The following is a 71,422-nucleotide window of genomic DNA, read 5'->3' as shown; positions in this document are numbered from 1 at the left end:
ATCTCTGTGTTTTCGCTGCTGTTTTGATCACAGACCTGAAATACAGCATCTCATGAGCCTTTGTGAAGAGAATTAACCCCTCCCAGCCAAATCCACGATAGTTTTGCAAGAAATACACAGGTACTGGCACTAATTTCCTATGCTGTGATTTCCTGTGATTTGCCTGTGATAAACAGATCATCACGTATAAACAGATCTTTTGTGATGAAAACAGATTAGAAAATACATTACAATTCTGCTTTTCAGAAACCAGCATTGCTAGAATAAAACTTCAGTGTTCCTCACCTGTTTTATTCTTCAGGCAGCTTTTGCATTGAGCCAGGCTTCATATATTCCAGAACAGTTAGTTTAAATGTGGTCCCTCTGCAGCACGGGCTTTGTAGTGCTGTCTGGCATCTAAAATGACATGGCAGATTTTCTTCAGAGTGCACCTCATCTTTAGAGACATCTAAATCCCATGGGCTGACAAAGCCCTGCGCTTTCATAGGTAAACTTTTGAGGATTTTCTAGGTAGGTGTGTACAGAATTGCACAAGAAAGCTTCTTTCATGGAAGACATCTAGCTAGTTATAAACTACTGCAGTGCTACTCACTTCCATCACGCATTAGCATCTGGATTTGACTGTGCTCAACTACTTAATTGTGTCTTGAATTAAACTGACTGTTATCAGCTGATACTTCACTATTCTAAGTTCAACAATATGTTTTCAGCCCACCATGACAACTTGCGTTGAACTGTATGGAGGAAAATGGAGGTCTTGCCTACAGTTGTCTGTGGGAATGTCTGTGCAGTCTGTGGGAATAGAAGGGACATGAAGCTGGAGGAAGGGAGGTGAAACTGGACTGGGGAGTAGGGACAGAAGCAATGTGTTCTATCCTTTAGGGAGGCTGTGAAAATCAGAGAGTAATGACAGTATTTTACATCATGTGCTGTATGCATGGTAAAGGCTCTAAAAATGTCTCTCCTGGTAGGGAGAAAAACTGAAAAACTGAAGATTAACCAGCACAAGACAAGCTGGGCACTTACCATGCCTGTGTCTGTAGGGTTTGCACCAGCCTTAATAGGGTGTTGGTTCCACAGACCCCCATGTCAGCCCCAGAGGCGTCACCTCTTACCCCAATGAGGCCACAGCAGGGTCAAAAGCCTATTCACCTGTGGCATCCAATGCAGCCATTCGGCTTACCTGGAGCCCTGCCAGTGGGGATGTATGAGGGGCTCATGCTGCCCTGCACTGCAATTAGTGCTTTTTCAGTAGAAAGAGGACTGGAACTGCCAAAATAGAAATTTAAAGCAAGGGAGCTAAACAAAGTTGTGGCCACAACTTAGTCTTACCAACCTTATAAGCATCCATTTGGCTGAAACTGTTGTAGAAGGGCCTGATTCTGTTCTTGTCTTGGTGCTTGGATGATGTTGGCACGCTGGACAAAGGGCCTGAATAGTAAGTGTTGGCCAGAGATCCGGTGAGCAGACAGTTTAAAGAAAGTTTACAAAATGCAAATCTATTGAGGGCTTTTCAACGTGAAGATGCACCATCAGGTTCAGACAGGCTGTGTGCCCCGCACTGCTAGGTGCTGTAAAATGTACTGGGGGAAGTGCTGCATGCATGGCACCAGCCCTGGCCCTCGGTTCTTCTTCCACTGCTGACAAATGCCAGAGGACACTGAGCAGATGCTGCTTTAGAGGGATCTTGATATGCCTCCATATAGCTACTCTGATGTTATGTTCCTGAGTGCAGAGCAGAAATGCTCAGATTGCAGACACAGGACAGAGAATTGGGCAGCAGTTCTGTGGGACAGAGCTGGGGACAGGTGAATCCTAAGCTGAAGAAGCAGAATCGTTCATCTTACCTGTTTAAAGAGCAGCCAAAACCATGCTGGAATGCTTGAGTGGTGATGTTATCTGTTCAGTGCTGCTCATACCTCTCTGGAGTACTGACTCCAGCTTTGGCAATACACTTTAAAAAAAGGCGTGGACTAGTTGGCAAGAGTTCCAAAGAGCACTGGAATGATGAGAGGTCTGAAAAGCACAGCCTCCAGGTTGTTATTTTGTTCCACTTAAAAAAGAAGATGGTAGAGCTGTCAGTGTCTTTAAGAGAAGAGCAGTCGATCATAGAATCACAGAATGACCTGGGTTGAAAAGGACCTCAATGCTCATCCAGTTCCAATCCCCTGCTATGTGCAGGGTCTCCAACCACCAGACCAGGCTGCCCAGAGCCACATCCAGCCTGGCCTTGAATGCCTCCAGGGATGGGGCATCCACAACCTCCTTGGGCAACCTGTTCCACTGCATCACCACCCTCTGGCTAGGAGAATAGGTGATGGTTTATTTTGATAAAAGGCCATTTTAAAACAGGTATTGGAAACAGTTCTCAGTCCTGACAATAGAGAAGCAAGGAGCAGATTCTCTATGTGATTCTCTATCCTTGCAGGCTTTTGAGAATACGGTAGAAGCCTGCTCAGGTGAGAGCAGAAAGCACATTAGATCCATCATCAATGACAGATAACACCTGATCCTGCCCTGCAACGGAGAGACAGACTGCATCCTTCCCAGCTTTGTTCTGCATGGCCCAGCCATTCTTAGATTAATGGTGTGCTGTCATTTATACCTGCTCATAGTGGTTACACAATTGGGATACAAATAACACCCTCATATCCCTATTTAGAATGGACAAGAGGGCTTGGAAAAGGGACATTGCCAGAGAGGAGTGTGCTTGTTGTCCTGCATGGAAATCATGTGCGGAGAGGGGGGAACATTTAGCTGCTGTAGTGCCCAAAGCTTTAATCCTGGTACGATTCTGTACTTCAGTCCTATTTAAATATGCTGTCTGTACAGTCTTTTGGCTCAGATTAGAGCTGTGTGGCAGGTAGGGCTCCTTCCACACCAAATTGAAGAGGGGAGGAGTGCTTTACCTTGTGCTTGCACGCAGCAAGCAAAATCTCTTTGGTTGCTCTTAGAGCAGAGCAGTGGAGTTACAAATTCATCCACAAAACCAGAATCAGTGCATGCCTGTCTGGTTCAATTGCATGAGAAAAAAATGAGAGTGTGATTAATCCTATTTAAGCTCACCGCTCCATCTTACACACCTTAGCTTTTCTTCCTGCACCCCAAGTCATGACTTCCACCTTTTTGTCTAAGGCCAAATACCTTTCTCCCCAAAGACATCGAGCTGAACTATGTCCTTGATTAGTGAGCCCCGTTGGGAAGACTCAAACAGACTGCCCGCACGTAAGACCTCCTATTTCTTCAGCTCCTTCAGCGATATGCGGAAAAATCCCACTAGATGGCAGGGCAGGAGCTGGTGGATGGCAGGCAGGCAGGCAGGCAGGCAGGCAGCACTCCTCGCACTGATAGGAGGCCACAGCTTTTGCCAATGGCATCAGCTTTTGCCAGTGTCATCATTTCTGAATTACCTGGAATGCCTCAGGACCTGTGTAAGAAAAATTTGATCTTGGGTCTGTAACTGATACAGCCTGTCTGAGTTCCTGGCCCGATGGATGCTGCACACAAATAGCATTCACTCCAGATAACCAGCATCCCCATGGGATGAGCTTCAGTCTATTAAGTTGTTAACCATTAGAGGGGCTAATTCTGTCCTGTTAAATCCTTCAGTAGTGATTTAATGAAATCAAATCAAATCATATCAAAGCATCATAGAATAGCTTGGTTTGGAAGAGACCTCGAAGATCATCTAGTTCCAACCCCCCTGCAAAGGGCAGGATTGCCAACCACTAAGTCAGGCACTGAATCAGATCCATCCAACCCAGCTTTGAACACCTCCTTTGAAGTTTGGAATTATTACATTATTTTACTTCGTTGTTGCATGCTTTTCAGTTCGTTGCGATGAGATGTGAGCTCTAGGAGGATTTGTCAATTGAAAAACAATTGTCAGAGCACACAACTTGTTAAGGTGTTATTCCTAAAACTCTGGCACTGAATTTGCTATCAGGTGATAAACGAGGAACACCCTCAGCTAGGCTGATAAAGGAAACCTTGCTGCAGGTGCTTTGGGTGAGTGACAGGAATAAAGATGTCATTATAAGCAAGAGGTTAGATCAAATTTTTGGTCTCCCAGTTGTGCAAAGTATCACTTTAAGATACTGTAGAGGAAAGCAGGCAAGAGAACTAAAAGACTGCATTTTGGAATGCAGTTTCTGAAGCAGAAATCCAGTATTTAAAATGCTTGTCAGCTGCAAAAAGAAAGCTGCTATTCTTTTCCATGCCAGATCCCAAGACAGGTTTGTTATTTATAATGTCATGATAAGGATTTTGTGTCTTCTTTATTCCCCTCTTCTGTGAAAATCAAAGAGCTCTGAATGACAAAGGATACGTGATTCAAGGCCAGGCTGGATGTGGCTCTGGGCAGCCTGGTCAGGTGGTTGGCGACCCTGCACACAGCAGGGGGGTTGAAACTGGATGATCATTGTGGTCCTTTTCAACCCAGGCCATTCTATGATATGTCCAAGGGTAATGGAGGTATCAACCAGCTTCTGAGATCTGGGATTGTTCTGGGTTATATGGTTTCAGAAAGGTACAGAGACATTATGACATGGGCAGTGTTAATGGAGGCTCTTTGCAAATTGTCCTCCACAAATGTGCTGCAATAAAGGTTGGTCTGTTTGCCTCTGGAATGGCTGATGATCTTAGGCACCTCAAGATTAGGGTAGGAAAGGGCCTTGAAAGAGGACCAATCCTGAGTCTTCTTGCTTTAGGGGGATTAGTTAGACATGCATCACTCTGGGAAGATGTTTGTCTGCCTTGTTTTCGAAATCTCTGGAGAGATGTTTATCTACCTTGTTTTTGAGATGTCCTGATGATGGTGATTTCCAGTCTCCTCTAGAGCACAAACATTGACAGGGAAGGGGGTGGGGATGCGGGTCCTCCTACTCCCTTGTGAGTGCTGTAGGTACAGGCTGGATCACAACCCGTACAGAAGTGAGTTTGGGTTTCCGTCTGATGCTCAGATCCTGATGGAGCTCAGCCAGCTCCATTCTACCCAGACACCTGGCCTCATAGTGTCAATATCTATCAAAAAAACTGCTGTATTCGTTGCCAGCACTTGCACACAGGATGAACCAGCACGTCCTCTGCTGTTTGGTTCTACCACCAGGCCACTGGGCACATGGAAGTCTATCAAAAAAGTTGTGATAAAAGTAGCAACATACCAAGAAGAGAGGCAAGGAGTCAAGTAATAAACTAGAACAGGATATGCTAGCTTTAAGAAGGAGTATCTGGGGTGGTGTGTCTAATGGGATCTTTGAAATTATGGGAACTGATTGCTCCGGGGTGCTGTGGATGCCAAAAGTTGAGACTATTGCAAAAGCAATTTGAGCCATGGAAAAAATGCAGAAAGGGCTATTAAGCATTCCTGGCTTGGGAAGAAGCCCTTCAGCTTAGGGCTGCTGAAGGCTGGGAAATATAATGCTCAAAGGTTCCTGTACAGTTGCTGTATCCTTTTTCTTTGCCTCCATGTGTCTGCAGCAGGATGCTGTCTGAAGCAAGGGGCTGCACCAGGCTAATGCTTGTTCTGAGCCAGGATGGCTGTTCTGTGCAGAGCAGGGCAGGGAGCCCACAGAAAGCACCCAGTTACGCCCTGCAATGTCCCTGCGAAACGCCACCACAACAAATGAGCAGCAAAGAGCAGTTGCCGTAGGCACAGTGGTCACACATGTGGCTAACAACCTCCCTCTACACAGATCTGTAGGTTTTTCAGGATGAAGAGTTTGGAAAGTTCTCTTGTGGCCTTGAATTACCTTTCTTAACTTAGGAATAGCACGCAGGCTGCTTAGAGGAGAAAGATGAGGAGCAGAAGGATGTGAGCGTGCTGGGGAGCTTTCTGTTGCCATCTCTGAGGTCAGAGATAATCCCTGGTGAGCCGTGGGGCCGTGCAGAGGAGAGGAAGGCCTTGTGCCCACTCTGCTTCACCAACTCCCAGCTATTAGCAGCAGTCCCCAGGGCTTCTTGTTGGCTAATTTGCTGTCTCATCGTTCTGACCTCGTTCTGACATTTGAAGAAGCAAGTAAAGCCCTCATATCAGCTGCCATCAGTTTCCTGGCTGCTTCATTACTGTGGCCAAGCACCCAGCCAAGGCCGTGTCAGATATCCCTGGGTAAGCGAAGGACTGCAAAGCTACTGCAAGGTCAGGTAGCTTTGTTTCACCAGGCTGGGAAATCATGCCCAGCTCTTACAGTTCTTTGGGCAGCCACAAGCCACCTCTGCCTTTGCTATTTTCTGAGTTGCTCTGTAATGCCTCGTCCTGTACTTCTTTACCTGTGGCTAACAGGCATTAAATGACAGCATATTTCCCAACTGGGAAGCATGCCACGCATGCGTGCTTCAATCCATACATTTTCATGTGTGTAAGCAAGCAAAGTTGGGAGGTAGGTAAGATGTATACATGCACCCAAAACTGAGCACACATATTTTTCTGCTGTAAAAGAAGACCTCTGTGGCCATGACGCACGCAGTGGCTTGTATGTTCTGCTTTGTTTTGTTTTTGCTAAAAGGTTATGCTGTCCTTCAGCTCTGAAAAGCTCAATGGAGTGAGCAGCAGCACAGCACGCACCTGGGGGGCAACAAAGAAATTATGCCTCTGTGGGGATGGGAAGCAAGAAGAAATCCTATTGAAATAATTAGCGTATACAGAAGGAAGGGAAGGCAAAGACAAGAAAGGCTCAGGAGCGTATGATCTAACAGCACAAAGCAAATGATTTTCCACTAGGAACAGCATGAATACAGAAACCACACGACAGATGCAGCATGCTGAACATCAAATGTATGGAAGTGATTCGTGTTGTCTTGTCAGTGCACTTCCTTACGGTTCATGAATGGTTTTGTGCTTAACATCTGAGAGAGAATATGAGCAGTAGATTTTGGTTACAAGCGAGTGTTGCACACCCACAGTGAGACTGTGCAGGACACAGCATGCAGGCAGTGCCCAGAGCTACGGTCAGCCCCTGGAGAAAGCAGAACTGCTCTGCTTTCCAGCTGGGAAGAGCTCCTCTGTGGTAATGCAAGGAGTGAGTTGCAGCCAAGCACTTTAGAGCAGTGCCATGGAAATGAGGGCTGTTTTCCTTTCTGCTAATCTGTGTTATTATCTACTCCCTTGAATTCCCCTGCTGGTGGTCAGCGCTAGTTAAAGATTTGGCTTTTATCCCCAGCCTGCACTCACATGCTTCATCTACAAAATGCTGACTGAAAAAAAAAAAAGCAAATTTTCCATTTGTTCATTCGGGCAGTTCTGCTGCTGCTTCTGAACACAAAGGGCACGCTTTCATTTCCTTCATGCAGCCCTTATTTGTTCAGAAACAACTTTCCTTTTCCAGAGGAACAACCTGACCGCTTGTGGGCACCACAAGTTGCTGTGGGAGTTTCACAGGGGCTCAGGGCTGTGACCTTTACTTGCAATTGTTTTGGTTTTTTTTTTGAGGACTTCACATGAAAAGCCACCTCACAAAGTCTGGATCTTTTGATTGTTATGGCCCACTGAAAATGAATCATAGAATGGCCTGGGTTAAAAAGGGCCCTGCTGTGTGCAGGGTCTCCAACCAGCAGACCAGGCTGCCCAGAGCCACATCCAGCCTGGCCTTGAATGCCTTCAGGGATGGGGCATCCACAGCCTCCTTGGGCAACCTGTTCCAGTGCGTCACCACCCTCTGAGTGAAAAACTTCCTCCTAATATCTCATCTGAATCTCCCCTGTCTCAGTTTAAAACCATTCCCCCTTGTCCTATCACTATCCACCCTTGTAAACAGCTGTTGCCCCTCCTTTTTATATGCTCCCTTCCAGTACTGGAATGAAGTCTCCCGGAGCCTTCCCTCCTCTGAAGAGTTATGAAAATTCCTCTTCATAATTTCCTTGATTTCTTCTGCTATTCTGTTCCTGTAAGCAACCATGACAGCTGGTAGCTATGCAGACCACACGCGCTTATTCATTCATAGCCTTTCTTTCGGTTTAATACAGTTGTGATAGAGTATTACATTTTTCCACAGGCAGGGAAACAAAAATGAAGAAAGATCACAGTTATTCAAGGATAACAAGAACGCAAGCTGCTACTGTGATTAAAATACTTCAGTGGTGCTGATGCAGGAGTTCCGTCTTCAGAGCGCTGCCATGTTCTCACAGTGTGGCATTTGGCCTTGCATACCCGAGACTCAAAAGGTTAATCCCCAAAGAGAGGCACAAAAAAGGGCTGGGCTTTGGAGTGACAGATGAGAAGTTCCATGTCTCAGCTCCACTGGAGCTGCTTTTTGAGGTGCTCAGGGCTAAGCCTGTAAATCACAGAATAGAAGGTGGTAGAAACTTCTCGTGGCATTCAGATCTTGCTCTTGGCTCTGGATCTGGCCTTCCATCTTCTGATTTCAGACCCCATTAGCATGCATACAACGTTAACTAACGTTAGCCCTGGGCAACCTGATCTAGCTGTGATGTCCCTGTTCGTTGCAGGGGAGTTGGACTAGATGGCTGTCAGAGGTCCCTTCCAACTCTATATGATTCTATAAATAAATAACTTTGTTGTATGAAAAATACGAAAGCTACAGCCTGCACGTCACAAACGTGGACCTGCATACACAACTCATGGAGAACGAACTGAAAATCAGAAGCCTTCAGTTTTTTCATGCAAATACCCTACAGAAATCAGAGAGTAAGAATGTTGAATATATGTGTTCAGCTTTGTCTGGTGGCGGATACAGTAATAATATTAAGATGACCATAGTTGTTAAATCTTTTAATCTTGCAGTTAGCCAGACTGCTGTGATTTACAATGTTGTGATTTACTTTGCATGCTCTGGTAAGTGACACCATGGCTTTATTTCAATTTAGTTACAATTCTTATGTTAGTAGTGTATAACAATATGAAATGAAGCCAAACAATGAACACTCACAACATTCTTTTTGTCCAATTCTTTTATGATTTCCTGATTGCTTCTCAGTGCTTGCTCTGCAAGATAATATATTTGAGCACTCTTAAATTACAACAAAAGGATGGCCTGAATTATTACTGTTTGATCACAGCTATTGCAATATGTTAGCTGATGCCTCTTCACTACTGCCAGTATTACTTCTGACATGATGAATGTCTCAAATGCAGAAGAAGTTTGTATTCCATGGACAGATTTGGAGTTAATGTTCAGTTGATAGAGAAATAACATGACATTGCCAGAAGTCATGCTCCGTTTGCTACAGGATCTTGTGCATTCTCTACAAATATAAAAACAGTTCCAATTTGCACGACTTATCCTAATTTTCCTGTGATCACACTCATTTTGTAGGTGCTGTATTTATGCCTCTTTCCATTGCTTGCAATTACTTAGGCATTAATCTATTAATATAACTGCAGAAGCGTCAAGCAGACAGCAAAATGCTTAGTTTTTAATATGCCAGCGTGGAGCAACCCACAGTAAGGTCACACAGCTCACACTGGCTTCTGTCTCAGGTCAGGAGAGGTCCCTGGTAACCAGTTTTGGAAGCTGGCACAAACTTGCTCTGTCATGTGCTACCTGGGGAAAAGTTCAAACATTCAAATCTGGGCTCAAAACACAGGCAGCAGGAGCTGAGATGCAGCTCTTAAAGAGAACATTTAGTGTATATTTCTACCTGTCCCACAGAGCTCCTGACTGCCCTTTGAAGACCATTATCTTTTGAAGTTTATGTTTGGAAGTGCCTCTTCAAGTATGAAGTAAGCTGGGGAGCTGGGATGGACAGTAGCTATGTCTGGAAGCGTGGTGTTCAGAGGTGGTAATCATTCAGCACGTGTTTCAGATGATTTTGAAGCAGAAACATTCTGGAGGCCAGATGGGCCGATGCATTACTATGAATAAAACTGGGCAGTCTCTATCACCAAAAAATCCTATTACTACTATTACGTCTTGTCACCTTTGACTGCTCAACCCAATGGGCACAGTCAACTAGAATCAACAGAGCAAATCTATGGGCTATGTTTAAACCTACATCTCTATATTCACAAAGCAGTACTCAACAGTGGTGTAACAGCATGTCTTTGGGTGAAATGTACACTACTGAGGATCAGGTGCTCTAAAAATTCAGCTCAATTTCATGCAGCAGCAGCTTAAGAGTCAGCGCACATGAAATATCTTACCATCACTATTTCTAATCTAACATTTGAAGATGTGAGCTTAGACCCTTGGTTTGGGATGAGTAGTGACAAAAACCTTTTTCTGCTTTCACCTCCAAAACTTCTGCCCTGAGAACTTCACAAAATAATCATCAGCTTCGTGCTGGTGTTATGAGATGAAATCAAAGCTCTGACTTTCCTGGCACCCTCACAGTAAGCTCCTCATAAGGCTGAGAGAGGTCAGCCAAAACTTGGAGGCAAACCCAGGTTTACTTAACGAGCCTATTGTTCATTAATAGTGACACTGCCAGTTGTTGCAGTGCATTTGAAGTCAGTGAAATGGGAAAGGAGGAAGCAGCCAATGATAATGAGAAGGTTGAGGGCCTGATCCCACCACCGTTGGTCAGCAAACACCTCCAAATTGGGAGATGTGCTCTGGGGTTGCTAAAACCATTGGGAGAGAGCACTGGGTGGGAGGAGAAATGTGGACTACCTGAAAAATTGTTTCCCAGGGCACTGATGTGTTCTGCAGCGCATTTAGGAGGATCAGGAAGGAAAGAGGCTGTTCAGCCGAGCTTTCTGAGTAAGCTTATTTTGACCAAGAATGTTGTTCACAGGAATGTAAAAATGCTCTCATTGTTTCTAATGCAGAACAGCAAAATAAAAGCCCGTGGTGCAGACAGAACGATTCGGATTGTGAGAGTCCCAGCTCTGATCTCTCCACCGCAAGAAGTGCTACATTTGTCACAGCGTGCCAAGTATTCTTTTGCTAATGCTGTTCTCCTGCACTATGTAAAGGATGTTTATACGGTCCAGCTGCTATGTTTTATTGCTGCTAATAGGGATCACAGCTCTGCTGCAGAAGCTACAATGGTTTAAGTAAAATCTTTGAACCATTTCTGGGCAGGTATCCAGAAGCCAATGTCTGGCTAAGCTTGTAGGGCTTTTCAGACGCAACCAAATCTGATAGTTGACACTCTTTGATTTCAGAGGGGTTAACATTAAGATTAAATAGGCTGGTAGAAAAGTATGTGCTGGCACGATAGACACAGGCAGCAGGTAACCTGGTAACCAGGTAAAGCAGGTAAGATCTTTGCTGATTAAAGACTTGCTAGGCTAATTGAATGAGCTCTGCTCAGATAAACTTAATGGAGATGCAAGAGCCTGTGCCCCATGAAGTCTTTAACCAGACCATTTAAATGCCTGTACTCTGAGCCAGCCAGTACAGAGAGAATAAGGTCACCTATGTGGTATACCTCATTGCTCTCTCTTTGCTCGTGCTCCTCTCCCAGAGGCTGTGCACATACTGATCAAAAACCATCTTCTGGGATTTCCCTGCTTCTGGAACTGCTTCCATGCTCAGAGGTGTTGGAAATACAGAGCAATCTGTTTATAACCTCCACAATTCAGCATTACAATGTCTGCAGTGACAATCAGAGTAGAAAAAGTGCATATTACTGGAAAACATTTGGAAAAAGATATTCCGTAGGCTGTGCATTTACCAAAACTTCATTCACAGCAAAGCAAATGAATGATCTCACTGATGATGATGCAAGTTTACAAGGACAAAGGAAACTCTCCAGTGGTGACAAAACAACAAGCCAGGCTGTGTAATCCCAGGCTGGATGTGACTCTGGGCAGCCAGGTGTAGTGGTTGGCAGCTGTGTGCCCGTGGCAGGGGGGGTTGAAACTGGATGATCATTGTGGTCATTTTCAACCCTGGCCATTCTGTGATTCTGTGATTCTATGATAATGACCAGAACCATCTGGATCACTTCACTACCATTCATTCAAGCAGTAGAACACCAGGTAAAACTCTATCCTCACAGCCACAGAGAGCAGAAGGGGAATGATTTCCCCTTGTGAGGAGCAGGGGAAACACAGTGAAACAAGAATCAAAACACAAAAAGCAGAGCTCTTAGGCAGGATACTCTGAGGGTGTTTTGATTAAAAAACAAATATAAAGAACACGAGGAAAACAGAGCAGTAAAGTCAGGTGCCTGGGAACCAATCAACCAAAGCTCAACCCTGACACAGTCCAGCAGACAGGAACTGGCTGTGGGACAAAGCCATGGTGAGGGTGTGTGACCAGCAGCACACGGGGCACACAGAGGCACGTGAAGAGATGCTGAGCACCAAAGCCAGCTGCTGATACGGCACTGATGTCAGGCTTGAGGCAGCTAGCCAAAATCAGTCTATTGGCTGTTGATGAAAGCATTACGGTATCTTCTAACGTGAACTGGGTTGAAACTACACGGAAAGAGGTTATTGAGAGGACTCATCCGAATGTTCTGAGTAACTGAGAGAGTGGTGAGGCGCTGGAACAGGCTGCCCAGAGAGGCTGCGGATGACCCCGTCCCTGGAGGTGTTCAAGGCCAGTTTGGATGGGGCCCTGGGCAGCCTGGTCTACTATTAAATGGGGAGGTTGGTGGCCCTGTGTGTGGCAGGGGGTTGGAGATTCATGATCCTTGAGGTCCCTTCCAACCTGAAACTCAGGGACAAGTTAAGGTCAAGCTGGAGCTGAAGTGCTCCTTCAAAGGAGACTGCAGTCTGCGAATCCGGGCAGGATCACTTCCCTCGCCCTGCTGGCTATACCCTCCTCTTCCAGCCGCGGATCTCCCACAGCTCGCTGCCTTCAGTTCCTCGCACGACAGCGCGCTGCCCGCAGCCTCGGCCCGCGGCCCCTTTAACCCCGCTTCCCCCCCCTCAGGGCGGGGCTGTGCGTTGAAGCCGGAGCGCGGCGGTGCGGGGCGGGGCCGTGCGAGCAGCGGTACGGGCTGCGTGCTGAGCGGGGCGGAGGTCTCTGGCGCTCGGGCTGTCGGCAGCACGCTGTTTCTCTGTGCGTTCGCCGAACTGGGCGATGTGTTGCAGGCATCTTGTTGCAATCGAGTTTACTTGTGAGTTTTGGAGTATGGAGGAAGTTTCCTGCTAACCCAGCACGCGTTCCTTTGGGTGTCGTCTCCGCGTTTCTGTTGACGTTCGGGTAGCGGCGGTGCGCTCAGCACGGCCGCGTTTTTTTACCGAAAAGCTGAAGGCGTCCGTTCGTCTTACGTCTGGAGTCGGATTTCAGGTACTTTTCCATTCGTGCGTGTGATGTGAATTTCTTGAGGAAGCTTCCTGTTCTTCTGTCAGCGTGCAGAAGGAACTGAGTAAGAAGCAAAGCGAGAACTCAACGCATCAGCTGGGGTAGACGGGCCGAGTGGACCCGTGGGGTACCATCCTGCTCCAGTCTCTTCCTAGAAGTACAGAAAGCTGGAAGGAGGATGCAGGGCAGGAATGAGGGGAAAGGCACGTGGAGGAGCTTCTGTGTAGCGGCAGGAGACGTGCTGCGTGCCTTGCACAAGTGCAGACCTTGGCAGCAGCACGCAGCCTTAACCCCGAGGTTAATGTCGGGGTACGACTAGGGAGCAGGGCTGTGAAGTTTCTGCATTAGGGTAGCCTGTGCATACATCAAAACTAAAGCTGATTTAGTATCTCTGTGCGCATATAAGCCTCTATTTGGCAGTACTCGTGCACTTCTGTACGGTGTTAGTGCGCCAGTTGCTTAGACGGGGTGAAATGCAGCCCCTGCAGAAGCACGGGCAGATTTTGGATTGCTATCAGCATTGTGGTGTTTGTCAGAAGTGAAACATGTCTGGTTGTGTCCTGGGCTGGGGAGAAGATTAAGTGGTAAACTTCAATTTTGTCTATGAAGTCCCAAAAGCAAAGGTGGAGTTCTGTGGTGGTAATGGGGAAACTGAGCTTGGGTTTGTCTCTGTTAATTAAGTATTGATTAGTCGTTAATCGTGGTACTGCAGAGGCATGTGAGGAACCTGGAGCTGGCTATGTGCTCTCTGGCACCGTGTGGCTCTGCTGCTTTCCTGGTAGAGGCTGTGCTAGTGGTTCCTCATCTGACCTGCACTGGTTTTGGAAGGATAAAGGGTGACCTTATGTGCCTTTAGTTTTATTTTCACGCTTGGGGTGCTCTGTACAATCCTAAAGGGTAAGAGCTGGATTGCTCTGGGCTCAGTGGCAGAATTATTTGGTCTTCTCTGCTTTGAGTTTCTTTATATTGTGTCAGAAGACTGAAGAACTAGGTACCTTCCTCGTTAAATAAATAGGAAATAAGGGAAGTTAGGGCTGCAATAACTATCAAGCATGCCAAGCGTCTGCAACTTCTGCAAGCTTCACTCATACGCTGGGTTAACAGCACTTCCAGAGGCAGGAAGTTGCCAAAGCAGGTTAATCTTTACAACAGCCAGTGCTAAATACCTGGCTTCTTGGGGATGTTTTCCAACTGGGCCATGCAGGTGAGTAAACAAAGTAAGAGGGAAGAGCTTTCAAATGCAGTTATTCCACGAAATTAACTGGCAAAGGGTGCTGTACAGTCCAGGTTTAGGAGGCTCTCATAGGAAATGGGGGTAGAAAGTCTTCATGTTACAAAGAAGATAAAATAGGAGCTGTGGAGACACCTGCTGGTTTGGGGGAAGGCTGGGCCAGGCTGTTTTTACAGCCTTTAGCTCCTTGCTAAGAAGGCTGGATGACTTGAGCACCTTGCAAAGCGCATGCCATAGTTTATTAGGATTTGTGGTCACTTTGGCAAATTCTCTTCACTGATGTCTGAATTGGAGCAGGCTTCTGACTGTGGAAAGCCTTACACATGCCTGAGAGGCAAACTCTTCCTCTTTTATGATGACTATAATGATTGCCCAGATATCTACATATCAGAAGGACAGGCTTGAATCCAGGTGCCTTTATTCAGTATTCCTGCCTTGTCATTGTCAAAGGTACTAAATGGATTAACCCTTAGCTATTTGATAGGTCCATTTTAAATGGACAAGGCTCAACATTTTAATAAAAAGTTAGCATATATATTTATGTAATACCGGTTTTATTTGTTGAAGCTTTAAATCATCTCTTTCACAGAAAGAAGAGGTAGTTATGTCAGCACTGAGCTGGAAGCCCTTTCTCTATGGAGGCTTAGCATCAATCACTGCAGAATGTGGTAAGCATTTCCGTAACTCTTTGTGATTCCTTTAACTCAGATATAGTGCCTTTTAGTACCAGCTTAGTTCTGAGCTATCAGGGATGTGGTCTTACATGGTATTCTCTAGCATACAGCATGAGAGTGTCTCTTCAGGACTGACTGAACAGTTGCTCAGAACTTTGCTCTGGTTTAAAAACACTTCTGTCTGTCACTCATATCCATGTCTTGTTTTAATATGACATTTGTCTTTGGATTCTGTTCTTGGAGTGTATTGATCTGATGGTAGATATACATAGCTCTTATTTTGCAAGGGAAGGCGAGTAAAGCTGTTGTGTTGCCTGTAAACACAGTGAACATGAAATAGTTGGATGGGAAGCAGGGAGGCCTTCTGACAAGCTGTCTAGAAGGAAAGGGGTGATGAACTAAAATGAACTGCTTTAGCAGAGTCCTGATAAAACAGATCATATGCTTTTCTTTTCAGGAGCATTTTTATATATGGTAATATGAAATAAAGGCTGGTGTTTCTTATCTCGTCTTCTTTGTCTCCTTTGTTTAGGTGAGCACTTGCTTAGCTTTTCTGTTTGTCTTTTTTCTTCAAGGTACTTTCCCAATTGATCTGACTAAAACACGTCTGCAAGTTCAGGGTCAAGTTAATGATGCCAGATATAAAGAGATCCGCTACCGAGGAATGATGCATGCCCTGGTCAGAATATTCAGAGAAGAAGGATTGAAAGCCTTATACTCTGGGTAATACAAATTGAGTTGCAGTAGCATCTTCTGACCAGTCTATTGATGAGTATAAACCCATTGTGGTTATACTCTTGGGTTTCAGGTTGATAAGGTAATTGGAGGAGATGTACTGTTCTTCTCAGTCTGCAATTTGAAAGCCCAAGCTTAATTACTTCAGGCTCTGCTCTCAGCATTGTCACTTGGTAGCTTTTTTTTTTAATGTAATGACCTACTTGAGAAATTATATAGCAAAACATAACATTACTTTATAGAATGATGCTACAGTTCTTCTGTCTATGCGGTGCTTCTGTAGTGGTTTTGTTATTAATCTGGAGAAAATCGAGCTTAACTCTTGTTAGTTTACTTTTTCTTACTTTAGCATGTATGTAACTATGCATGTTTTTCTTTAAAAGGTGTAAGTAGCATGGATGTAATTTGCAGCTATTTGAGGCAAGCTTGCCAGCTATTTTATTGATCAAAGTTCAAGGCATGCTCTGGAAGTAATCCTCCCACAATTCATTTATGCTCTTGCAGTCTTTATTAAAACGATAAACATACACTCACTAAAACTCAAAACAAGCCTCCCCATCCAAAACCAAACAAAAAAACCCGCCTTGTTTTTGTCTGGATTAAAGTATAGATTTAAATGAACAAGCCTTTGGTCACTAGCTTGCCTTCAGTCTCCCACTTTACAGAAGAGTATTTGTTAATCAGACTATTGCAAATCTGAGCATAAATATTATCACTGCCCATTTTTACAGGATTGCGCCTGCGATGTTACGCCAGGCTTCATATGGAACTATAAAAATAGGCACTTACCAGAGCTTAAAAAGAATGTTTGTTGAACATCCAGAAGGTGAGCAATTTGTGTGTGGCTGTTTAGGTTCTTGGGAGGTTTCAGGCTTTGTAAATGTGCAGCTAAACTTCTTTATTTTTTTTCATGGAGTAGATGAAACTCTGATGATAAATGTTCTGTGTGGCATTCTTTCGGGAGTAATTTCATCATCTATTGCCAACCCGACAGATGTCTTAAAGGTAATTATGTATTTGTAATTGTAATGCATATGAAATTTGTCCTTAGCATCATCTTTCTTTCCGTTGAGGATTTGCAGAATCTCCTTTGACTTAATGGTCACCTCTAATGAAAAAGAAAATTCTTCTGCTTATAATTGAGAAGTGTGTTTCCTAAAAGCACTGTGAAATTCATCCTTCCTAGCCTAGTGTGGTTATTTAAAGGCATTTCTAATGGAAGCTTGTGCTTTAAACAAAGCATCAATTAATTGTTTCCCAATGTGGTGTCTGTATTTGGCTCTCTTTGGATTTCAGCAAAGCTCTCAGTACTGTCTTCCATGGTATCATGAGCCAAAATGTTTAGCCAGACAAGTGCATAATGGGATGGGTGAACAGTTGGCAGGTGGGTTGCACTCACAAGGTTCTAAATAGGGTTCCATGAGGCTGCTGACCAGTCATGGTGGGTTTCTCCAGAACTCAATTTTAGGACCAGTTCTCTTCAACATTTTTATAAATAATCTGGATACAGTAGAGTGCACAGTAAGCAACTCTGATCTGCAATTACGGGGAGTAGTGGAGTCCTTCAAGGGTAGAGAGGCCTGGAGGGAGATTTCAGCAGATGAGAGGGCAGAGTGATCACCAGCTGTATGATTAGGAGCCCAAATCTTCATCTTGTTACTTTCCATTTTCGAGGTGTTCTTATGAGAGCACTGTAAGGGACATCTTGCAGGAGCCACCTGCCTGTCTAATCTAAATGGTGTAATGTCCAAGTACAGAAATAGAGGTGATTTAATGCAGCTAAAAACTACACCTCATACTGATTCAAAATTAGCATCGTGGTAATGCCAGCTATCAATTTGTATTCAGAGAAATTGACCTTCTTGTTTCAGAGACTGCAACTTGCTCTGTTTTTTAAAACTACTTAAACTGTTATTGGTCTTCTGATTGAAAAATATTCTAATTTGGTCTTCAAATAATCTCAGATCAGAATGCAAGCCCAAGGCAGTGTGATTCAAGGAGGAATGATGTGCAACTTTATCCAGATCTATCAAAACGAAGGAACTAAAGGATTATGGAAGGCAAGTGTTTTGAACCATATCCTACGTTTTCAGTACGCTTTGCTCGACTGTATTTCATCTAGAGTATTCTCAAGCAGAACATGGATATGCAGGTAGCTAAGATGCATGTGGTTTGTCTTCACTATTTCACTCCTGGTGTCTCAGTGATTTTTAACAAAGAATTTCTACCAGTCTTATATTCAACCACTAGTTGAGTCTTATTTTAAAAACATTAAAAAAAAAAAAAACAAAACTTAGGGTGAATGCTTCTAGGGCTTGTTTTTGCTTTGTAAAATATCTTGACTGTATTCTATGATGTTAACAACAACAACAACAAAAAATCAGCCAAACAAAAAAAATCCCCCAGAAACTCACCAATGAAAATAAAACAAATCCCAAACATTCAAGTTCTCTAGCTCAGGATTTCTTGTACTCAGTCTTGTAGGTTGTCTGTTTTACTGCCTACTGTCAGTAACTAATGAAAGCTTGTTTTGAAACAGCTGGAAAATAGAAATGGTTTCCTAAAAGCTTCTCCATCTGTTTTGCTTTTCTGCCCATCTTCCCTTACTTAATTTTGCATTTAGTTTTAAGGGTAGCTGTTTCTGAGATCTTAGTTGACCATTGATGTAAATTTAGAGGTTAAGCAGAGAGGTGGAGTAGCAAGAAGAAGCAGAAATCAACATTTATTCTGGGAAGTATCTGACAGATTTGTGATTTCTTGCTTTGTACTAGGAAAGGTGATATTTTCTGATGGTGCATGAAGATGAATTATGTTTTTGTTTTAAACTGTTCAGGGGGTATCTCTGACAGCACAGAGAGCTGCTTTAGTTGTTGGAGTGGAATTGCCAGTATATGACTTCACCAAGAAGCAAATAATCATGTCTGGATATATGGGAGACACAGTGTATACTCACTTCCTGTAAGTTTGTCTAATTAAATTTGCTCCCGTAGCTCAGCATTGGATGTGTGGAATTAATCCTGATTTTATTTTATATTATTTCCCTTCTGAGAAGATACCAATCCTGTTCTGCTCAATCAGCCTAAATGTAACTATATTTCTGGTGTGTTTATGCTTTTCAGTGTGATAGCACTTGCAATGGCACATAACATGGAAGTTTATTTAGGATCTGAATTTAACTTTCTTTAGAATATGGAGTTCTATTTTGTGGATGGCCTGAACCATGAAGATTTGAAAATTGAACTTGGGGAAGTTCAAGTCAAATAATTCTTATTTGAAGAGGTACAAACATCTGTAAAAAGTGCCTTTGTGTAGGGTGTGTATATGAAATCTTTGAAGATTAGGCATTGTAAATAAGAAGTGATTTTCACATCAGTTAGCTTGTTTTTTGTTTTAAATAAGCATCAGAAGTGCTGATTTGACACTTCTTTCTGTGAGAGGCTGGGTTGATTTTTTTTCTTTGGTGTGTGCTTTCTTGTAAGCATGGTAGGTCAAACTCTGTTAAAACTGTCTTTTCTCAGCTCGAGTTTTACTTGTGGGCTAGCTGGAGCCCTAGCATCCAACCCAGTTGATGTGATGAGAACCCGCATGATGAATCAGGCGAGCCAGCCAAATGGGGGGCACTCAAACTACAAGGGTTCTTTGGATTGCTTGTTGCAAGTAAGTAGCTTGCATATCATCTTCAGTAGAAACTGGTGCCTGGACAATAACGTAGGTGTAGAACTTGAAATTCTGAGTTCATGTAGAAATTAATCCAAGTAACTTCTGTATGCTCAAGAGGGCTGCACTGCCTCTGTGCTTGGTGTGAAAAGCAGCTGCTGTTGTGGTGGGTCAGAAAAACAGGTAGCTTGGTGTACATACAGTGAACAGTTTTCAGTAATTAGATGAGAAGACTACTTAGCAGCATTGTTTTTTACTTTATACAGAGTTTGGAAGTTAGGGATGTGACTTCTGCAAGGTATTTGAAAACTATTTCATAACAAAAATACCATTGTCCTTTCTTGCTTGGCAGTATGTTTGTACTGCTATGGCTGTGCCATAGGGATGGCTGCCATCCTAGGTACCTTCCAGTCAAGTAGGAGTGAGCAACAGGGAAGAGGCGAACTTATCTTTTGGCTCAGATTTTCTTATTACAGGCTTACTGCAGCACCCTGGAAGCAGATAAGTTAGGGTATGTTTGACCTGGGAAAAGAAACCTCCAGTTGTTAGTGCTTGAACACACAGGTTTTACCATCTTCCTTTTGCAGTAGGTACTCTCATAGAGGCTGAGAGTAGGCTGTGTTCCTCTTTGTCTGGTGATCCTGTTTTTACCTCTGGGTCTAAAGCAAGAAATGGGAGGGTCATATGCATACTTCATCACTTTTAATTTTCCTCACTAATTGAGTTACATAAATGTGTTCCTGTTTTGTTTTCTAGACCTTGAAGAACGAGGGCTTCTTTGCACTCTATAAAGGGTTTTGGCCGAACTGGTTAAGACTTGGTCCTTGGAATATCATTGTATCCTTTAAAGGTGTGCCAAACAGACTAAGCTAGCCTTGCAACAGGTACTGAGAAGTTGTCAGAGTACTTTTCCTTAACGGGCCATCATCTGCTGGATCATTTCCTTAGTCAGCTGCTCCCAGTCAGTCAGTATATACATTTTATATATATATTCACAGTTGCACTTTGAAGTCTTTTTCCATGTATCTTAGTCTAACTCAACTTTCTCTAGTGTTTTATTGCCTGCTAATCAGAGCCCTGCAGAAAGTGACCTGGCAATAGTAATGCTATTCCCGTGAGCAAACCTACTTCAGTTCATTGAAGCAGAGAAGAAAGTCTCAGGGGTCTCCTGCCTCTTATTCTCTTTTCAAGATGCTTAGGAACAGGGCTGGGAGAACCATTGGCATAGCTAGTCTTGAAGTTCTCCACATACAGCAGTTCTCTGAAAGCAAGTTTGATTGTATTACGTAGTACTACCAACAATCAACACTTTATAAAGGAAGGAAGTAGCAGTGGAGGGAAGTTTGATACATGTAACTATTTTTCACTGTGTGAACAAGAAACAGTTCTCCTTAACAATTGTTTCAGTTCTTTGTGACGTATGAACAGCTGAAGAAATTAGACTTGTGATGTCCTGACCCATATACTGAATTCAGCTCACTGTCTTTAGAGCAACTTGCAAGTTACCTTGAGTAGATCCAAGGAAGAGGTAATCAGAAGACTTTGGAGGAGAGCCATCTAGAAGTGAAGTGACTTCACTGCAAACTCTGGCTTCTTTGAGACGCGGTGGCTTGCTCACATGATTAAGTGGATGATGTGCACTATTTTTGAGTCTGAACCAAAAGAAAACACCAAAAACAGCAATGCCAAATGGCAGAGACACTCACAGAATCAGCAACAACTGAGAATGCTAAAATGCTGACATCCCACATAGGTCCCCCCCCAAAAGGGTGGAGCAGCCTGGAAGGGATGCCATCTTTGCCTTAAAATAGGAACCACTAAAAGGCCAGCCGCCAAAAAGCAATATTCCTCCACGTAACACCCCCAAAAGGCTGGTTCCCTACTATAAAAACAAAACACAGCCTCCAAAAGCAGACACTTCCACAAAGAATTTTTGTACCTCTCCAAAATAGCCACTAACCCTAGAAAAGGTCTTGGAGGTCTTCTCTGACCTTCGTGTTTCTGTGAAATCCCCAATGTCTGAAGACCCTATCCCTCAAGTAATAACCCAGATAGGCAACTCTTCCCCCTGGGCTTGTGCTCACTCTGGCTGCCCTGTGGATGGGCATCCCACCACAAGTTCATGGTTAGGAGGTGGGTTGTTAATAACACACGAGGCCATTTCTCAGGTCAGATGGGTTTTGTGTATCTGCACACATTCGTCTTCACTGTAGTTGTTGCCATGCTGCAATTGAAATATTTGTAAATACTTTTGTACAAATTATGTATGTCTAACTTTTATTATGTGTATTAAAGATTTTGAAATAACCAGGTAGTGGCACTAAACTGCATTCACATCTATTCCAATGGGGGGCGGGAGGGGTGGAGGGTAGCTCTTTAGATACCTTAGGGTCATTCCTAACACTTGGGTCCCTCTGCTCCAGCAGAGACAGCCAGAGCAGGGTGTCCAGGACCTGGGGAAATGGCCGCAAGTTGTACAAGAGGAGGTTTAGGTTAGACCTGAGGAAGAACAACTGCTCCCAGACAGTGGTCAGGCACTGGAATGGCTGCCCAGGGAGGTGGTGGAGTCGCCGTCCCTGGCAGTGTTGAAGAGGCGTCTGGATGAGGAGCTGTGAGATTTGGTTTAGTGCTTGTAGTAGCAGAGGTGATGGGAGGATGGTTGGATGGTCTTACAGGTTGCTTCCAACCTCGTGGCTCTATGATTCTATGGCTCTGGGAGATCTGTATGGAGGAACCCCGCAGCCTCAGGGCTCCCCTGTGCAAGGCTCCCTTATGCTGGGCTTTCCCGCGTCGTCCTCCCCGCCGGCAGGGGGCGCCCGCTCGCTTTCTCTCTCCTTCCCTCCTCGCCACGCGGCCCAGCCCGGCCCCCGGAAGCGCCGCCGCGTTCCGCCCCCCTCTCCGTCCCGTCCCGTCCCGTCCGCCGCCGTCAGCATGGAGGAGCCGCTAGCGGCCCTCGAGCCGGCGGGGAGGGAGTCGCGGGACCGCCTGAGCCTCTGGGATCGCCGCCCGCACCCCGCTGCGCCGCTGAGCGACCGCCAGACCGACTCGGTGCTGGAGCTGAAGGCGGCGGCCGAGAACCTGCCGGTGCCGCCCGAGGTGAGGCGGCGGCGCGGCCTGGGCGGGGGAAGCGCGGCGCCACGTCGGCGGGTCCGGCCTCAGCGCGGCTCCCACGCGGCGGTGCCGGGCCTGCGGTGTGCCCGCTGGGCGCTACGGCGGGCCGGCTCCGGGCCGGTGGGATTCACAGCGAAGCTGGGCAGCCGCTCCCGTCACGTCCCAGCAACCTGCGTGGCCTCAGGGCGTCCTCCTGAGCCCTCGGTTCATCATCGTGGAGCTGCGTTTCTTGTGGCCTCTGGTTTTGATCCGGTTCATAGGTGCTGTCACCGCTGTCAGTTCCTGGTACACAACCACGGCGTAGCTGAGGCTGGCAGGGCACTCTGGGTCCCTCTGCTCCAGCCTCTGTGCTCTGGCACGAACACCCAGAGCAAGGTGCCCAGGGCCACGTCCAGGCAGCTCTGGGAGATCCCCAGGGAGGAGACCCCACAGCCTCTGTGAGCCTGTGCCAGTGCTCCATCACTGCACAGCACAGAAGGGCTCCTGGTGTTCAGAGGGAGCCTCCTGTGCTTCAGTTTGTGCCCACGGCCTCTGGTCCTTCCATCAGACACGGCTGACAGCCTAGCTCTATTCATTTGCACAATTTCCGACTGCTCCAGCAGGCAACATCAATACAGGAACGGCATTTAGAAGCTCAGTGATTTGTTGTTGCCATGGAAGATGTGTTTTCCCACCCAGTTATAAAATGTCAGGCTCTGGTAAAGCAATGAGTTATTTATGAATGCTCGCCTGCTGCTGTGTCTACAAGGGAAAGTTCAGGTTGGATGTTAGGAAAAATCTTTTCTCCAAAAGAGTGGTGGTGCAGTGGCACAGGCTGCCCAGGGAGGTGGTGCAGTCACCATAGCTGGGGGCGTTCAAGAAATGTGCAGATGTGGCACTGAGGAACATGGGTTACTGGGCGGGCAGGGATGCGGTAGCAGTTGAACTAGATGATTTTAGAGGTGTTTTCCAGCCTTAATGGCTCTGTGAAAGGGTAATAAAGTTACAGAATCACAGAATGGCCTGGGTTGGAAGGGACCTCAAGGATCATGAATCTCCAACCCCCCTGCCACATGCAGGGCCACCAACCTCCCCATTTAGTGCTAGACCAGGCTGCCCAGGGTCCCATCCAACCTGGCCTTGAACACCTCCAGGGACGGGGCATCCACAACTTCTCTGGGCAGCCTGTGCCAGCACCTCACCACTCTCTCTGTTTACATTTCCTGTGAGAGTTTCCTATTTGAAGAAGATGATTTTGCAGGTTATAATACCATATAGCTATTCAAGTTAGCTGTCAGCAAGTGTTTGAAAGGTTACAGTAACAAAGGAGAGAGAGTAAGCCAATTCCTTCCTGAAATACACCTGTAAAATTTCATGCTTCCTGCTTCCTCTTTTATGTGAGCTGTCAGTAACTGCATGAGTAAAAGCTGGCAGATACCCAGAATGATTTTAGGAGGATGTCCTGCTGTTGGAGGGTGTTCTTAAGGCTCTCCAACAGTTTTGCAACAAGACAGGTGACACATTTGACAGTTGGGACAATAGGAATGCAGAGACATTAAGGGCTCTGGCTGTTTTTAGCTTTTAATGAAGTGGGTTAGGACAGCAGCTCCTCAGCTGTTGGAAAAGGAGGGTCAGTAGTGGCCACTGGAAAATCCCCAGCTGCCTATTTTGGGGAAAGGGTATATAGATAGTGAGCAAGATAAGTCAGGCTGTGTTTTAATCATAGAATGGCTTAGGTTGAAGGAGACCTTATAGACTGTTTATTTTCAACCCTCCTGCCATGGGCAGGGTTGCTGCCCATGAGATCAGGCTGCCCAGGATCCCATCTGATCTGGCTTTGAAAGCTTCTAGATAAGGGGCACCCACAGCTTCTCTGGGCAGCCTGTGCCAGGGCCTCACCACCCTCTGAGTAAGGAGTTTCTTCCTAACATCTAATGTAAATCTCTCCTCTTTTAGTTTAAAGCCATTCTCCCTTGTCTTGTAACTATCAAACCTGCATAGAATGTTGATCCCTCTCCTGCTTATAAGCTCCCTTCAGTTATTGGAAAACTGCAATGAGATCTCCACAGCGTCTTCTCTTTCCCAAGATGAACAAACCTAAATCCCTCAACCTTTCTTCACAGAAGTTCTCCAGTCTTCTGAGCATCTTTGTGTCCTCTGGACCCACTCCCACAGCTCCACATCCTTCTTGTGCTGGGGGCCCCAGGCCTGGACACAGTACTCCAAATGGAGCCTCACTAAGGCAGAGCAGAGGGGGACAATCCCCTCTCTCACCGTCTCTCTGCTGCCACCCCTCTGTTGATTCAGCCCAGGATACTGCTGGCTTTATGGGCTGCCTTGTGTCCAGCAGAATTCTCAAGTCTTTCTCCACAGGGCTGCTCTCAGTGACTTCTCCCATTCTGTACTCATATCTGGGATTGCCTCAACCCAGATGCAACACGTTGCACTTGGCTTTGTTGACCCTCACTAGGTTCTCATTTGCCCACTTTCTGAGCCTGTTCAGGTCCCTCTGGATGACATCCCCTCCTTCCTTCCGTTGTGTCAACCACACCACTCAGCTTGGTGTCATCATCAGGGTGCACTCAATGCCACTGTCTGTGTCACTGGTAAAGATGTTGAAGAGCACTGATCCCAAGACAGTTTAATGTGAGAAACTGCTTGTGATCAGTTTCCACCTGGGCCTAAAGCCATTGGCAAGAACCCTCTGGCTTCAATCAATCCTCTGGTGACAATCCAACCAATTCTTTATCTACCTGATAGCCCAACCTTCACATCTGTATCTCTGAAATAAGGATGTGGTGTGGGACCATGTCCAAGGCCTTGGCCCTTGCCTTTGATGTAGCCTTGGCCTAAGACCCTGGTTTTTTAACATGTGAATCCTGGTTGCTCTTTCTTAGCCAGAATGGTATTATAATGAACATTCTACTGAGTAAGCAACCTTACAGAGAGCTGCCAGGTTGTTTTTAACACTGTTCTCTGCTTTTACGTTATTCATATTATTCTCAGCACTAGGAAACATGCTTCAGTTGTCAAGTGATTCGGAAAGGTCTTATCCTAACAAAGATCACAGAGCAGTCTTTGTTCTGCTAAACTGTTCTCAGTGTATAAGCTGATTAATGGCCTCTAATAGTATTCAAATAAGATTTCTCCCAGTTTGCTTGTTTCCATATTTTTATTGCTTAGGAAAAAAAAGTAATCCTGGTGGGTAAGAATTTCTGTTCAACAGGAACTATTCTTCTAAAAATCCTTTCTTTTGTGTTTGTCATGCAGTATTTTAGGTGCCTGCACTAGAAGTAAATGCCAGCAGTTTTCTCACATTGAAGCTTTGGAGTGTGTTACTGTATTTGAGCTGGGTGTACCAACTTCTAAGCTGTCTGACTGAAGTTTTTGTGTGTTTGTGAGCAGCTTCCCATTGAAGATTTATGCAGCCTGACATCCCAGTCGTTGACTGTTGCACTGACAGCTGCAGTGCCAGAATCCACAGAAGATGTTCTCCTGAAAGGATTTGCCATGCTGGGGATGGAGAATGAAAGAATTGAAACAGCACAGCAGGTAAATGATGCTGGGGAGCCAGTAGTCTTCAGAGGGTTCTTTAAATATCTGTGTCTCCTGCACACTTCTTGGAGGCTATGTTAAATTTTTTTTCATCTGTTTTCAATATGTGTGAAGGAACATGAGGGAAAAACATTGTTGAAGTCTAAGTTTTTGAGTAATGGATACTTTTTCCATTTTGAGTGAATATAAGAGAGTAGGGTATATCTTTGGTGTGGCTCATAATGTACAAGAATGGCAGCTCCCCCCAGTTTTTAGTGTGACAGCTCTGTTGGTTCTTTGTGCAAATAAGAAGAGATGAAGTTCACTCCTTTTCATTTTAGTTCAGTGTTAGAGTTGTATTTTCTCTTGATTAATAATTAAGTTGTTGAATTTGTTGCTTTTAACAAAAGCTCGTCTCCTGAATTCCTATTTCATAAATGTGTGGTGGTTTCTTTTTGTAACTGATTTTATTGCATGTGAGGTGTGTGTTGTTCTCACCATAAAATCTCTTCCAGTTCTTCTCCTGGTTTGCTCAGCTGCAGACACAGATGGATCAAGATGAAGGTGCCAAGTATAGGTACGTGTTCTTCCTCAGTTCCTTTTGTTGTAAGTAACTTAAATCCTGAAGGACTTAACTGTGTCCATATAATCTTAACACACGTGCAGGTTCACCTGCTGGGTAATTCTGCAGCAGCTGATGCTTTCGAAGGCTAAATGTGCTGCTGCCATCCTTAAGGCTGTTGCTGTGTGGCAGAACAGTTAAGAGACACAGATTTCCTTTGGAACTGCCCAGTATATTAATCATAGAGTCATAGAATCACAGAATGGCCTGGGTTGAAAAGGACCACAACGCTCATCCAGTTTCAACCCCCTGCTATGTTGAGGGTCGCCAACGACCAGACCAGGCTGCCCAGAGCCACATCCAGCCTGGCCTTGAATGCCTCCAGGGATGGGGCATCCACAGCCTCCTTGGGCAACCTAGGCTGTAGACAAAGGCATGCTAGGAGCTATCCTGTGCCTTTTCTGCTGCCACTGGTGTTGAAATGCCATTCTCTGAGGGAGGCTCTGGGCCACAGATGGTGGTGGTGGTCATTTCTGCTGTCACCATTCACCAGTGACTGTATGTGTGAGGTTGTGTCTGCATTGCCAGCATTCCTTGGTGCTTTATTCAGCTCCACTTCTGAGGCATGCCATTCTCATCTATTTTTGTCCAACTGACTTTTCCATCAGCCCCTGAAGAGGCCCTTCCCACTGACTTTTGTTTTATACCTCAAAAGTGTTTTACCTCAAGGCTGCATGGCTCAGCCAAATTTGCAGATGGCCTCTTCAGAAACTGGCCCAATTTGAAACTTAACTTACCCTTGGCTATACAGAGATTGTGCTGAAGTCCTCTTGTTTTTCCATTTAGCTTTGCTCTGTCTCTTCCTCTTGTTCTGACATTTCTGGATGTGGCATTTCCTAAAATCAGAGCTTTAAGCATATGCTAAGCCTGCGCTCAGATCATTAAACGTGTAAAGAATGACAGCCTCACTCTATATCAGTGGGCCTGTTCACATTAAGGCATGCAAATGCTCACAGTGTCACGAACATAGAGTGGTTTGTGGGGTGGCCAATGTGTAATTATCTGCAGGAGACCAGAGGAGCAAAAGTGGTTCTTTGCTTGATTGCATGAGGCTAATCAGAGCTGTGAATCTGCGTGCTGCTTTGTATGTGGTAAAGAAGAACTCAGAAGTTTTAGCTGACACCAGGAGTCATTCATGTGAAATGGTGTTTAAGTCAAACGGTCCACTTGACATTAGAGTTTGTCATCACTGAGCCTCAGACAGGCTTGGTGACATTAGATACAAAGTCTTTTTCATTTAGGCCTCTTTCAATCCTCATGCTAAGTTTTAACTCTGTGGTTGACTGCAGCTACTTTAGGAGAGTAAAGTCATTTCTAAATGGAAACTGAAAATTGCCTTAGTGGAAGCAAGGTGGGTAGAATTTAGCTGTGAGCAGTAGCCTGCAGTAATTGCTACATTTGTGTTGTCCATCTAAACATTCTTTGCATGCTGTAGACAAGCTGAAATGTGTGTTGCTTCATTCTCTGTAGTTTTGCTGTAAGGGATGCCAAGGCAATGGAGTCACTGCAGTGGCTATTTCAAGAGCTTCTTTATTTCTGGAGGCCGTGAAACATCTGCTTGACATACACACTTGTTTGGTGTGAGTCTTTTATTCCCTGAGACAAATTAACACTAGGAGAGGTAGGGCCAGTTTCCACGTAGGTAGTTGGATTTAGAAATGTGGGAAGGGAAATTTTACTTGTTTCCTGATGATTCTCTTTTTTCTAGGCAGATGAGGGATTACTTGTCTGGCTTTCAGGAGCAGTGCGATGCTATACTGAATGATGTCAATAGTGCCCTTCAGCATCTGGAATCACTGCAAAAACAGTATCTTTTTGTGTCCACGAAGACAGGAACGCTGCATGAGGCCTGTGAACAGCTTTTGAAAGAGCAGGTGAGCTTTGCTGGGAAGATTACTGGAAGCTTCTGATGTACCATAAACCAAAGGTTTTCTTCCTTATGCTGAGGAGATTATGTGAGCTATGCTGGCAATCCCTACATTTGCTTTGGACCACATTTGCACAGCAAGCTTTGTTGAGATTAATAATTCCTATCATTTACAGACATATTTTGAGCTGTTTTTGTGAAGAAATATTCTTTTTCATTTTCCAGCTTATTTCTCAGGTATTTTCTTTCTCTGCTTGAACTATTCCATCAGTGATATAGGGAACATGCTTTCTTAGGCTTTAGAATGTCAGTGGTGCAAGGATTTCTTGAGACATGATATAGCATGCAACAAGGTCTGACTACTTCAGAACTTGTAACTTGTAAAGATCCTGCTCCAAAATTAGTCTCAATCGTTGTTGTTTTTCTGACATAGCACATACGTAGGAGTTCATCTGTTACTTATGCTGAAATGTTTAAAGAAAGAAGTACCTGGTAGGAGGGGGATGCTAGAGAAGATTTGATATCTCTTCTGAGAACAAAAACATGAGTAATTTTTTGGGGGACATGCTGCTCTCATCTTCACTTACAACAGTAGCAGTGCATCTTTGTGAATGGAACCACTTTTCAAGGTAGTTGATAGAAGAAAGTTCTTAAGTCATAGAATCATAGAATGGCCAGGGTTGAAAAGGACCACAACGCTCATCCAGTTTCAACCCCCTGCTATGTGCAGGGTCTCCAACCACCAGACCAGGCTGCCCGGAGCCACATCCAGCCTGGCCTTGAATGCCTCCAGGGATGGGGCATCCACAGCCTCCTTGGGCAACCTGTTCCAGTGCGTCACCACCCTCTGGGTGTAAAACCTCCTCCTAATATCTAACTTGAACCTCCCCTGTCTCAGTTTAAAACGATTCCCCCTCATCCTATCACTGTCCAGTCTTGTAAACAGCTGTTGCCCCTCCTTTTTATATGCTCCCTTCAAGTACTGGAAGGCCACAATGTGGTCTCCCTGGAGCTTTCTCTTCTCCAAGCTACACAAGCCCAGTTCCCTCAACCCTTCCCCATAGCAGAGGTGTTCCAGCCCTCTGATCATCTTAGTGGCCCTTCTCTGGACCCTCTTAAGAGCTCCATGTCATTCCTGTACTGGGGGCCCCAGGCCTGCGCACAGTAGAAGCCCAGCTGGGGCTTCACAGGAGCTGAGTAGAGGGGGACAATCACACCTAAATATGTAGGTCAGAATTAGAAACAGCAACTACAGTGTCTAAATTGGTATAAAGTCCCTATTTTGTACGTGGTGAGGGATTTTTGTTCAAGTAAAAATAGTGTGTGCGTCAGTGTATAGCCCCAACAACTTTTGTCCTGCTGTATATTTGCTGGGTAGTGTGGGCTGCTTCAGTGCACATGGAAGCAGGATCAATGTATTGAAAGAGAAAGTAGCTTCAAATTTAATGTCTCTGCAAATCTGTTCTGACCTTTTCTGCATTTTTGTGGATGATTTGACATACTCAAAACTGGAAAAAGGAGAACTCTGAACAGCTCCAATTCTGTAATACAGGTCTCTTAGAGTTCTCTGAAATACTAATGACAGCACAGCTTGTATATGCAGGAGTACCTATGGAATGCTGATAAACCCACAGAGCAGACATTTTTGAAAGTTATGTGTCTTTCTCTGATATGAGAGAAAGCAAGTGTGAAAGAGAAGAGCAAGCATGCATACACTGCTGCATTCCTCATCTTTTATTGTATGTGTTTGGGTGCAGGTTATTTGGAGCTGGTTAACACTGATGTGTGCTGAAAGGAAGCTGAATGTTTCTTAGATATAAAATTGCATGCTAACTTAATGATTTTCTTTATTTTTAATAGTCAGAACTTGTTGACTTGGCTGAAAACATCCAGCAGAAGCTGTCGTATTTCAACGAGCTGGAGAACATCAACACAGTAAGTATTACTGCACTGCTAAGAGCATTGGTAAATGAAAGTGTACCAATCTTTTGAGCTTTGTCACTAAAACAAAGTTGCATTGATTCTTGCAATGATACTTTGTCTTTTTTTCCAAAGAAACTGAACTCCCCTACCTTGTCTGTGAACAGTGAAGGATTCATTCCCATGCTGGCTAAGCTTGATGATTGTATTGCATATATTTCATCCCATGTAAGTGATTCTCAATTGTTTTTAGTTAAATCTTAAGTTTCACAACTATTCAAGCAGGTTTTATTTTCCTTTAGAATATTCTGTCTGCCAGTAAGAATGAGGAGATGACTGTTTATATTTATACATGTAAAATTTTTTACTGAATATATACTTAATATTCTGCTTGATTTTAATAAAATGCTGCCGTTAGTGTGTGGAAATTATCATTTCTAGCTAGTAAAATAGTATTTTTATTTTTGATAAACTTTTAACTCTTCTACTGTTCTTATTTCGAATGGATTTCTTATTTCTTTCAGCCAAATTTTAAAGACTATCCTGTATATTTGACTAAATTTAAACAATGCCTTCTGAAAGCTATGCACCTTATCAAGACATACACTGTGAACACGCTGCAAAACCTCACAAACCAGTTAATGAAAAGGGTAAGGTGAAACAGTAAGTGGTAACTTGAGCTGTACTGAAATGTGTAGTGTAATACTGTGTAGTTTTCTTCAGTGTTTTTTTGCCTGTTGGCCTGGTTTGTGCCCAGTAGCTCTGAATCAGCCACAATACATGCTGCAGTTTGTGTTGACAAATAAGGGTGCATGACAGAAATGTGGAACTGGGGGGATCAGGTTTGGAGGTTGTGGAGAATAATTCAAGGGTTAATGCAAGAGCTGGGAATCAGAGGATAACAAAGAAAGAGGGATTGCAGACATTTTTAATGAAAGCTGTTGCTGATGGATACCCTCAGAGTAAAGTTGGTTAAATGGTGCTGAACATGTTCCGTGTTCAGTTTGTGGGTGTTTTGCTCAGTTCTCTGAAACTTCTAATGTTGGTATCTGCTAGAATTGGTTGTGGCCAATTGTTGAGTTTTGTTATTGCATGACCACAGAGATGTTGTAAGGGATGAAAAAAGGCTGGTGAGAATTAATGTTGTTGTGCCTCGTATGCAAGTGTTTTAAACATTCTGGCATTTTGGTCTGTGTTTGTTGAAGGAGGATCAGGTTGCTCACAAGAAAGGCAGAAGAGTTTTCCTGTCCTCATGTTGTTTTGAAGAAAGGGCACTTGCTTCTTTTGATGTCATAAGGAGATAAGGGGAAGTAAACTGGTAGCTATACAGGATTTCTGCTGTGCCTATAAGTGCTGGAATTCCTGCAGATTTTAGCTGTGTGCCCAGGTGGTCTGAGGAGCTACAGGAGCAAGTATCTCAAATTCTGACCATCTGAAACTTGAGTGTGACCTGAAATTTTGCTTCTCAGCTTTGGAACTGATAGGTACAAGGGAAACTTTGTTCCGTTGTTGTACTGCAGACCAAAGAACAGCAGTCAGTAGTACTGTGGCAGATCCAGAGGAAGCTGTTGGCTCTGATGGAGAATGCCTTAATTACTGAAAGTAACTTTTGCTATAGAAACTGTTGGTTGAAGCTTTTAATGTGGGGTTTGTTTTGTCTGGCTTGATCAGAGTTCTAAAAGAAGCATACCTTTCTAGGTGGAAAGTGCTGAAGACAGTAGAAATGCAGGTCTTTGTTTTAGAGCCTAATTATCTCAGCCAGTTAATGCTAGAAGCCAAATACAGTATTTTCCATTTTAACCAATTCTTCATCTCTTTTTTGTTGTTGTTTTGAAGGATCCTTCAGCAGTGCCAAATTCTGACAATGCCTTCACGTTGTTTTACGTAAAATTCAGAGCAGCTGCTCCCAAAGTCAGAGTAAGTAGGTTGGCAGGTAACTTAAAAATAAAGCTCTGAAGTGGGTTTTGAATTTATTAGTAGTGTGAATGCAAGGATTGCACAATAACTATGCAAGGGAAAAAATAATTCTAAGTTATTTTCCACTGATTACAAATATTCATTTACTGACAGTAACTTCTTTGTTTTTTGTTGAGTAGACTCTTATTGAACAAGTAGAGCAGAGATCTGAAAAGATGCCAGAGTGAGTATGTCTACAGATTTTTTTTCAACTATTTTAAGTTCTTAAAATCTTTATTTTAGTGAAAATAGTTTAACACATTGCTTCTTTAAAACAAAGTGGGCCAGTGCCATCCTGGCCTGTATTAGAAATAGTGTAGCCAGCAGGAGGAGGGAGGAGGTGATCATCCCCCTGTGCTCAGCACTGGTGAGGCTGCACCTCGAGTATTGTGTTCAGTTTTGGGCCCCTCACTACAAGAAAGACATTGAGGCCCTGGAGCATGTCCAGAGGAGTGCAACAAAGCTGCGAGGGATCTGGAACACAAGTCTTATGGGGAGTGGCTGAGAGATCTGGGATTGTTCAGTCTGGAGAAGAGGAGGCTCAGGGGAGACCTCATTGCACTCTACAAATGCCTGCAGGAAGATTGTGATGAGGAGGGGTTTGGCCTCTTCTTCTGGGCAGCAAACAGGACCTGAGGAAACAGCCACAAGTTGTGCCAGAGGAGGTTTAGATTAGACATAAGGAAGGACTTTTTCTCTCAGAGTGGTCAGGCACTGGAATGGCTGCCCAGGGAAGTGGTGGAGGCGCCGTCCCTGGCAGTGTTCAAGAGGCGTCTGGATGAGGAGCTGTGAGATTTGGTTTAGTGCTTGTGGTAGCAGATGTGATGGGAGGATGGTTGGACCAGATGATCTTGTAGGTCCTTTCCAACCTTGTGATTCTATAAATCTTTAGAAATCAACATGATGTAGATTCCAAAGTGATTATTAGAATGAAGGTTTTGTTTAACAGAAAGTGAGCGTTAGGGTGCATTTACTGTTCTAATTTCTCTGTCGTCTGATAGGTATCAACAAGTTCTCAATGAAATCCATCAATGTTACCTTGACCAGAGGGAACTTTTGCTTGGTCCAAGTATCTCCAGCACCGTTACAGAGTTGACCAGTCAGAACAACAGAGACCATTGTGCTCTGGTAGGAGGAGAGTGATTACCTGTTGATTTTCATATATTTTCATTTCTTCTGTTTTTTTCTTCTCTCAGTAAAAGTCATTTACTTAATTCAACTGTTTACACACAGAATCATGAAAATTATGTGTGTTTTTGAATCGCATGAAGTATCTATTGGTATTTTCAAGTGTCTTGTGAAAGATTCTTCTGAAAAAACTTTGCTACAAACCTCACACAGGGGTATTTGCAGAAGCATAAAATGTGGTTACTTAAATTTCATCAGAAATGAAAAGGGTCAGAAGTTGAGCTTCTTGAATTTCACACAGCTTCAGTTTAATCACAACAGCAGTTATGTAACACATGTCCTTTGGTGCTGATGGAAGGAAAATCATTGAATAGTCAACTATTTGTGCTTGTCTGAATGCAGGTGCGAAGTGGTTGTGCCTTCATGGTCCATGTATGCCAGGATGAGCATCAGCTTTACAATGAGTTCTTCACGAAACCAACACCAAAACTGGAGTAGGTGGTACATGCTGTTTTTGTCTTCCTGCATATAGTATTTACTGTCCTGTGATAAAGCATTACATGGCAAATGGTGGTATTGAAGCAGTTTGGTGAGAACCAGCAAGAAATAAAATCTTAGATTATTTTATGCATCAGAATTTGATGTTCCTGTCTTGTTTTTTTGTTTGTTTGGTTGTTGTTTGTTTTGATTTTCCAATATCCAATATTGGAAAATATTTTTCTCCTTCCAATAATGTAAATGTCTAAAAGAATACACAGTTGCTTTGGAAATAACTGTAGAAGTTTACACAGTTGAACCAATCAGCGAAGAGTTACTGTGGTTATGATGCAGCTTCTTTAACTTAAGAAGCTGTTTCCTGAGATACTTAGGTCTCATGTGAGACATGCTCAGAATTTGGGCTCAGCTGGTTGAAGAGACAATTTAGCTAACACAGTCCAAATCCTAAAGTAAATGTCCTTCATTGAAATCAGCGTAGAGTGTTCTTCAGAAATTTCATAGCTATTGCACTGTATATCAAGAATAAGAAAAAAACTTCTGATTATTTTTGAATCAATTAAATGTAGTTATCTCCCTTCATTAAAAAAATATATATGTATTTCCTTTTCTTCCTTATAACTAATTAAGATGTTATGAGGAAAGTGTATAGGTACCTCATCAGCTTTTTCTTAGGTGCATAATAAATAAGCTCCTTTTTTTCTAAAACACTGAGGTGCTCTGAAGAAATAATAGTAAGGAGTAAGGTGTCTGTATACAGATGTAAGAGTCTTGACAAGAGTAGAGATTTGCATTGACAAGAGTAGAAATTGAATGTTGTATTTAATAAGGCTGATAAAACTTTCTGCTTTCAGCCTAGGAGGGGTTACTGTTTTACCAGGTTGCATGTTGTTACTCTTGTTGTCCTTGTCTGTTTGATTGCCTTAGAATTAAAAACTGTTCTTCCATTTTAAAGTCTTCTGCATCTCATAGGAGACTTGGTAGGAAATCAGAGGGTTGCTGTTTTAAACAGTCCATTGTTAAGACTTCTATGATAACATGTTTTCTCGTCCTCATTTAAGAAATTTTTGGCATAAAAATAGCTTGTATTTGTGATATGATTTTAGTTTGTTACTGTGGGATCCTGAAAGTGTTTTGCTGTGTTTAATTTTTATTTCACAGTGAACTCTTGGAGAAGCTGTGTCTTTCCTTATATGATGTCCTGCGGCCAATGATCATCCACGTTATTCACTTGGAGACTCTGTCTGAACTCTGTGGGATCCTCAAAAATGAGATGCTTGAAGATCATGTGCAGAACAATGGTAACTCAGATGGAATCTGATTCCTCTTCACTACCTTCTTAATTGACACAATCATTCATTTGCATAGGCAACAATCTCCCTAGGTTTTCTTTTCTCTCTAATGAGAGAAATGATGTGTTAAACCTGTGGTAGGGTTATTTGAACTAAATTATAATTTTTTGTGTTTATAAAAGGTCTGTGCTTTATGAGTCTGTTCTGTCTTCACTTAAATTAGTAGACTGGTGTTACAGAGTACTATTTTCTCTAGATTTTACAAATAAAAGTAAGCATTCACCCAGTGTGCATCCATGCTCCAAGACTGATTTAAATGAATCTTTTCAAATGAATGAATTGCTTTACTTGGCTCTGCTGAAGCATCATCCATATAGAACTTTGTGTATGCATGATGATAAAAGGAATGCACACCTGATTTTTTTCATTCTCATTTCATGGTGATTCTTAGACTAGAAATTGGAACTTCAGCTGTGAAGTTGATAGAGATTTTTGAGTTTTAAGTGTTAATGTTCTATTAGAAGTGAGATGACTATAAAGTTAATAATATTTGGCAACTCACTGCCTTTCTCATTATCAGTGTGTAATGGAATAATTTCTCAGTCTTGCACCAAATGATAAATAGAGCTCATACTTGGCAACTGGTGTATAACACAGAGAAGCTCTTTGTGTTTGGAACCATGAAGGATTGCTCATATTCCTTGAAGTGGGATTGTAACATAATCTGGAATGAGGAAAAAACATGTCACAAGGTCTTTAGCTAATCGTAAGAAGTTATTGTTTGCTACTTAAACTCAGGCTGCTGCAGTAGTTCTGAAGCTGGACTTGAGCTGCTTTGAGTCATCTGCTCTATTGTGTAGGTAGGTGTGTTAGCTTATCAGCCTTTTGATAGCTGTACTGCAGGCATTGGCTGTGGTAAGACCAAAGCAGATGAGTCGGGTATGCAGGCAGAAATGCACTGATGAACCTAATTTTTAAGCAATCCAAATACTTAACTTTAACATGAGTCTGATGTTGTGAGATCCCATATTCACATGTGATGTGAATTTGGAGAGCTAGAATGGCTGCAGTGTCAGAGTCACAAATTTGTCTGCGTGCCGCTGTTCCCAGAATGCTCTGACTTCTGCGGTCAGTCAGTTTTGTGCCAGTTCTGTATTGGTGATGCCTAAACTTCTGCATCTATAAAATTGTTGTGTAGTGAAATTCACAGGTTTGTGTCTTTCTTTTTATAACCTTTGTCAGCTGAACAACTAGGTGCATTTGCTGCCGGCGTCAAGCAGATGTTAGAAGATGTACAAGAGCGTCTTGTCTACAGGACACATATTTACATTCAGACTGATATCATAGGCTACAAACCTGCTCCGGGAGATCTTGCATATCCTGACAAGTTGGAAATGATGGAGGTATAGGATTACATTTTATTGCCCTTGGTTTAGTTTTCCTTGTATATACATTTGTGTGGTATCTTGTTTCTGTTTTTCAGGTTTGTTATTACTGGCACTATCAAAGTGTCACCTTTTTTCTCCCAGAGTGGTCAGGCACTGGAATGGCTGCCCAGGGAGGTGGTGGAGTCATCATCCCTGGCAGTGTTCAAGAGGTGTCTGGATGAGGAGCTATGAGATTTGCTTCAGTAGCTTGTGGTAGCACTGGTGATGGGAGGGTGGTTGGACTAGATGATCTTCCAGGTCTCTTCCAAACTTGTGATTCTATGATTCTACTGATTAAATTATGACCCTACACTAGATGTCAGAAAGCACTTTATGTCGGACTGAAGATATTTCTCAAAGTTAATGGTTTTAGCTAACCTTGAAGCTTCTTAAATTTTCCTCTTAGATTTAATAACCAGCATAATACAAATTCTCCCAAAATAGCTCCTGCCATTCTCTTTGTAAGTTTCCAAGTTGTCAGAGAATTGAGTTGATGAAGAATGACAATTCCAGCATGGCTTGGCGAGATTCATATTTCATTTTTCCATTCTGCTTTACTTTTAAGTACCAGAATAGCTGGCAGTCTTTACAAATCAGAGGACTTAATTGCGGCTGAGAAGTCAATATGTTGTTTGATTTCAGAAACAAGTGTTACTTAGCTCTAAAGCTTCTGTGTTTTATGTGTGTTTGTATTTCTGTGGGCTGGAAGAAAATTTTGTCTAAGTGGACCCGGTTCTGTTCAATTATTGCCTCTAAATGAACAAATATAGTGAGAAGCCTCTTTGTGCCAAATTCACATTGCTATAATCTTGTTTTATACATGCTTATAGCATTTGCTATGTTACAGTTCATGCCTTCGTGATGACAGATGATGTTAATAGGATTTTAGCAAAGCATTTACAAATCCTGAAGCAAGTGAGTTTAATGGAATCCTTGCCCTTTATGCTGGAAGTTTAATGATCAATAAGTTTTTGTGGAGAAGACCAAACCAGTAATTGAGAATCCCACACAACGTAACTAAATGGGATCAGACAGCGATCATAAGCGTTAGCAGTGTAACTGTTTGGAGCACGGTATTTCTTACTGAAGTGAATATAACTAGATGAAGGAATGGTTTGGATAATTTTATGTTAGCTATGACTTCTGTAGACAGGCCTCTGTACTGCTTGCTTCTGCAAGATCGTATTTTTTAGCAGGAGTTCTGTGGCTGTTTGCTTAGGAAGAGGAGGAAAGCGATCTCTCCAGTTCATTCTAGAGAGCAATTATGCTGTTCTTCATGTGTCCTCACATGACTCCATTTTCTATCCGGTTTGGGGATTCATTTTGTTGTTTGATTGCTTTTTATATCTCAAAACCTTATTTTTCAGAGAGACCTTATGACTGAGTAAATGAATTATTAAAATGTTAAAAGCACAGGGCAGGAGTATTTCTTGTGCTGTTCTACTCAAATATTAATGGAGTGCTTTGCCCATTCTTGCTGCCTGCAGTCGCTTTAAAGCAGACCCAGTGGTGAAAAAGGTTGAAGTGTGGAAGTGTTGAAAGCTTTTTGTTGAACTCCTGCAGGGAATAAACTGGAGAGCACTTCAAGGCCATCTGCACCTAACATTTATAGCAATAAAGCCATCATAGCGATTATCTCTATGAAATCCAATTAAATGTTGGATTGGGTTCCCCTGTTCTGAGCTTTTCTTTCTAGGTGTATCGACTGGTTAATCTTTGGAGATCAGTAAAAACAGGCAAAGTGGAAAGAAAAGTGCTTTACATGCCTCTGGGTAGTGCTTGTGAATCTTAGATTGGCTTGGAAGTGTTTCAGTTACTATTTTGGAAACAGCTGTCTCTACTTAGTTTGTTCTCATTCCTTTGGTGAGCTGAGTATAGTTGATTTCTTTGGCAATTTAGTTCTCTTTTCTCTATTGTAATCAAAACAGCATAATCCAGTTTAAATAATAAATATAATATAGTTTGTTTTGTGTTGTGTCTTCCTCTGCAGCAAATTGCACAGAGCTTAAAAGAGGAACAGAAGAAGCTGCCATCTGAAGCTTCGTTTTCAGATGTCCGGCTAGAAGATCCCGAGTCCTGCAATTTAGTTAAATCTGGTATGAAATATATCTCACTTTGTCAGATTAATTGATTGGGATTATTTACCCTTCAAAGTGTCTCTTTTTCATTCCTATGCCTGCATGAGCAGCTGAAGTGACTGACAAGTAGCCTAGGAACCTCAAACCAACAGCTAAGGTCTTACAGGCCTTCTAATGACTGTGACAATAAGTATTCTGTTGTAAAAGGGAGAAGGATATTGATGAATTCCCACACTTGCCACCTAAGCACCTTATAAGTGCTAATGATGGAACAAGCACTTCTAAGCACCTCTCCTTTTTTGGATGATTGCTGATGAGAATCAGAGTTACAGTGTTATTGACTTAGATATTGCCCAAGATTTTAGGAGGAAAAGAAAATAATGCAGGGCTTCTGTCAGGTGCTGTGAAAATCTGTCTTGGGCATAAAGAGGTGTCAGAAGTTATCCAGGAGGAAATGTTTTTTGTTTTTTTTTTTACACCCTCCTCACTGCAATAGAAATGATGTTCAAACCCTGCATTTTCTGCAGCTGTTTAATTCATGTAGAATTATGCCCTATAGAAAGAAAAGCATGAAAGAATAAGATGGATGGGATGTTTGTTTTTTCTTTTCCTTCTGGGTAAGTTGTGTAGTTCTGTGCTCACAAACTGTTTTGTTTCCACACTTGTCTGTAATTGAGCATTTCAGCTGTTGAGCTGAGGAAGGGGAGTCATTGGAGACATGCCTGTAAAATTAGTTCCTTCAGAAAGGTGAAGTTGGGCCATCAGTGAAAACAAGTATTCATGTCTTTCACAGCTGCGTGCCTTATTATACATCAGTAATCTAGTTCTGTCCTGTTCAGAAGGACAAAGACCAATGGAAGTGGTTGAGGCAGCGTTCCTGGAGGTGTTGAAGAAACATTTAGATGTTGTGCTGAGGGACGTGGTTTAGTGGGGAGATATTGGTGGTAGGTGGATGGTTGGACTTGATAATCTTGGAGGTCTTTTCCAACCTTGGTGATTCTGTGAATTATTGTGGAGTCAGTGTGAAGTGCAGTCAGTGCTGCAGTTGGAAGGATGGATGGGGGATGGCTTTGTCATTCATGCATGAATTTTACTTTTAAATAGGTTCAGCGGAATCCCTTAATCCCAGACAGCAGTCCACCATCTCACCAGCAGATCTGCACGGCATGTGGTACCCTACTGTCAGAAGGACCCTTGTGTGTCTCTCCAAACTGTACAGATGTATAGACGTATGCAAAAAGTCTTCTCATTTTTTAAGTGAGGCGTGTGGAACCAGTTCTGAATATTTCAGTCTAAAAGGAATGGACAGTTGTTGGCCTCTGTTACCTCTTATTGGTCTTCTTTGCTTTATGTAAAACGTGTGGACTGACAAATTCTAGTCATTATTTCCAAGTCAACTTTGTGCTTGTAGAATGAGAAGAAAGTATGCTGGCCTGTACATCCATTCCTTTTGCTATTACAAATGTATTTTCAGTATGTGATGCTTAAGATACGTAAACCAAAGTTGAGGAGTGATGGGGAAAAGGTAGAATAGAAAGCACTGGCTCACTTTTATGGAATGACCCTGTTGCTGAAATCCCTGGATGAACGTGTTTCTTGCTGTGTACTTTTCAGTTCCTCAGACTGGGTGGTGTTTCTGATTTAAAAATGCTGGCTCTATTGCTTCTCTATTTTGAAGATGTTCCTCGTGTTTTTTGTACCACATCTTCAAAAGCACAGGGTACTGACACAGCAAACAATGTTTACAATATCCACAGTTTAAGACAGAGGAAATCTTCATGTCTAGCAGAAGCAACTGTAGTATTTACTTCACAAGTATTTTGAGATTTGCACATCAAAACCTGATTTTTGTCTGTCACTTAACAGCTAGTAAGTCCGAGAAACACACTGTGAGTGTTCTTGCTTCTCTGTATGTCTTCCATCCTAATATATGCTTAGTGCATCTCACGGTATCTATGATAGGTGTTACGAGAAACTGCCTCCAGTGTGGTATTTACTTAAAAAGAAACTGGAAAATATTAATGCTTCATTGCTTGCTTTATCAATCTCATTAAACATAAATGGTGATTTGACACTGTTTTTGGCTAGAAACTTGGAGAAGGGGTGACTTTTGAATTGTTGATATAGTTAATTAACAGGGTGTGTGTGCTGGCAGAGTCAATATGTCCTGCCTGCATCCTTTTGGTAGGAGAAGAAGTAAATGAAGTGGTACTGGCACCCCCTGGGACAGTTGGGGCTGCCATGCACTACGTGGAAGTGCTGGCAGAGGCTGCCTGCATTCATGGGGCTGGCTCAGCCATGCAGTGTGGCTGCAGCAGCTTGATCAGTGTGCCCCCCAGGCCATGGCATCTGTCGTGTTTCTTACTAGCTTGGCCCATAGCAAAGTACTTTGGCTTTGCTTAGGGTTAAATCACTCAAACGATCTCACATCTGTTGCAAGTTTACATTTTACACACATGTGCTTGCCTGGGCACTTGAGAAGTAAGGTTCATGCGTGTGGCTGTCGGTGTGTTGGTGTCACAGACTCAGGTGCAGATCCAAGTTGAGGGTGAATTGGGGCATACACATACTTTGGTGTGTACTTGTATCCAGTCTGAGTGCTGTAGCAAACTTCTGTGTATCAAAGCTTTAGCCTGTTGTATTGCATTTAGACAAGATGTAGCTAATCTAGAGTTTTATCTACTGATAAGCATAACTTTTGCAAGTCTCAACTCTGCATTCTGCTGAAGCTCTGCTGACGTTTTTTTGTCTGATTTTCTCTTCCCTGCAGAGGGCAGTGTTTCAGGGGTTATCACAAGAAGCCTTATCTGCCTGCGTCCATTCACTGCTCGGAGCTGCTGATTCTATCAGCAAAAACAAGGTCAGAATCTGTGCTTTGGGCTTAACTGTTTGGTTTTTTTTTTCCCTTTACACCATGTATGCCTAAAGCCATGAAGCAGCCGTGCAGAATTCCATTGAAATCTTAGTGAAAGCATGTTGCTCTGTCCCCTGAGACATGCTGGAATTGCTAGTGTTTATTTATGGTTAATAAATTCACATGCAAGCCTGTCTGAAAAGGTAAAATACACATCACAGCAGTCGTTTTTACAGACTGCAGCAGCTCATGTGAATTTAGTCAAGTGATACCTGAACAAGCATTCTACTGGAAGTCTCTGCTACTTGTTTGTTGCCATTGCCTGTTATTCTTTTCTCTTTTCCTCTGCCTCTGTTTTTTGAATTTTCAAAAATCTTTCCAAGTGTTAACATCCCTGGAAAGATAGGATAAGTATTCTTTGCTATTCTTTGCTCTGAACTGTCCATAATCAAAAGCTTTGATCTGGCATTTGTTGCTCAGAATTCAGTGCAGTTTCATCGAGTCATTTTTACCTTCCATGCTACTTTTACGTAATTATTTTGTTTTACCTTTTGGTTGTTTTGTTTTGTTTCTTTTAATATTAGAATTTATTTAATGCAAATACTGTAGTGTTTGCTAATTCCTGTCAGCCAGGAAATAAAGTTTATTTTAAAAACAATAGATACTTATAATATACTTATAATATACTTATAATAAACACTTGATAGGCTAAACTTGTAGGATTTTTCCATATGAACAGTAAGTATTTAGTAATGAAAGAGATAATTTTTATTCACATTATTGTGAAGTATTTCTTTTTAGTGTCCCTTGAAGAACAGAACCTCTTACACGTAGTACCTCTAAAAATAAGTTCAAGCCACATTTCCTTCTTGCTTAATCATGTAATTATGTCTTATATATCTAATACAGGTTTCTGCAGCTAATTATCCATCCAGCCTTGTATGGATGCATGTTAATGTAACATTAATTGATGAAATTCTGCATGTATGAACAAAAAAGAACCTCAGTAAACCATTCTCTCACGTATTTTTTAGTGAACATTTCTTTGTTTTAAAATTGTAGCTTTAAACCTGGTTTCTTTACTTTTTCATTATATCATGTCAAGTTTCTGTTCCAGCCTGCAAAGGCAAATGCCAATTCTTGAGTCCTCCCCCATTTACCTCAATGAGCCATGAACATGGAAGATGAAAAACTGCATGCAGTATAGAGCACACAGCTAAAAAAACAAGCAGTGCAAAACTAATAGTCTCAAGATGTGGTATGAACTTGGCCTTGTTTTATTCTTTATATCTTTGCCATACAGTGTAGAAATTAAGCTTTGCATTTAATGATATGAGAAAAATGCCTCGTAAGATCTTTGCACTGTAGCATGGTTAATGTTTCTCTAATAATCTTGATTAGCTGCCTTTTAGGCTTTTTAATCATCTCAATGATGAAAAACAATCTTACAACCTCAAGTTTTTTCAACTTTATATGAATTACATGAAATAATTCCTGTCCTTTATGAAGAATAATTTAGTGTCTTTCAAAAAAATGGATGCCTGTGCCTAATGTGGGCATTTAGTAATGTAGCTCTATAATCCCTATCTTCCAACAAATGTGAATAAAGTTTGCTTCTGTAGAGCAGAGTATGTGAGCCGTAAGTAAGTGGAGCTTGTCGATGCTGGAATGTAGTTAATGGCACTTCAGACTAATGGAAAAATGTTATTAGTAAGATTATTAGTACGTGTTACAGGAAGGTAGCTAACACAAGTGAAGGTGTTGAAATTGTTCTTTTCACTTAATGGTTGCTCTTCACATGTAATGCATATGTTTTTTCTTGTTATGCTCTAGACCCAGGTTGATGGACAGCTTTTCTTAATAAAACACCTTTTGATTCTTCGTGAACAAATTGCTCCTTTCCACACTGATTTCACCATTAAGGAAATTTCCCTGGACCTTAAGAAAACTAGAGGTACTGAGCAGTTGCTGGCCACAGAATGGGATGAGATCATCCTCCATTCCTGTGCTAGCAGAAGTTCTGGGTTTATTTTATGTTCACCTGCAATGACCTGTATGTATGCTTGTTCTAATCTCTTGTGCTTTGTTCTTATTTTCTCTGGAAAGAAAACCAACAAACTGACCAGCCAACAAACAAGGTTCTTTGATTAAGGGCAATTTGTGATGTATCTAACAAGTTCTTTATTTTTGTATGGAATGCATTCAACTGCTCCTTGCTGTTAACCTAACTCACTTATCCACTCCTTTTTAAAAATGTCAAAGTAATCTATGCTTCTGTTGCTCAGAAATGTTTTTACCCTTTTCTGGTCTTTTCAGCAAGTATGTTTTGTTACTGCAGTTTAGCAGATCAGTTTAAAAAAAAACACATACTTGATTTGCCTGCAACAAATTAAGTTTTCCTGGACTTTTCTGTGAGGTTTCACTTAGGAAAGAACTTTTCATGTTGCATGTCCTGTAAGCAGTATTGGTTTTATGTAGCAGTCATGTCTGCTGTAGGAAAAATAGAGAGTAATGGCCTTAGTCACTGTTTTTTAAAGTTGTAGTGGGGTTCCTTGGTAAAAGGCAGAAAAAAACCCTTTAAATATAGCAAGGAACACTCGTGGGCTACAAGAGTAATGGGAAGCATTAACTGGGAAGTTTGGAGAACAGAAGGCTCCTAGGAGACCTCATTGTGGTCTTGCAATACTTGAAGAGAGCATAGAAAAGGAGGGGGAACATCTGTTTACAAGACTGGACAGTGATAGGACGAGGGGGAATGGTTTTAAACTGAGACAGGGGAGGTTTAGGTTAGATATGAGGAGGAAGTTTTTCACTCTGAGGGTGGTGATGCACTGGAACAGGTTGCCCAAGGAGGCTGTGGATGCCCCATCCCTGGAGGCATTCAAGGCCAGGCTGGATGTGGCTCCGGGCAGCCTGGTCTGCTGGTTGGAGACCCTGCACATAGCAGGGGGTTGAAACTGGATGAGCATTGTGGTCCTTTTCAACCCAGGCCATTCTATGTTTCTATGATTCTCCTCTTCCATTCTGAAAGAGAAAGCTGAACATAATTTTTCTTCTGTGCTGTCTAATATGCTGCTGTTTTAACTTTGGAGCAAGCCATTCCTACACTAACCATTTCATTTGTTGCATTTGAACATCAATGAAACCATGTACCTGTTGAGTAGTTTCTAGTTGACTGGAGGTTAAAGGGTAAATACATCCTTTTGGTGTCTTGTCCTGGCTGACACACAAGTTTGCTCTCCTTTTGTATTTAACTGAATAAATTTTTGTGCCAGCCAGTGCTTTGCACATTATAGTGGTAAGTAATGGAAAACACTTTTTTTTTCATGTCAGATGAATGGATGCTGTTGGAAATTCTTAATGTAGCATTACATAGGCCAGCAAGGCTTTTATATTTGGAATGAGTTGTAGAAGTAAAATAAAATGGCTAATAAGAGTTCCGTTGTCTTCCAGCCAAGCTTTCTGCACATAGATTTTAAGATTTATAGCTCCAAATACTGCTTAATGTAAAAGTCATGCTACCACCTTTTTTTTTGTTTTTTTAATTAGTATAATGCTAAGGTAATTGTAACTGGAAGATAGAGTAGGGAAAGGTGGTTTTCACAGGGACTAGCTTGTAAGCATCTAATGGTGAACTTAGGCACTTCTTGGAATCAGAAGTAATTCAGAGGACAGAATGAATCTTTCCCTGCAGCCTCCTCTAAACTGCATAGGAGTGCAGATTCTTAGTTCAGTGCCTATGTGCATTCCCTCCCTGTTTGATACTTTTGACAGCTCTTCTCATACTCACACACATCATCTTTGCGTCCCATTGTTTTATACAGCAACAGAAGCACAGAGTTATTTTTGAAATGGAAGAAAGCTGGTGGAGGTGTAGGATCGTAAATAAGTGATGCTGGGGCAACAAGCCACACTGGAACTATATTGATATGTTTTTTACCCTAATTTGACTAGATTTCAGATCAACAACATCCCCTTAATGCAATAGCACTAATTTCAGGATGATGTGTTAATTGCAGGCATTGTTGCTTTTCCTGCTGTGACCATTAACACGAGTATATGTGAACCTTGATGTTTTGTTGTTCAGTATTAACTAAAAAAGCTAAAGCACGTGGGAAAAGAGTGCCAGTTCCCAGTTGTTTTGTGCAACCATACCTGGTTTTCCTGGGCAACAGGGTCTGCATATTGATTAATATGGGATCTGTAATGTTACAGGGGTCCTACTGGGACTAGGCCATTTTATTTACTCATACTCATTTACTCATTCAGTTGTGTGTTTCTGGAGCAGAATCCCCTTTATTTACAGTTTGAGTGACTTTCTTATTCACAGATGCAGCATTTAAAATCCTGAACCCTAAGACAGTTTCAAGATTTTTTAGACTAAACAGCAACAACGCCTTGATACAGTTCTTACTGGAGGTAATATATGGTCTTATTGCATTCATTAAAAAATGGTCATTTAAGTGGGTGGTGATGTCTGGCAAATAAAAAGGAGGGATTTGTTGTCTTCTGTTCAAGGGTACTCCAGAAATCAGAGAACACTATATTGACTCTAAGAAAGATGTCGATCGCCATCTGAAAGCAGCTTGTGAGCAGTTCATTCAGCAGCAAACCAAACAATTTATAGAGCAGCTGGAGGAGTTCATGACAAAGGTACAAGCATGGCGTGTTGTATGTTAACTGAAATACTGGCAACTCAAGGGAATTAGTAGTTAAATTGGGTTTGGGAGATGACTCCAATTAGCTGAAGGTAATGGCATTTCCCGTTTTAAAGTTGGGCTTCCTTTGAAGTTCAACAAGGAACTTTCCAAGCATTTTTGAGAGTTACAGATTAAAGGAACAAAGCATAGGTTAGTTTTAAAAGTGACAGACTCTGTAATCTAGAAGCTTTACCTGATTCACTGAGTTGGAACAGGTCTATGGAAGTCAGCAGAAGCTTTTCTGTTTGCAGGAAAGGCACTACCCAACCTTGTCCAAATCTGTAAGCCTTGAATAAAGTAGTGAGGTCATGCCTGTTCTTGAGGGAAGTCTTAGGGTATGGCTGTTAACTTTGTTAAAGATTTCTGTCTTCGACATATTTTACACAAGGTGAGCCCTTGCTGAGCAGGACTTTCCTTCCAAGTCCTCCCTGTGACAAAAGATCCTGACAAAACTTAGGCACTCAAGGAAGATCAGGCACCTTAGGGACAAGAACAACAAAAAAGTGTCTTTTTAGAATGCATTGATTTGTAAAACCCTACTGCAGGGCTCAGGATTGCAGAACATCTTGAGATGCAACAGGTCACTCTGTGTGCTTTTCTGGAAAACGTGATGCAGATCTTTGTGTACTGAGAGGATGTGTTTTTGTAGCATGAAGGCAACTCAGAAACTGGGGCTACAGCACTGTATGAACATCAGAAATATCCCAGCTGCTGGCTTTTGGAAAGGGATGCCTGAAAGATCTGTAGATGGGTTACTGAGATGGATAGATTGTCCACGTGATTCCAGTTGTCCATTTGGGGAGCTTGACTAACCTGATTAAATATAAATCCTTTTGAGGTTTTTTGGTATTCTTAGGTGCTGAAGCATCTTTGTAAATTTAATCCTGTTTTGAATTGTATGTTCAAGAAAGGATTGTGATTCCATTTCTGTCCAGCTGTTTCCCCTGTGTATTGTTGAGTCAGTGCACGGAAAGGAGAGAGCAGAGGGGTCTGGTAAAACACAGTGTCTAGGAGATGTGTGCAATTATTGTGTGATCACTGTGTTGTGATTGCAGCCTAAAGAAACAAACATCATATTGTTGATTGTAATTGTTTTAGGTGGCTGCTTTAAAAGCAATGGCTACTCAAGGAGGTCCCAAATACAGTCTTTCTCAGCAGCCTTGGGCACAACCAGGTATTTGCATTCTTTTACATTTATATTACTTCTGAGATTTAACCTGTTCTAGGCTAACAAAGCCGTGTTCATTTACTTGTTTGAGACTTCCATTGCAAACTCATCAAGTGGAGAAAAAGACCATTTCCATTCACCATTTTCGGTAGAGCAATATAAGCTGCATTATATGGGGCTAGAGAGTTCCAGTGTGTCATTTGTAGCTTTGCATGACTTCTAGAACACAGCAGTTAGAAAAGCTGATCAGATTAATTTGGTTCATGAAACTGACTGATCTGGAAAAATTCTAAGTACTCTCAACCTTTTTCTTGAAAATCTTGGCTTACTTTTTTACCTGTATGCCCGTTTACATGCCATAAGAGACTTCCAATAAGATATGCATTTAATTGGAGCACAGGATGAATGAATTGAGTATTTCTCAAGCTGTGGCTGCTCTTGCATGAAAACAGCAATTCCACGAACAAATGAAGAATGTACTTAAGGGATTACTTGGTTACATTGAGCTGAAGCTATTGCTTTTGTGGAAGGAAAGTGAGTCCATACTGAAGCTTTTATTGTCTGTATATTTGGTAACTTCTTCATTTTCAGAACTCATCCGTGAGTGCTTTGTAGGAATACTTGGAGTAGTTCAGTGTTCCTGGGTTTTGCTTTGCTGTTCATATTACAGAATTGTGCTTCTGATGATGTTGAGAAATCGTTTGATCCAATTCATACATTGGAACCTTCTGTGGCATCATATTCTTAAAATGCAAATCCAACCATATTTATTCATTAATCATTGCTGCTTCATGGGTCAGATGCTCTCAAGGTCTAACTTGATCTTCTGTTTCCTGTTTCGTCAGGGATATTCTTAATATTTGTCCAGAGTTAATTGTGTACAGAGGCAGCAGATTTAAGCAGATCTTCTGTTGCTTTTTGACTCATTCGTCTAGGAAACCGGGAGTAAACAGGAGAAAATTCAGATACTGTAGAAACTGAGGAGAAAAAAAAACACCAAAAAACCTTAAGCATTAGTATATTAACTTTGTGAATTTAAAGCTACAAAATGTATTTTTCCATTACCCTTTAAGCAAAGATCCTGGAAAACCATTAAGATGCTTAGCATAAAGAAAGAAGGTCTTGTCTGAGTGGATTCCTGTGTGGTTGATTTTAAAATTCAGATGTCTGTGCAAGCTTTCCTTGTGCAGATTACATCAGATGGGCAGTAAAGGAGAATTTGTGATATGCTGTTCTCTGTACTAGCAAAATTTATTCCCCAGTAGTTTCTTTTCTCTGGCAGTTTTCTGCTTGGGTGGGAGTCTATAGAAGTTTGTTTCTTTCCTGAAGACGGAAGGCTGTGATTTGAGGAACCTCAGGAGGATTGTAGTGGCTGGCAGAAATGGGTTGGATGCTCCTTCTAGTAGGTCCTGAGTAAGACCTGTAGTCTGAGTAGGTCCTGAAAGACCAACAGCATGTGTGGCATGTTGTGGGCGCATGATGGAGTGAATCTGTGCTGCCCACTCACCCCCTCTTCCTCTTTCAGTCCACCCTGTGGTGATGGTCAGCCCCAGTAAAGTAGAGATGATGTTCTGGAATGTAGATTTTAACTAGCAGAATGCCGTTGCACTTCATTAAGTGTGTTTACTTTCACTTTCAGCAAAGATCAACGACATGGTCTCTTCCACTTACAAGACAATCAAAACAAAGCTGCAGTCAACGTTACGAAGCATGTCACTATACTTGTCCAATAAAGATACAGAGTTCATTTTGTTTAAGCCAGTCAGGGTGAGTAGTGCTACACAGACATCAGCATGTTTTTCTGTAGGTCTTGGGCTTTCCTTTAGTTAAGACTTTAAGTACATTTTGTGGGATTCACCTTGGATTTCTGTATGCAAACTTATATGTATAATATATCTGTGTAAGTAGACACACGTATATATGTAGGGAGTGTGTAATATATCATTGCAGTGCACTGCTGTCAACATTGATCACACAAGCTTCACCAACATCAACAAAAAATAATTCCCCACACTGAAAATGAATGTAATATCTCAAAGGTGGACAATTTATGCAATTTAAGGCACACATACACACATACTCTTGTTTATGTCGGTATGGGTTTTCCTGGGCTCGCAGTCCAGCCAGTAAACACATGACAAATGCCAAGCACACATAACAGTGAACATAGTGTTGTGGTACCCTGATGAAAAACCTATTGAAAAGGCCTGTGAAATAAAATAATATATCCATGGTTTGTTTTAGCTTAAAAAGAATCCTGTACTGCTGTCTTGTATTCAGCCTGTGTATTGGACACTGCAAGCAAGCAACTGGATTCTGTTCTTTCTGCCACTTGGTCTGAGCTTGGTCTGTTACACATGGGCACTGGAGGTAGAGAGACTGCTACAGATTCAATGGCAGACCCAATATAAGGAGGAACCAGTCTTGAGTTTTAGGTTTTCAGGTTAAGTCTGTAGGATTTGGTGTTTCAGCTTAGCACGTGTTAGCTGAAATTTCTGTATTGAGCCAGCCTGGACTCCTTGGGGCTGTTTGTTGTGTTTTAAGAGAAAATGTGTTCATGTTCAGCCATTTCCCTCTGCCTGGTCGCTTCAGTAGCTATTCCATATACATCACACATATTGTAGTTAATGTTTGACGTGAGTTTTGTGGGTGAGTTTTGTGGTGTTTTTTTTTTTAAATTTTAATATTTTTTTTCTTTTCTTTAAAAGAATAACATCCAGCAAATGTTCCAGAAACTCCATGCTTTGTTAAAGGAAGAATTTAGTAATGAGGATCTCCAGATTATAGCTTGTCCTTCAATGGAACAGGTCTGTACTGAAACTGAATATATTAAAGCTCTCAGATTTATCAGGTGCTCTTTCATGTGTCTTTCTCAAACATTAACTTCTCATTTTTAGTACTTTTTAGCATTCTGTATTTTTTTGTATTTTTTTAAATCCCCCTTAATCCTGGGTGATTAAACTCAGGGCTTTATCTGAACCGTCAGCTCTCAATTAAAAGTTTCCTGTTTGGTTGCTTCTCTATGAATATGCAATAGAGTTTGTAAATTGGAGGTGGTGATTTATGTTGTCGGGGATTGGGTTCTACGACATCATGGCAGAGGTTTGCCTTTTTTGGGCATTGCCTTTTCAGACAGGTACAGCAGCTTGTGAATAAAACCTGCACATGTGGAGGTAGTTTTGCTTTTGACAAATGCAACAAGCAGCAGCTTTAACATTTGGGAAGCAGAGTAAGGATTTATAAGGATTCATTTGAAGTAAATTGCACTGGGGAAATGTGCAGATTTCTATGGAAATGTAACCATGCATAATAAGATCTTTAGTCTCAGCAATGATTGGAGTTGAGAATTCTCCATTTTAGGATGCTCTGCCACAAACCAAGCCAGTTTTTTAAAATCTCTCTTCGACCTTAATGATCCAGGGAATGTGGATGGAATTTTGATTGTTGCAGGCTGCCAATCATTAAACAGATGATCAAGCTGATGTGCTAGAGGAGTTTGTCTGTAGTGAATGTGGCCTCAGGGGCGTGTGTTAACTATCCTGGGAGTGATGCACTGGAAGGAGGTGGTGTTATCCTAGAGGAGTTGGCTTCTTCCAGCATTGTTTATCTATTTAAAGTTGAAAACGTGAGGCAGATCTTGAATGTAGCTGTTCTGTCTAATGTAGGCTTTCATAGAATCACAGAATGGCCTGGGTTGAAAAGGACCACAGTGATCATCCACTTTCAACCCCCTGCTATGTGCAGGGTCACCAACCAGCAGACCAGGCTGCCCAGAGCCACATCCAGCCTGGCCTTGAATGCCTCCAGGGATGGGGCATCCACAACCTCCTTGGGCAACCTGTTCCAGTGCATCACCACCCTCTGTGTGGAAAACTTCCATCTAATACCTAACCTTAACCTCTTGTCTCAGTTTAAAACCATTCCCCCTTGTCCTATCACTGTCTACTCTCGTAAAGAGCCATCCCTCCCTCATGTTTATATGCTCCCCTCAAATATTTCACTTTGTCTTTCAGGTGAACTTACTTCTGTCAATATCCAAGTAGCCGGTAAGGCTGCTATTTAAGCATCCTTGGCTGAACGACAAGCGGTGAAGGGGATGTGAAGATGTTTGCTTGAAGTAAATGAAGGATTTCCTCCCCCATGCAGTCCAGTCTGCATTAAGACCCTCCAGGCTGCTTAGCCCCGTTTTAGGAAAATGTTAAAAATCAGTTTTATTGATTTGTTAAAGGTCTTCCTATTTGCTAGCTTGAGAAGGGGGGAGAAGGAACACAAAACAAGCCCTTTGCTGATTGTTCTTATGGATGCTCAGTTAACTGCCTTCTCCAAGTATTCTCTAATTTGGAGTCCTGTTTTTTGATGTAAAAAGCTTTCATACTTCAAGCTGATTATTACAGTGAAAAATAGCACTTTCAAAAACACTGGAAATGAAATGCAGGAGTCAAATGGGAGCAGCAGTAGGTATTTTGCGAGGCTTGGAGATGGCACGTTGCTATGACCATTTGACTTAAGAAGGCATGCTCCAATTTGAACACCTGTGAGGATCCTGGCAATCCACTCTGTGCTCGAACATAATTCAGAGGTTTTTAGTTGAGAAGACTGTTTTCCACATCTGAAGCACTTCTTGATACACTGGGTGTGCTGTTCTTGTACTGTTGTGATTGGGAGCCATGAGGTCTGACCTGAAGGTTCGTGCTCTGGCCTTACTCCATGTAAAGAATCTCAGATTCCTGGATTTGCAATGGAAAGCTGTGCAATACAATGTCTGTTGGTTCTGAGGGGACTGCGTGTTTTCAGCTGCTTTACAACAAAGCTTAGCACTGAGATTCTCAGGTACTTAAGAGTTTTAGGTTAGCAGTTGCCTTACTGAGATTAAACAGAGGTGTTGCTTTGTTCATGGTGGACACTGGGACTGGAACTTGTACAGCCTTTGTGTGCTGGACTGAGTGCTAGTGGAGCTGTAAAGGGGATGCCAGGAATGAATGTGCAAGCACTGACAAATCCCTGTTGTAAGCAGGGGCTCAGTAACTGGTGAACAGTGCACTCTGGTCAGTACGCACTGATCATAATTTGGGAAAGCTGGTTGCAAACCACTCTGTCATGAATGGAATGAAACACTAAAAGCAGCTTCAGAGTATCTCAGTGTGTAAGTCTTTATTGTGCAGCAGTGAGAAGGAAACATTTGGTGAAGTGCGTGGCAGATTTTTAACTTATTTGTAAAAACTCTTCAGAAGTTTTAATTAAGTAGGCACTTCCGTGCACATCAGTGGTGGTTTTGATGTTTTTCCTGTAATAAATCATATGGCTGGAGACTAAAATGGTGTGATTTAGAGCTGCCGTGAGGAGTGGTGCAGCAGTGGTGCTGAGGCACATAAATGGTACTCATAGGACCCGACGTGACCCTTAAAATTAATGAGAGGAATTAACGAGGACAAAAACTTGCCCTTTCTTTTTACTCATGTAGAATTGTAGGCTGTAAAATAATGTCCAGTGCATTGTAATATATGTATATTTGTTTTTTTTTATAAAGTTTTACAGAAGGATTGCATGGTCACTGTACAAAGCCATGCATGACTTCATACATTGTACAGAGAAGTTGTGAAGGGTAAACCTTTGCAGTAGTCATTCTTGTGTTTGGGGTCTTTTCTCTCCTGGAATACCCAGACAGCTTTAGGACAGCTGGTTGGAAGATTAGAAGAGCTATCAGTTTATACAGCCTGTTTGCTAAACGAACATTTGTTTAAACATGTACAGTTTCAGATATTTACGTTTACAGATAGTGTAAATACTTTCAAAAGATTAACTTAAGATGCTTTATATTATCTGACTAGAAACTTGCTGTTTTTAATTTTTTTTAAATAAAAATGTTGCCTCCTATTTTGGTCAAAGAGTAAAGCTTTATCCTGAGGCTTGTCTGTCAAGATAACTGTAACGCAGAGACAACAAACACCCTGTAAGCACAGGCAGGGAGCGCGTTACTAAGAAGTGCTGTTCCTTTTTAGCAGTAAGGGAATTGACTTCATTTGGCACAGATGTAGACCTGAGTGCTGAACATACAGCTAACTGTTGAAGTAATCTCTCATTATGGTTATAATAAAGTAAATTTGTATTTTCTTTACTGACAGATTTGTATCTTCTTTACTGACAGATGGTCTCGTGTGACTGAATGGTCTCTTTGTTTGGAGTTTTATTAGGGGGAAGAAACCACAACTAGAACAAGAACAGATTTAACTAGATGGCCTGTACTAAGAGTAAACTTGGAGGTGGTGGCAGGAAGCACAAGTATTATTTTAGTTGTTAGTTCTTCTTGCTACCTGGGTGCTCACTGACTTATCTACCACATGGTATTTTTCTGGCCCTTTGTATTGCAAAAACATGTCATCCAGAGGCTTGTGGTTTGTTCCCTGAAATGTCAGTGTGAAGCATCCCTCTACTCTCTGGCTTTGACAGTGTCATTTGAATGAACCCATCTAAGGAAAAATGCTGCTTGCTTGTGGAATCCATCTTCTGTCTGACTGGTGCAGGTGGATCCGTGACCTTTGCTGCCTGAATGCTTGGAGCCTCCTAAAAAAGTTTGGCCCTTTGGATTGTGTCTTCTGGGATGTGCAGTGAATGCCAGAACAGCTGGCCAGGCATTCACTCTTTTGTGCCTATACCAACACTGGGTATTTCCCAAGCAAAAACTGCTTTTCTTTCCTCACACTATTCCTGTTTGGTGTTGACAAAGTTTTCAAATGAGATCGGCTTGGTGTTACAAGGGCTGGATGTACAGGAAGATAAGCATTGTGAGCTTGGAAAAGGAGCTTTATTGTCATTGCAAAGTGACTGGCTGTTATCACCTTGATAAAGGAAGAGTTGATCTGAAATGCTGAAGATAACTGTTTGCTACACATCTTGATGCCTTCATTTCAGTCTTTCAGGCAGACAGATGATGATGAGACACAAGGAGTGATATCACTGAGGCTGAGATTGCCAAAACTATTGCAAAACTGACTGTATTTTGGAGAGCAGGCTCCTGAGCTGAATCTTTTTGGATTGAAGGAAGCGCTCCTCTTCGTTTTCTAATCCTTTCAGTAGGTGACTTGTCTCTGGGTCTTTCAACTGCAAAGAGAGCCCATGTAAAGAGAGGAACATTAATACTGAAGGGAGGCTGTAAGGAAGAGCATCCTTTGTAACTCAGCTTTCATGCTCACCCTTATCCTGGTCTGCCCTTGCCCTTCTCACACCCTTGGAGTGGGCTAACCCTATAATTTCACTTGGGAGATGGTTCAGTTTCCAGTGTATGCCCGGAACTCAAGGGGTTAAACTCCATGGGGAGCTGGGGATTGGGAGATGGGGATGCACAGCTGCAGGCTGGGACAGTCACTGGCACTGAGAGCCCTGGTAATGCAGCGTTTCCACCCCCAGAGAAGGGTCAGAGGTAGGAAACCTGAGTGGCAATGAATACCAAAGGATTTCTGTTCCTGTCCCCAGATGCTTGTTTCATGTTAAGTGAAATGCTGTTAAGATAAAATCAGGAGCATTGTGTTTGTATCGACATTTAATATAAATGTTTTGAAAAGAAACAGCATTTCAAAGTGAAATGTGCTGTTCTCGCCCTTCAGTGGCAGCATTTCAATCTTATCTAAATGCTTCCCCAAAGTGGAATTTCATTAAGATTCACACAGGCAGGAAATTTGCTTTGGAATGAAATGATGACTTTTCTACCTGAAATCTGTGGCCAGCCCCAGGCAGCACCCTGGCAGGATGTGGTGTATCTCAGGTCGGCTGCTCTGCACTGCTGCTGCTCTCCCAGCAGCCAGAGGACAGGGCTTGGCTGAGCACATCCAGCACATCAAGCACTCACCTTGAGCCGGGCCCCCAAGTTAAAGTGGATGCAGTTGTTGTGGCTCACAAACCATAGGTGAATTTTATCCTGAGTCACAATTTTAAGGGTGAGGTGGCTGTTCAGTTTCATGGTGATGGGCTGGAAGGGAGGGCTGTGGACGTGGTGGCTGAGGTCGTGCCAGTTCCAGTGTTTTTGCCTCTCCCCTGCTTGGTCAAAGCAGATTCCTGTGCAAGGGCTCAGGATGGTCCTGGGGACAGACATTGGGTGAATTCAGAGACAGCAGCTTCCCCCTCCCAGCTGCCATCTTCTTCTGCGCTTGGACAAAACTCACTGCAAGAGTCAATGATGGGTGATGGTGTTCTCATAATAGCTGTCCTGCAGAATAAGCCCACTGCAGAAACTGTCCTGCCCCAGGGTGGCCAGCAAGCCTTTGGAAGGCGAGGAAAATACTGGGGTGAAGCATGGGCTGCCCATCTTCCCATTGTACTTCTACATTTTCTGAGAGTTACTGGGCACTCTCATGTCTATGGCTCTAGCAGCATTTATACTAAAAGTAATGCCCTGCACATGGCTGTGCATGTTTATATGTGTGGCAGGGCATGGGAAACGGCCCTGCTGAAGAACAAAGGGGAGAGAAATGTGCTGTGTGGGGGTAAACAGCCCACATTTACAGCATCCAGACCCAAATCAATACTGCTCATCTTGTGACAGCCCTGGGAGCTGGAAGCCCCCCAGTGTAGCATGTGGGGCCATGTGTGCCCTTGGGGGTTGTGGTTGGCTGAGGGGTGGGTGATGCTTTGGGATCAGCACTGAGCTGTGAAGCCTGGCTTGCTGTGTGATGGATGAGAGGCCGATGTGTCTGCAGGCAAGCGGCGGGGCTGCAGTACTCTAATGGACGTGTTATTACAGAAGCTATTCAGAATGATTTGTAATAGCTGGTTAGACATTTAATACAGCCATTCATTAGTCTCAATGCAGGGAGGACTCGTGAAATTGAGCTGGGATTTACTGATTTCTGCAGTTCCCAGCTTTCTAGAGGGAAACTTTGGAAACTGGGGGTGGGGCTGCCAAAAACTAGCTCAGACACCAGCAACTTCACTGAAAGCCATTGGTCACCTCGTATTATCAATAAGCCTGCAAGAAATCAGTCATCTAAGTCAGTCTTTGCAGTGAAGAGTGCTCACTGGAAATGAAAAACAAACCAAAAGCAACATTGATATCAAGCTCAGTGTCTTCAGGTATTGCAGTGTCCCCTTGCATGCAAGTAATAACTGATTTTCTAGCATGGCCACCTGATGCTCCATGAGAAGCCAGGGAAGAAGATGCGTGCTCATCCCTGGGCTGAGCCATCAGCAATGCACTGTGCCTCACCAGCCTTGCACCTACCTGGGGCGTCCATTGGAGTGGAAGCTGACCCCGTGGCCACGGCTCCCAAAGGCTGCCTGAATCCCTGGGTGCTTGTTGTCCTCCAAGATGACATAGGTGAACTGTGCTTCCTCAGTGAATGCAATCAGGATGGCTATGTTGCCTGACGGGTAGCTGAGAGGTGGTTAAGGAAACACAAGCCCATTGGAAACCCACGGAAAGCTTGGTGTGAAAAACATTGTGGAGCTCATACCTCTAACACCCACCCTTCAAGCAGCCAACCTGAGGGCTACTGCTCTGTAGACTTCATTTCCATAGAGAAGCGACATTGACTCACTCAAGTTGCGTAGCCAAATGAGTTGTGCAGCCCAAAATGAGCTGTAGTTGCCTTCAGCTGTGCCAGGAGAGGTTCAGGTTGCGTATTAGGAATAATCTATTCTCAGAAAGGTGAAGCACTGGCACAGGCTGCCCGGGGACGTGGTGGAGTCACCGTCCCTGGAGGTGTTCAAGAACCACGTAGACGTGGCACTGAGGGGCACGATCAGTGGGAAGGTGGGATGGGCTGGTGGTTGGACTAGGTGATCTTAGAGGTCTTTTCCACCGTAGTGATTCCATGGTTCTATGAAAACACAGAGGCAAGCTACTCCAAGGGAGGAGAGCCACAGCGGTCCACTTGGAGGTATGACATGCCCAGGTTGGCTCATCTATATGAAATGGATACTAAACCTGACCACTTCCATCTGGGAAAAGGAGATAAAATGTCTGTCCATCAGGATAGCATCTCCTCACTGGGCTGGGAGAGTGGCAGAGCTGCAGGAGCAAAACCAGAGCCATGAGATGCAGGTGGGTGCAGGCGAGCACTGGAGGGGTGCGCAGGACATGGATGCTCTGCACCATGCCTTCCTCTCCCTGTACCAATGCCAACCCCAAACCGTCACACACTGTGCTTTCCACCTAGCTATCATTTGTTTGTTTGCTTACTTTTTAATTAAACCCCTTAAAATTACTAAGGGAAACCCATCCTTCAGTCCTGTGTTTTTGCATTTCATGTGCAAAGCTCAGCTCTTTTTTATTTTATGTCATTAGCTGCTCTCTGATGATATAATTTGCCAGGAGCCCTCTTTCCATTAGACACACAAATAATTTACCCAGCAGCATCCTGACAAGTGAAATAAAAACATCTCTTCGCTGAGGGCTTAGCTCCAAGCATTGCCAGGGAGCTGGGTTTGGTGCTTTCTAATAGGAATAAGGAGCCTGGAAAAACAGAGAGCTGCTTGTTTTGGTTGAGAAGGCGAAGCGAGTGAATTTGCTGCTCCCTTTTAACATCATCATTCAAAGCAGCAGCTGATTGCCAGGTGCTCAGATCTTGTCTCTCATTGGGATTTGAGGGACTGCTCCACGGCAGTTTCCATTTGGTACCCAAGAAGGAGCTCATTTCAGCTGCAGCACTCATTAATAAACCGAAGGTGCATGCTTTGGCACTGCAAACCAGCTAAGGATTACTGCTTGGTTGTAAGGGATGGAGGGGAAGAGAAAAGCAACAAACCGGCAATCTTGTGCCTGCTTTCATTTTTCAGGCTTTTTATGAGGCTAAAAAGACAGGCAGTCCTAGGCAGGAGGATTTGCTGCCCCTATATTTCAGGAGGAGAGAGCAATATAATGCACTTCTATGTTGAAAATAAAAAAGCCGACAAAATCACTGATTGTGTGATAAATCACAGGTGGTTTTCTGATATGCCTGCAGAAACAGTAGAAGCACTTTGGTTTGGAGAGGAGAGGAGAAGCAGAGGAGAGAAGGGGGGCTGAGCTAGGGGTGGGGACAGAGACCCTGAAACATGCTTTTGCCACTCTCCCAAAAACCAGCTTCCTGATCCTTAATCATCTTTCTTTTGGTCACGTTGGTCTGACTTTCCAGAGAGAGCCTCCACATGAGCACCCTGCCCCACTGCTTGCTGGACACAGCAGTGATGCCCCTACTGATGGACTCAATGCTTGCTGGACCATGTAAACCTTTTGCCTTTGCTATCAAATCGTTGACCTAGGGCTTGACCTGGGTCCAGGAGCATTCCTAGCTGAATAGCTCAGATCCATCCCCACCTGGCTGTTTGGGAAAGGCAGCCCGGTTTGGAGTGTAAGAGGGATGGATAGTACACAGCTAAGTAGAGCAGAGCCTGAGGTCTGAACTGAGGTGCAGATAGCGGCATTCAGGCTTCAAGCTGCACAGTATGCTCGGTAAGTAAGACATTTACACATGGGCATCATCCCAGTAAAACCCTGGGGATGCCTGACTCAGCTTTGTACCCTCTCCACAAACATCTGATTAGATCCATCTTCCAACAGCCACAAGCATGTAGGTCCCATCAGTGCAGTGCACTCACTGGTGAGCATTTCACAGGGCCTGAGGGAATGGCATGGAGCTGTGTCAGGGGAGGGGTGGGTGGGGATTAGGGAGAGGTTCTGCACCAGAAGGCGGTGGGCACGGAACAGCCTGCCCAGGGAAGTGGCCATCGCACTGAGATTGCCAGGGTTCAAGAAGTGTTTGGACAATGGTCTTGGACATATTCTCTGATTTTGGAATGGTTCTGGTTGGAGCCAAAGGTTGGACTTGATCCTGATAGATCCCTTCCAACTTGGGTTAGTCTATGATTTTGCTGAATTAGGATCTTCTCCGTATCTCATGATATCTAAATGCCCACCTGAAAAGCAACGTGAAGAGCTTCAACTGTACACCCACCTTTAGGTGCTCTGCAACAAAATCCTTGTCCATCTCGAGTAGGTTTTCTGGAGGTGCCAGTGTTGGTTGGTACTTCATGAAAGGGTCAACCTTTGGTCTGATGGTGTAGTCGCTGGGTTTTGAGAGTCTGAAAGAGACTCTCTTCTCTGAAAAAATAAATGTTTAGGAGGTTGGTGTTGAGAACAACATGAAGTATCTCTGTTTCTCCAAGCCTTCTATCTCCAGTTATTTGGAATGGAGAGGAAATGGAGGGTGGGATTGAGGAGTTTTTGTGTTTTCAGCTTTGTGTGAGGAGAAACAAGGCGGAAGATCTAGCCTGAATAGGATGGGATAGGCTCTATGACAACGTAGGGCAGTTTTCCTAAGAAATGTAATCCTAGATTACATAACTGAGCAAGGAGAAATGATCTCCTTGCTCAAAACAATAAAATGTCCAGCTGAGAATTGCTCATAGCAAAGCATGGACTAAATGTGAACAGGCAAATTTCTTCTGTACTATCTCCTATTCCTTTCAACCAGAGGACATACAGCATGTAGATGGCTGGTCTCATGGGCAGGGAATTACGCAGACCTGTGTTTTGATGAACTATGAATGCTCCTGGCCACTCTAGTTAGGATTTTGGCACCATTTAGTACATAGAAGGCTACAGTCTCAGCTTTTCTGAGTGCCCTAACGTTACTCAGATGTATTTTTGCCTCCAAATCTAACCCAGCAACCACAGCAATTCAAGGTACTCACGGGAAACAATTTTCAAGTACCGTCGAAGGATTTCCCTGTAGTTCTCAAAGCCTCCCTCATCTAACCTGAAATTAAAAGAGGAGAGGTTGACAGTAAGATCAAATCGTTGGTGGTGGTGTTATGCTGCAAGCAGGTTTCCACCAGTGAAATCCCTTGGAAGAGAGCAAAGGGAGGTGCTGATGGGCCTCCCTCCTCCCACCAGTGCCTGGGGTCTCTCTGGGTTCCTTACTGTTGCAACACCTTCTCCTTGATGCCACTTTGCAACTCAGCTTGTAAATCATCAGCATGGGAAGCAGAGTACATCTCATTTGCTTCATCTTCACGCATCAGGTCTTGGATGGCAGTGTTGAACACCTTCTTATAGCTCCTGCAGCAAAAGAGCTGTGGGGTGAAGCACATGTCAAGGGTGATGTGGCAGAACCTGCTTACATTGCAGCATCCCAACACCGTATGAGTAGACTCACAATTTCTTGTGGTTTTTCCTTCAGATCTGCTGCTGTTGGGATTGGTTTTTCAGGAGCACCACAGAAGGTACACCTTGCAGACTCTTCAGTTACAGTAGTTTCCTCAGAAGACATAACAAATTAAGTATCAACTTCATTAGTTTAAAAAAAATAAGAAATGGGCTTCAATGTAGGCCGTTCCCATAAAAGCAACCAAACCCACCACATTTCATCTAATGCCAGCCCTTCTTTTTGCTATGCATTTATAGATATATAGATACATATACTTAGGAAACTCAGTCTGTATTTTATTATCTATGCTTTCAAACAGGTGTAGTTGTCATGCTTACTCTTCCTTCTTAAGACTTCAATGGAAAATACCAATTGATTTTTATATGGAAATTGGAACATCTTGATTTGACCTTCTTTTAATGTCCTGTGAAGCACTGAGAATGTGGGGGGGAAAAAAAAAAAGCAAAATACACCTCAAATGAGTTTTAAAAAGCAAGTCCCGTCTCCTCTTTAAGAAAAACCTTGAGAGACTACATTAAAAAAACAAGATGTGCTCAGGTTTTTTAGGGGAACTTCAAGGGAAAAGAGGATGTTTGCATTTTGAAAAGAAAAAAATTGTGTTTGCAAAGCTTTTATGATGGAAATATTTGTGTTCAGCTCTTCTCTATTGTGGTAGTTGCTTGAAAGTGACTTAAGAGTAGCTTTAGTGGCCTTTGCCTTTCTGTGTATTTACAGTAGTTGTCTCAGTGCCTTCTACTCCAAGCAGAGATGCCATCTAAGCGCACCACATCTCAGCCCAGATTGCATTCTGGGTGGCTATTCCTCATCTCTCAGCTCACTGTGATTGGTGGCCCTGCATGTGGCAGGGAGATTGGAGATTTATGACCTTTGAGATCCCTTCCAACCCTGGCCATTCTGTGATTCTGTGATTCTCTGATCCAACAACTGGGTGGGCTGGCCAACAGCACCCACTATGGTGGCATCAGCACCAATGTAAGGCACCCATCTCATTTTGCACCATGTGTGTCTTAGCACAGCCCAAAAGACACTTCCTGTCCCAGTCACTGACATTTCTCTTCTTGACCTTGTCAAATGAGACCTGGTTTTGGATGGTCAAGCCTAACCCTCATAAGGCAGGGAGCCTTTGCCCTTTTGAGTGATGTTCAGCCTGACTCATTTACCTACAACAGCAGTGGCATCACTTCATCCTCTTGCCCTCAACCAGGTTGCCCTGAGGAGAAAGAAGTGCCTCTCGTGGCAGAGGACCCTGGCACCTCTCCCAGATGAGCTCTGCTCCTGAGAAAAAAGCCCACCAAACTGCCAAAAAGTGCATGTAGTAGAAACTCGTGGTTCCTTGTACTGATCCAGGCCTCACCTGGGCTGCGCACTGTGCAGCTGCCATCCTGTTATCTTCCTGCTCTTCTGGGCTGGATGATGACTCCTCCTCTGACTCCAGCCTTGGACTTCTGTAGGTAGGCTCAGCAGGCTCACACACAGCTTTTTGCAAGGAAGAACTGCTGTTTAATTGGCATTCATTAGCAGCTCACAGATTTCTGTGCAGCAATTTTCTCAAAGGAAGGCTTTGCTAACCATTGCTTCCCTTGCTCAGAGAAGCTGTGGGTGCCCCATTCCAGGAGGTGCTCAAGGCCGGGTTGGATAGGGTCCTGGGCAGCCTGAGGTGGCAGGGGGCACTGCCATGGCATTGGGGTTGGAGCTGAGAGGGCTTTAGTATCTTTTCCAACTCAAGCTGTTTGATGATTCCAGGATTCTGTCTCCTCTCTCCAGGCCCAAGGTTGCTTGTGTTCCTATTTGTGCCAGGGGCTGGCTTCAACAGAAAAAAAGGGCCACCACCCAGGGGTCTCCTGATGGCCCCATATTATCTGGAGGAAGGCAAATACATATCCCAGCAAGTAGCATCACTCCTACATCTGTTGCAACAAAGAGAGGGAGATGTGCCAGTTAGCCACACCACTGTGTGCCCAGAAACACCGTATGATCCCTCATAACATCTAAAGAGCTTGGGAGAACTGCATTGCTTCCCCCTCCTTGGGACTTGACACTTCACATCTCCGAGAGGAGCTTGCTCTGCTGGCATAAACATTGCCCCATGTTTTCAAACCATTCAAAACTAATTTCAAAATAGAGGTGAGTGGAGAGAAGAGAATGTTGCTGGTGATATTCAGGGTGTTTGAGGCAACGAGATGACTGTGAAGAGTCACAGAAAGATCCTTGTGGCACTGAATAAAAGGGTAATAAAAATCACTGATGTAGATAAATGTAAAGTGATGCACATGGGAAAAGACAATCCTAGCTTTACATATAAAATAATGGGCTCCAAGGCGGCTATTTCCACTTGGGAATGAAATCTTCAGGTTATAATAGATAGCTCTATGCAAATGTCATCTCAGTGCTCAGTAGCAATCAAAAAAAAAAAAGCAAACAGAAAGGTAGGAATTATTAGAGGTAGGGAGAAAAACAGAGGAAGTCATTATGCTGCTGTATAAATCCATGGGCTCCCATCTCCTGAATACTATTGTGCAGCCCTGATTCACCAATCTCAAATATGATACAGAAGAAATAGAAAAACTACAGAGAAAGGAAATTGAAGATGATCAAAGGCATGAAAGGGCCTCTATTCAGGGAATGACTGAATAGATTAAGACATTTTATGTTGGAAGAAAAATGACTGAAGATAAAATACGACCAAGTTTTGTATTGGGAAGAGTGGTGTGACTGGAGAACAGCAGTTCACATCATTCAGAGCTCTGCAGAAGAAAAGAAGGATCACTAAACAAAACTATCAAGTGGTATGTTCAAAATAAGCAAGAGATTTTTCCATTGCAGTGCTCCTCAACACGAAGTGGGGTATATGTTTAATGTTTCCATTGGTTCAGTAGGTTGTAAACTGGTAGATGGGAGAGGAATCCATCAAGAGATATGGTCAGTGGGCATGGTGGGGATGGGCTGATGGTTGAACTAAATGATCTTAGAGATATTTTCCAACACTGATGATTCTACGATTCTATGATTCACAGTAGGGCTCAGCACCTGAATGACAGAACCTCCTCTACTCTTCTGTCCCTCTGCACTTTTCTAAGGTTGCCTTAGAACTCATGCCTTAACTCTTTCCCAGCTGACCCATGCAAGCCCTGAGCCTCACAGCGTGCTTTGTCTCCAGCTAGAAATGAGAATGAGGGATGGTAGCTATTACAAGGTAATCATGCCCTGGGGGAAATTACTGAGCTCAAGTATCTCTGCTTCCCAGACTATGGTAATCTCCTCGCACACAGTTAGCCATTGGCAAAGCTTGTCAAGGCAGGCTGGCTTGTCACTCTCAGCCTTTAGCAGCCTGCCCTACTTCTGGAGCCAGCTGTATCAACCAGACATCCTCATGTTGACACTGCATGCTCAGTAATGTGGAGATGAGGCTTATTTTCTGAATATCTACCATTTTCACCTATAAAGACTCATCTAAAGCAAATGTAAGGTCGAATTCTATTCATAGTGACACCTGTGCAATTTTGCAGCAGCTCTGAAGGAGCGATGATGATATACATTGAAGCAGGAGGGCAATCAGACACCTGTCTGTTCAACTGATCTTCAAGAGAGGTAGCACAAAGAGCTCCATTACACAGACTGAAAAAAATAGACTGATTGCAAATGTTATGGGGAAAAAGCAAACAAACAGTATTTCTTGATCTCTAGATTTCCAATAGGCAGGAGTCGCTGCTGTGTTGGACTCTGTACAAAGATGAAGGCAGAGTCCAGAATGAAGAGCGCAATCTGCAAGTGGGTGAGAGCAGAAACCCCCTCTTTTTCCTCTTCCTCTCCCTCTCCCTCTCCCTCTCCCTCTCCCTCTCCCTCTCCCTCTCCCTCTCCCTCTCCCTCTCCCTCTCCCTCTCCCTCTCCCTCTCCCTCTCCCTCTCCCTCTCCCTCTCCCTCTCCCTCTCCCTCTCCCTCTCCCTCTCCCTTCTCCTCCTCTTCCTCCCTTGTTATGGCCACCTCTTATCACTCACTTCTTCTCGATGGGCTGGCCCCATCCCAATGACACTAGAGAGCTTACTTAGCCATGGAAAGGCTAAAACCTAAATAATATTTATTGATTGATTTGTATATAGGCATCATACATTATGTATTTTCAAGTCACAAATATTAATTATTGATGTATTATTATAAAAATAAAATGAATAAATAAAAGGTGGGCACCCTGCAGCCCCACACCTTGTGTCTGGCCTGCCCTTACTGGCTCAGGTTCCTAACTCCCTTGATTGCCTTATTTTAATGTTGTTGTGCTGAATAATACATATTTCTTGCAAAGAAAAGCAAGTCTTTCTGTGCAGGGGGAACTTGGCAGCTTGGAATACTGAGCAGCAGCTTCCTCAAAGCAGTGGGATTCAACCTGGTAATCAACGCTATTAGCATTAAAAGGAACTATCTAAATGTCAAGCTGGTTCAATAAATAAGCACTAATACACTTAGAAATGGAGAATTAAAAGTTTCACTGCTAATTATGTTTCTTATTTTGGATTTTCTGTCAATTCTAGCTCTTCCATTCAAATGAGACAATCATTTTCTGCCAAGACGAAGGAAATGCGATGGTCTGAAAGTCAAGAGTGGGCAAAATTATTCATACGTAGCAGAGAGTTAAGGTGGGTCATTGTCCCTCTCACAACCCTTAGAAGAGCTGTAAGGTCAGTGGACTTTTCCATTGGAGGTGTTCCCTCCTCGGGCACAGATCATCCTGAGAGGCATCCTCCATGGCCAATCTCATTGCCTTTTGCCTATAGCAACATCTGACCCCACGTCACCTCAGCAGAAGCCAGCCTGAATGGTCTCATTTTCTGCAAGCAGATGGAACACAAGTTGTCAGGTGTCCCAACACTGCAATACTCCTCAGCTTCCTGTTCCAGCAGCTCCTCTGATGATAGCTTTTAGTCCCATCAGGGCTGGCAAACACCAACAGATGCTCCAGGCTTATGTAGGACACGAACTTATCTGTGACTGCAAAGCCACAGAGTGGTGATGGGGACCCCCAAGAGCCCATGTATGGTTTGGTCTTCTTAAACATGAAGGCATGGGATAGAGTTTTCAAATACTGTGTAGACGTGGCACTGAGGGACATGGTTAGTGGGCATGGTGGGGATGGGGTGATGGTTGGACTATATGATGATATTGGTGGTCTTTTCCAATCACAATGATTCTATGATTCTATTCCATGATTCTATGATCATTGGGGTATGGAAAAGAGGGTGGTGTGCTGGGGGTGTGGGATGGCTGGATCCTGTAGCAGCAGCAGGGAGGGCTAAATCCAGCCATGGGAGGACAATGGAGGCAGGATGGGCTCCTCTCATGAGCCAGAGGTGCACAGCATGTGGCACAGGAGGTGGGCAGCAAAAGCAGGGGGTGCAGTTTTGCTGGAGGCACATTTCACAGCCAGCATAGAAATGAGCTGTGGGTTTAACAACCAACTCCATTCCTCAGGACCCAGCCACCTGCAGCGCTGCCTGGATGGAAGCGGCTCAGCTACGCCTGGTGCTTTGATGCAGTAATGACACATAACTGATACTGATGGCAAAGGCTAATCCTCTCTGCCCTGTAATGTCCCCAGTCAATCATGCAATATTCTGTTATTGGAAAAACTCATTTTTGCCCCTCCGATGGTAATCACTGTGTGCCCTGAAGCACAAGCCTTGATAGCCTGCGTAATTTGCAACCTAGCTAAGTGTAACTGCAGATGTTAATCCTATTTATATAAATGCCTGACAAGCAAAAGTAGCAATGGAGGGATGAGCTGTGGGGTGGGGGAAGTCTTCCAGGCATCCTCCTCCAGATTTCAAGCTGCTGCACCCCACTGATAGGAGATGGAGACTTTGGGGTGGTGAAAGAGGAGAGCCCAGGCAGCAGCTCTGCCTTTGTGGCCTGTGGTTTGCTTGCCCCTGGATTCTGAATTAGACCTGACAGGGAGCACTTCTGTGCTCCAGGCAGTCATGCTTTACCCAGTGACTGCAGAAATGTGCATCAAAGCCACTGGGACAGTTGTGAAAAGGAAAGAAAAGAAAGAAAAGACCTCAAAATAAAAACCAAATAATAAAAAACCAAGATTCTCCTCTTGCTGTTCTTTCCCCTTTCCTCCCAAGTGCAAATGCTTTTATCCAAACAGAAAGGAAGGGCGTGACTGTCCCAGGTCTTTTCTTCACAGCACCTGAGGGCTGCACATGCCCAGATAGAAGAATAGAGGGATTACCTTTCCTATTACACTTTATCACCAAACATTCAGTGAGCACCAGGGAATAAGACTCTGAATACTCTGCTTGGCAGGAAAGTGTCAAAGCAAAGTGACCCATGATGGCAAAAAGAGGTCTTCAAACGGGTTGATCATCTTCATGAGCAAAATAGTTTTTCACTTAGCTGGGATTTTCAAAAGGCCATCAACAGTGGCAGCTGGGAATCTCAAACACTCAGGTTGATCTCATGACTACTGTGATTAAGCAAAAGATCACACCATACCTTGCTCACACTGCTCTGTTTGGCTGTTTTCCTTCTCTGTTCTTGCCTCTTCCTCGCTTTCAGTTGGCCTCTCACTGACTTCTGCTTCAGAGAAAAACTCTGTGTCCCCAGAGAGCATCACCACATCTGGAGGGAAGAGCAGAAATTCCTAAAGGCATGGCATCGTTGTGACCTCCATAAGGAAGAATATCACCTACCTAGCTGTCATTGTCCCCCTCTGCACCATGCTGTCTCCATGGCCATGAGCATCTGCAAATTCATTTGCTGAAGACACCGCTTGGGAGGGAAGTGTCAAAGGTTGGGGGTTAGGGAAAATTTATTCTCAAGAAGAGAAGTGAGGCACTGGGACAGGCTGCTCAAGGAGGTGGTGGAGTCACCATCCCTGGAGGTGTTCAAGAAATGTGCAGATGGGCACTGAGGAACGTGGATTAGTTGGCATGGTGGGGAACAGTTGGACTAGATGATACTAGTGGTCTTTTCCAACTTTAATAATTCTGTGATTTTATGAAAGCAAAGTGACCCTTGTCAGCCCTGGGAGGATGCAACCAAAGAGGAATGAGACAGAGACACAACCAGTTGGTCACTTATGAAAGGTATGGATGTCACCTTTCATAGAATCATAGAATCATAGAATCATAGAATCATAGAATCATAGAATCATAGAATCATAGAATCATAGAATCATAGAATCATAGAATGGTCTGGGTTGAAAAGGACCACACTGATCATCTGGTTTCAACCTCCTGCTATGTGCAGGGTCACCAACCAGCAGACCAGGCTGCCCAGAGCCACATCCAGCCTGGCCTTGAATGCCTCCAGGGATGGGGCATCCACAACCTCCTTGGGCAACCTATTTCAGTGTGTCACACAGTTTCACTCTGCATGAAAAACTTCCTCCTAACTTCCTCCTTTCCTCAACTTGCTGGGTGTAATGAGACTTAAATAAATTAAATCTTGCATTTTGAGTGAACTGTGCCCTAAAGTAATGTTTATCTTCTCTACTGAGCAATTGCTCAGTACAGAAAACACCATGCTAAGTGCCTGATGCACACCTGTGCCATGGAAGGAAGGGTTATACATTCAGAGAGGCACTAAATCTACTCCCATTGTGTGTGGATTCCTCAAAGCTTGCATCAGTGACTGGTATCTGCGCACTCCACCACTTGCTTGGTTCAGTAAGGAGCAGGAGGAAGAGGATCTGCTTTATAATTACAGGAAGCCACCATTTTTAGTAAATACTGCTTTTGGGTGAAATCTGGCAAAATAGGTCTCTGGGGGCCTTGCAGAAGTGAAAGCTTTAATGCAGGGAAGCCAGGGCTCTGTGGGAGATCTGTCTGCTGGTGTCCATCAGGACAGGAGGGATTCCAGTGCCAAGCAGCTCGTCCCTGCTTTCCCTCCTCTCCCAGCAGCCCCACAACACCCAGAACTGCCCCCCGTTACATTACAACTCACATCACCTCTGTCCTGTGGGATTTCCACATTTCCATTGCTACAGGAACCCCCACCATAACCGAGAGCCCCACTTGCTGTGGTTGCAGGCCCAAGGACAGCAGTGAGTTGGGCAGGCAGAGGATGGAGATAGTTTCAGTCGCATCCATTAATATAGATGGAAAGGGACAGATGAGCATTTGGATATATTTCCTGCTTTCTTTTGGATCTGAGAAAGAGCTGTTGCAGCCAAAATCACATTTTCCACCCCACCTGTGTACTACAATTGGTCTAATAAAAATGAATTTCATTTGCCTACAGAAATCACTGTTCTGGGCACTTAATACCCATAGAACAAGCTGTTTTCTATTCCTGGCTTCCTTTAAAAGGACAGGTCTTGCTGCTCGTCAAAGTGAATGCACAAGACACATGTTAGAGCCAAGTGAGCACTGCTGTAGGAGCCTCCACATGATGGTTTTCCAGGCTTGATTCTCCATGCACTTAAATCGATTTTATGGTCATGGTACTCCTGGGACACTGTGGCAGCTGCTTCAGGTTTTCACCAGTTTAAGCAAGATTAAATTGGGATCCTCATGCCAGCAAGCAGCACTTGCTGCCGTCTGTGGTCCTTCAGCATCTCTGACACCGTGTGCAGGCAGAAGTTTGGTCTGAAAAAGGTTTAAAACCATAACCTACGCATCTTCCATGGGCTGCTCCTGCCACAAACAGCCTCGGAGCTATTCTTCTCCTCTCCTATTACTGAAACAGCCTAAACATCATGTTTTAGTTATAAAGTGAGTTTAGTGGGTGGAAGGGTGGGAGGGGAAGGGGGATTAAATTTACTGCTTCTGTGACTACAGATCTGAAATAAATCTCCGATTCAATGATAGATCAATAACACTGAGATTGGGTTTAAATTATTAATAAACTATGAGAAACGAGGATCATTATTCTATGAGTCACAGCTCTCTAATGCGCTGCACATTTTTTCCCCGAGACATCTGCATTGAAGCACAACCTGCCTATCTCTTGGCAGAAGGCTGTAGCCAAGAAGTGAATGCCTTTTGTTTTGCAGGCTAAGCATTTAGCGAGCCCTCGGGGCTGAGACATCCTGGTGACAGCACAACGCTCCTCTCACAGACCTGCAAGTAGACCAGGAGCCCCTAAAACATTCAGGGGTCTGGTGTGCCCCTGGACCTCAGCTCTTGAAGATCCTTGAGTGTCTGGATGGCTGACATGGAGGTGTTTCATGAGACAGAAAGGAGATGCTGGCCTTGGGTGGCTGCAAAGGCCATCTGGCTGGTGGCAGTCAGGATGGGGACAACCTCTGGCTGCAGGAGGGAGGGATAAGAGGAACTGATTCTGGCAGCCCCCAGTGGCAGCCACCATTCAGCTTCAAACGAAACTCACCTCAGTCCCTCTCTTGGTGCAGTGAGAGGCTTCATCAGCCCGAGGAGGCCTGTGAAAACCAAGAAAACTAGAATATTCCCCCATGCTGGGTGAGGAACATCTCTGTCAGCTGAGCCAAGACATGTGGACAAAGTGTGGGCTGGAGAAGGTCAGGCTGGATGGTGCTCTGAGCAGCTTCATCTAGCCATAGGCGTTCCTGTTCATTGTGGGGCAGTTTGATTAGATGGCCTTTAAGGGTCCCTTTTAACTCGAATTTTTCTGTGATTCTATAAAGCTGAGCACCCTGGGCATCTTCCTGCATCAGGTGGTGGCATCTCTCAGCTCCTAAGCACCACAACTGGTGGTGAAGGCAGAGGACAAACCTGACAGGCTCAGACCTTAGCACAGGTACCATCCCCTTATGGGGATTTCCTTGGCTCACAGCTTTTCTCTGTGCCTCAGCAGAGTGAAGGGACTGCGCAGGCTCAGGGTGCTTGCTCCTGCTGGTGCCCATCAGCTGCTGTGCTGAGCGTGGCCCTGCTTCACCCCAAGCTCTCACTGATACGTGAAACCCCTAGTAATGAAGAGAACCAAACAAAGCTGGATCTGAGGAAAAATGCCACGAGGCTTTTTGTCCCTTAATGACTGAAAGGGAACAGAACTTAGGATATCGGTAATGAGAGGCATTTATCATTGTCAAAGTGCTTCAACTGAATCAGAATGCCCCTGAACAAAACCCACTTATGAATAACTTTAAAAAAACCCAAAAACCAAAAAACAAAACACCCAAAAAAAAGCATGCCAGAAGGCCGCTTTCCAAAGCAAATTCACAATTCTGAGAACAATTCTGAGTACAAGGTCTGCATCAAACGAACTCACCATCCTCCCTGTCAGCCATGGAGGATGAATAGCTCCACTCTGGGTCATCTCATCTTCCATGTCATGCCTTCTTCCACTGTCACTGCAAAGAGGTGACACCAGGTGGGATGATGGCAGGGGGAGGGTGCTCTGGGGTCTAGGTGAGGTTTCCCAGCAGTGACCCTTGGTAACACCATTTTGGGCAGGTAGCACTAATCTTGAAATCCTTGCTCTGCTCTGTCTCATCCTGCATGGTTCTATATCTGGCATCGGGCTGGCACAGTTCATCATGCAACATGGCACTGGGGCTGTGTTGGAGCCAGCTTGGGCTGTGAAGCAGTACTTCTCCCTCATCCCAGCATGTCCAGCACAAATGGTGCTTTCCAGAAACCTTCCCACTCTGTCTTTTTTTCCTAAAGCTGCTTGTCAGGGCATGAAATCATTCTGAGCCTATGATGCACAGCAATCAAGGTGTCTGTGCAGTGTGGGGAGAATGTTGTGATTGCCTCTGATCTACAAATTCAGAGATGCCTGTGG

General features: G+C 43.5%; 2 protein-coding genes across 2 annotated transcripts; both read left to right on the top strand.

Annotated features, from left to right (window-relative positions):
* Positions 1 to 14,992: 14,992 nt before the first annotated feature.
* On the top strand, positions 14,993 to 20,903 carry SLC25A30 (solute carrier family 25 member 30; the record flags this gene model as incomplete). Its single annotated transcript, XM_079549553.1, has 9 exons — positions 14,993 to 15,056; positions 15,638 to 15,785; positions 16,529 to 16,623; positions 16,717 to 16,802; positions 17,762 to 17,857; positions 18,631 to 18,755; positions 19,316 to 19,454; positions 20,211 to 20,291; positions 20,862 to 20,903. 9 exons carry the CDS (start codon positions 14,993 to 14,995, stop codon positions 20,901 to 20,903), a joined length of 876 nt encoding a protein of 291 aa, XP_079405679.1.
* A 1,482-nt stretch (positions 20,904 to 22,385) lies between these two features.
* On the top strand, positions 22,386 to 51,628 carry COG3 (component of oligomeric golgi complex 3; the record flags this gene model as incomplete). The annotated part of the gene is made up of 23 exons (XM_079549627.1): positions 22,386 to 22,550; positions 25,950 to 26,096; positions 26,594 to 26,655; positions 28,409 to 28,574; positions 30,428 to 30,502; positions 30,623 to 30,715; positions 31,012 to 31,137; positions 32,324 to 32,404; positions 32,584 to 32,627; positions 33,445 to 33,571; positions 33,974 to 34,065; positions 35,228 to 35,367; positions 36,601 to 36,761; positions 38,776 to 38,881; positions 39,968 to 40,092; positions 41,634 to 41,723; positions 43,551 to 43,671; positions 46,048 to 46,136; positions 46,236 to 46,370; positions 47,516 to 47,591; positions 49,225 to 49,352; positions 50,294 to 50,392; positions 51,599 to 51,628. 23 exons carry the CDS (start codon positions 22,386 to 22,388, stop codon positions 51,626 to 51,628), a joined length of 2,478 nt encoding a protein of 825 aa, XP_079405753.1.
* Positions 51,629 to 71,422: the final 19,794 nt, after the last annotated feature.

The sequence above is a fragment of the Tetrao urogallus genome (assembly GCF_951394365.1).
Source record: "Tetrao urogallus genome assembly, chromosome: 1".
Classification (NCBI taxonomy): Eukaryota; Metazoa; Chordata; class Aves; order Galliformes; family Phasianidae; genus Tetrao; species Tetrao urogallus.
Note: the sequence above shows the minus strand (reverse complement) of the source record. Positions and strands in the feature narration are given on the sequence as shown.